Source organism: Salvelinus fontinalis, chromosome 15 (assembly GCF_029448725.1).
Source record: "Salvelinus fontinalis isolate EN_2023a chromosome 15, ASM2944872v1, whole genome shotgun sequence".
In the NCBI taxonomy this organism is placed as follows: Eukaryota; Metazoa; Chordata; class Actinopteri; order Salmoniformes; family Salmonidae; genus Salvelinus; species Salvelinus fontinalis.
Window position 1 is genome coordinate 26,782,959 of NC_074679.1, and position 63,261 is coordinate 26,846,219.

General features: G+C 42.1%; 3 protein-coding genes across 11 annotated transcripts; 2 read left to right on the top strand and 1 right to left on the bottom strand.

Annotated features, from left to right (window-relative positions):
• Positions 1-302: 302 nt before the first annotated feature.
• LOC129811655 (apoptosis-resistant E3 ubiquitin protein ligase 1-like) lies at positions 303-33,234 on the bottom strand. 8 transcript variants are annotated; one of them, XM_055863127.1, is made up of 23 exons: positions 33,156-33,227; positions 30,200-30,259; positions 27,765-27,978; positions 27,064-27,232; positions 19,819-20,039; positions 14,564-14,635; positions 10,165-10,391; positions 8,953-9,190; positions 8,137-8,306; positions 7,840-8,020; positions 7,336-7,589; positions 7,141-7,218; positions 6,884-7,025; positions 6,652-6,773; positions 6,452-6,527; positions 6,253-6,362; positions 5,961-6,140; positions 4,613-4,735; positions 4,287-4,416; positions 4,104-4,162; positions 3,876-3,965; positions 3,569-3,744; positions 303-3,411 (listed from the first exon to the last, which is right to left on the bottom strand). In XM_055863127.1, the coding sequence occupies exons 3-23, from the start codon at positions 27,910-27,912 to the stop codon at positions 3,309-3,311; spliced, it is 3,069 nt and encodes a 1,022-aa protein (XP_055719102.1). In that variant the 5' UTR covers positions 27,913-27,978; positions 30,200-30,259; positions 33,156-33,227; the 3' UTR covers positions 303-3,308. The 8 variants fall into 8 exon arrangements, with proteins under 8 accessions (XP_055719102.1, XP_055719104.1, XP_055719101.1 ...); XM_055863129.1 differs by lacking the exon at positions 33,156-33,227 and adding an exon at positions 32,757-33,148; XM_055863126.1 differs by lacking the exon at positions 33,156-33,227 and adding an exon at positions 31,446-31,504 and having other exon boundaries at positions 27,765-27,872.
• Positions 33,204-36,516, top strand: LOC129811657 (rRNA-processing protein FCF1 homolog). The gene is made up of 8 exons (XM_055863137.1): positions 33,204-33,312; positions 33,549-33,613; positions 33,871-33,942; positions 35,314-35,462; positions 35,559-35,631; positions 35,762-35,849; positions 35,968-36,062; positions 36,205-36,516. Exons 1-8 carry the CDS (start codon positions 33,310-33,312, stop codon positions 36,251-36,253), a joined length of 594 nt encoding a protein of 197 aa, XP_055719112.1. The 5' UTR covers positions 33,204-33,309; the 3' UTR covers positions 36,254-36,516.
• A 443-nt stretch (positions 36,517-36,959) lies between these two features.
• LOC129811656 (tubulinyl-Tyr carboxypeptidase 1-like) lies at positions 36,960-45,885 on the top strand. 2 transcript variants are annotated; one of them, XM_055863136.1, is made up of 8 exons: positions 36,960-37,216; positions 37,852-38,101; positions 38,753-38,841; positions 40,526-40,582; positions 41,220-41,294; positions 41,793-42,174; positions 43,154-43,263; positions 43,521-45,885. In XM_055863136.1, exons 2-8 carry the CDS (start codon positions 37,883-37,885, stop codon positions 43,591-43,593), a joined length of 1,005 nt encoding a protein of 334 aa, XP_055719111.1. In that variant the 5' UTR covers positions 36,960-37,216; positions 37,852-37,882; the 3' UTR covers positions 43,594-45,885. The 2 variants fall into 2 exon arrangements, with proteins under 2 accessions (XP_055719111.1, XP_055719110.1); XM_055863135.1 differs by lacking the exon at positions 36,960-37,216 and having other exon boundaries at positions 37,288-38,101.
• The last annotated feature ends 17,376 nt before the right edge of the window (positions 45,886-63,261 follow it).

Below are 63,261 nucleotides of genomic sequence, written 5' to 3' on the forward strand. Positions count from 1 at the left end.
GCCTACCGTCTGTAAGCTGTTAGTGTCTTAACGACCGTTCTACAGGTGCATGTTCATTAATTGTTCATGGTTCATTGAACAAGCATGGGAAACAGTGTTTAAACCCTTTACAATGAAGATCTGTGAAGTTATTTGGATTTTTACAAATTATCTTTTAAAGACAGGGTTCTGAAAAAGGGAAGTTTCTTTTTTTGCCAAGTTTAGGTTTCATGTGGTCTTCTGCTTGTGTCCAGCTCGGAATCCTTGAAACAGTCACCAGCAAATCTCAGCCTCCTTAAACAAAGACAAATTGACACAAAATGTAAAAATCTCCATCACGTTTTAATTCCATTAACAATAAAGGGACTGCAGAGCAGGAACCCTGACAATCATCAGTGATGGCCCACAGTTTTGTCATTTATTTTACACATAAAAATTCTCACCTCCAAGCTGTAAGCAACTATTTCACAATATTTACAACGATCCAAAACCAAACCCCACTAACCACTGAGCTTTCCCCATCACTTGAACTGGAATCTTAAACACGGAGAGCAGGACCTGCTTATGAGTGAAACACTATCTAAATAATAACTTTAAAATCACAGCTGCTGTTTCTTTTTACATCTTCATCTTTATCTGAACTGCATTTCAACTTTTTACACTTTTGTAAATGCACATAGTTTGTATAAGAATATTTAACATCTTGATTCCTATAGTACAATGCAATGCTACTTCTGTCAAGTCTTGTGTCTGACTTGTGCCTCCATAAGGATAGCAGCTACTATTTTAGTTGACTAGGTCATCTGCTTAGTCTAACATTTCAATACCCATAGACTTTCAGTCATTGCACTAACGTTAGTTAGCATTGGCTCGGGAAACTACCTATAACTGGACAGAGACATAAAATGGTATCCACGAGTTCATCTGACTCTGGGAAAGTAGACAAAGAGCCTCATTGCCAAAATCCAGAAGTATCCCTTTAAGACTTTGCCCTAGGCAAATCCTAGTGGAGGATGAAAGCTCACTGTGTCTCAAAAGAGAAATTCTGAGTGACTGGGAGGTATGTGCAGTAAACCCCAGCAGCAATAACAAAATCCCAGCACCCTTAAGAGCTTCCCAATAAGGTAAAGTTATTCTGTTAGTACGAGGAGCTTGGGAAGTGATATGTGTATCCTGTTCAACAAGAGTGAGGTGATGTTTAATTAAGTGGAAATCTCTTAGTGGCTGTACATGCTAGGAGAGTTGAATAACAGTAGCGTAACCCGCCATGGGTTTGCATTGTGGTAAGTTGTGAGGCTAAAGATTCAGGTGAACACAAAGAATACAATAATATTGCATAAGAATGTGTCTGCTTTAGGCTACTGTGCTATGTTCTAGATGTTGGCTTTCCTAAATAGCCTGTACATGTGGTTAGCTGCACACTGTAATATGGGGTATCTGTACTTTACTTTACTATTTATATTTTTGACTACTTTTACTTCACTACATTAAGAAAATATTGTACTTTTTACTCCATACATTTACCTTGACACCCAAAAGTACTTGTTACGTTTTGAATGCTAAGCAGGACAGGAAAATGGTCCAATTCACGCACTTATCCAGAGAACATCCCTGGTCATCCCTACTGCCTCTGATCTGGTGCTCACTAAACACACATGCTTCGTTTGTAAATAATGTCTGAATGTTGGAGTGGGCCCCTGGCCATGCGTAAGTAAATAAAAAAACTAGAAAATGGTGCCATCTGATTAGCTTAATATAAGGAATTTGAAATTATTTACACTTTTACTTTTGATACTTAAGTATATTTTAGCAATTACATTTACTTTTGATACTTAGCATATTTTAAACCAAATATTTTTAGATTTTACTCAAGGGGAATTTTACTGGGTGACTTTTACTTGAGTAATTTTCTAATAAGGCATCTTTACTTTTACTCAAGTATGAAAATTGGGTACTTTTTCCACCACTGAAGAAATATTCATCTTGTGTTTCCTGTCTCAGTATCCCTTTCTCAGGTGGCTTATCTACCAAGTTGTAGGAGTCAGAGACAGCACACTATGGGTAGTAGTTAGAAAGGAGGCAGATCAGATCACACAACCATGGGCAGGGACACAGGGACACACACACAGGGGATGCATAGATGAGATTCAGAGGTAAACCCAGACAAGGCGGTGAATGAAAACCAACAGTCAAGACCACAAGACATGACAGCTATCAAGATAACCTTGAGTTCCGATCTCTTCACATGTTAACATCCAATTGATATTCCCATGTCAAACTTCCACTGCAAAAACTACCAACAGTAATATTATAGTAATATCACTGTTGTTATACTTCTGCTAGTCTAGGCTTCTTTTAACTACACACTTCTCCAGATTAAGTCAGAGGCAAAGGGCTTGAATAAGGCAGGTTTTAAAACAAAAACTGTTACGGCTCAAGACAAATAACATTGCCATCAACAAGTCATCAACGGTATGGGTGAAATGTATTTGAACACTGAAGCCAATTGTCGATTTGAAACGATGATAACTAAAAAAAAATATGAATCAGCTGTAATATATTAAACTCCCACCAATAAAAAAGTATGACCTCAAAGATCTATCAAGTATCTTTAGTCCCTTCTGTTTGAAAATATATCTCAACTGTTGCTATAACGTGACAACCTTTTAACATGCATGTACACATATTGAAATGAAAGAGTGATATAATATATACTGTATATACATTTTACATTTGAATAATTTAGCAGAGCGACTTAAAGTATGAGTACATACATTTTCATACTTTTCGCACTATATACACACACACCCTTCCCTGATCAGGTAAGGCCAAAGTGCTATGGGGTGTGCAGCTTCTCCACACTTTGTGTAGGCTGCTTTTGCATTTAAATGTTCCTCAGCTTTTTTCCAAAATAAAATTCAAAAAAACAAAACAACACCAAGCTCACTAGGCTCTTTAACTAGCTCTATATTCTGTCTCAAAAACATCAAATTAAACAACTCTAACATCTAGAATAAAACTACCCAGCCTTTTCTAACACTAGGTCATGTTCTTCATTAGAAAAGCAAACATTGTACAGTATATACACATAGTGCAGACACCTGAAGACGTCCCAGAGCCAACTGGTCCTGTGGACTTCCTACCACTGAAAGAGGATCATGGATAGTCCGTGTGAGTCGAGGAGGGATGTTCATTGTCCAAAGCGGATGGAGCGGGTAACGGGCGTACCAGGGGCCTGGTTGGCGCTGGTGTCATTGGCACCCCACTGCTGTATGAGCAGGACCACAGTGTGACCAGAGTCTGGGGGTGAGCTCCAGGGATAGGGCCACTCAGAGCATGCCGAAGCCCTCACTGCCCTCACTGATGGCCAGCTTCAGCATCTTGTGCAGCTCCTCATAGGAGTCATAGGTGGGGAGGCAAAGCTGGTTAAAACTAGAGAGAGAAGAATTCACAGATAGTCAGTCACTTTACAGAACTGAAACCGACTGTATAGCACATGTATATGAATGTGTAAGAGTGCATGTGTATGTGTATACGGTGTCTGAGTGTGTGTGTGTTTGTGAGGGTGCGTGCATGCCCGTCCACTCACCAGGTGTGTGCGGTGGGCAGGGTGCTGTGTGTGGGAGCAGCGATGATCTGGAAGGAGGGGCAGAGGGTGTTGAAGCCCCCAGGGGGCAGCTGGGAGGAGCCGGTGGTGAACTGCAGCAGGCGAGCCAACTCCTCCTGGGTGAAGCTGGACACCACGGCCCAGAACCACTTCATCACCTGGCACAACACAACCCAGTCAGCATGGTGCACAACACTAACACGTTTGACACATCTCAATCATTATAACGCTGTAGCAAAGCAGTGTCGTTCACCATCTACTATGGCTCAGACCAGGTGGTGTCACACACCTTCTCTCTGAAGTGCCACGACCCTCCTACAACCACAGCATGGGCCTTGAAGTCCTGGACATTGATGTCCCCCGTACCGCACATCAACAGCTGGGGACAAACAGACATTTAGACCTTACAGTGCCATAGGACTGAGATTTTGAAAGTAGGACAAGGCATGTAAGCTTGGAAAGTTTGATAGGGGATGTAATGAGAGACAAAATCAGTTGTGAGTTTTATTCAACATACCTCCAGCTCATTCTCATCAAATATGGCCAGGAGGTTCTCTGGGACAAGTTCATTCAAACCTGCAATTCACAAAACAGTTCATTGCCAAAAGCTTGATTGCCTATCCTCTTATAGACATTCCAGATTAGATACAGGGGTGAATGTGAAATGACTCCATAATATATCGGTGTTTGCATCCCTTACCTTTGAGAAAGTGCTCCACCTCGTCTCGCACCTGACTGGCGAGCCTGTACTGGGCCAGCAGGTTCAGATAATGCATCTTGTTCTCATTGTTGACAGCAATCTGAGCTCCTCCAGATATCAGCTCCACCACCTGAAGAGTGACAGAGTAACAGAGCTCAGGACATGACTGACAACACACCCACACACAGACCCCGCACTGCCTTTCTAGGAGTACTAAGCAGTCTGCCAAGGAAATAATTACTCTGTTTTGTTAGTGCTTTCTTTTTTCTGTGAGATGACATGTTGGATAAGGGAAGTCATGTCAAACAGAAAGGTTCCCTCGTCACCTTCTCCAGCTGTCCTGACTTGTACTTCTCCTCAGCAAACACCAGGTCCATTTCACTGACATCATTGTTTAGGATGAAGCAGACTTTCGTTTTGTAGAACTCCTGATCATCCGTCTCAAAGTACTGCCGTGGAAAATTAAATACAAATACAGGAAAATAGATTTAAAATAAACATGTCATTCTAACTCGGTGAAACAACAAGGATGACTTATCCACTTAGAGCGGCAGGGTGAGATCTTAATATGTTCTAGAAACACCACAATATACAACTCATACGCTATGAAATAAACAGATTGCTTTTCTAACCAGCCAAAGCATTAGGAGAGAGGTAAACATTAGGAGAGAGGTAAACATTAGGAGAGAGGTAAACATTGGGAGAGAGGTAAACATTGGGAGAGAGGTAAGCATTGGGAGAGAGGTAAGCATTGGGAGAGAGGTAAGCATTGGGAGAGAGGTAAGCATTGGGAGAGAGGTAAGCATTGGGAGAGAGGTAAACATTGGGAGAGAGGTAAACATTGGGAGAGAGGTAAGCATTGGGAGAGAGGTAAGCATTGGGAGAGAGGTAAGCATTGGGAGAGAGGTAAGCATTGGGAGAGAGGTAAGCATTGGGAGAGAGGTAAGCATTGGGAGAGAGGTAAGCATTGGGAGAGAGGTAAGCATTGGGAGAGAGGTAAGCATTGGGAGAGAGGTAAACATTGGGAGAGAGGTAAACATTGGGAGAGAGGTAAACATTGGGAGAGAGGTAAACATTGGGAGAGAGGTAAACATTAGGAGAGAGGTAAACATTAGGAGAGAGGTAAACATTAGGAGAGAGGTAAACATTAGGAGAGAGGTAAACATTAGGAGAGAGGTAAACATTAGGAGAGAGATAAACATTAGGAGAGAGGTAAACATTGGGAGAGAGGTAAACATTGGGAGAGAGGTAAACATTGGGAGAGAGGTAAGCATTGGGAGAGAGGTAAACATTGGGAGAGAGGTAAACATTGGGAGAGAGGTAAACATTGGGAGAGAGGTAAACATTGGGAGAGAGGTAAACATTGGGAGAGAGGTAAGCATTGGGAGAGAGGTAAGCATTGGGAGAGAGGTAAGCATTGGGAGAGAGGTAAACATTGGGAGAGAGGTAAGCATTGGGAAAAAGGTAAACATTGGGAGAAAGGTAAACATTGGGAGAGAGGTAAGCATTGGGAGAGAGGTAAACATTGGGAGAGAGAAAACATTGGGAGAAAGGTAAACATTAGGAGAGAGGTAAACATTGGGAGAGAGGTAAACATTGGGAGAGAGGTAAACATTGGGAGAGAGGTCCATCTCTAGGTTCTCAGAGGATGTGGGACTGAGGCGGAGGACATACCTTGTAGTTCATCCTGAGTCCGATGAGCTGGGCCAGGAAGGAGCGGGTGAAGCGAGCGCGGACCAGCTGCTTGTAGGCCCCGCCCAGGGCTGACTCGTACAGGCACTTCCCCACCACGCGCCCCGCAAACTCATACATCTTCAGACGCAGGTGGACCGGCCGCTCAGCGTTGGGGTGGACCTGAGAAGATAGAGGGACAGACACAGTACCTCACTATCCTATTGGCTAAGGTCACTGAATATTGGCCTTAGCCGTATTGTTTAAGTTGTGCTGGTGAGAAGGGAGGTCTTACCAGGCCCTGGTTGTCGTCACTGAAGCGAGTGAACAGCTGATTGGTGGTGTCAAACAGGGTCTTACAGACGAGCTCAAACCACTCCCTTCGCGGCCCTCCCCAGTCCAGAGCTAGGGGCCAACACAACACACATACTGCGTCATTCAAAAGCCCTCCCCACACAACACCAGCTGACTGGCCTGTCATCTGCTGATTTTACCTTCCTCATCCTGGAACACCACCTCAAAGTTCTTACTCCAATCTGACACAGAGAAGTTCCGGGTGGATTTCAGAGACTGGGGAGAGATAGACATTTTAAAACACTGTAATTTTCACACTCAATGTCACCTTATGAGTCTGCAGTAGCAGTTCTTAATCTCACTGCGGCTGGGAGAATAGTTACACGGTGGGTTCACTCACAGAGTCCAGGATGCAGTGGCGTGTGATCTTCAGGCAGGTCTTGGTGCGAGGCCTCTTGGAGTGGATGTGTCTGAGCTCCCTCTGGAAGAAGCTCACCTTGTCCTGGAATGTCTCCGAGCCACCTGTCAACAGCACAAAAACCATCCAATCTCAATGCTTCTACAGAGGCCAAAAACGATCTATACCAGGTAAACCTCCAGGTTTACTGAACTGGAAAAGGAGGGATACCAACCGATATTCTTGTGCAGGAAACGGATGAAGGTGGCAGCCATGATGTTTCTGTCTTTACAGCTCAGCTCCACTGGCGGCTGGATCCCATCATCCACTACAAGAGTCAAGTACTTGTGAACGGGGTCAGGGCCATAGTATGTGAACTGAAGGGGAAGAAAGACGAGGGTGAACACACAAGCTCATTAAACCTACTGCTAAAGGTCAGACAATATTATGTGGAAGTCACACGGTGTTTCACAGCATGGCTGCTTGTCCTACCTTTGTCCCTGGGCAAACTCGAAAGGTGAAAAGGCGCCATGGAATGATTTTCAGGTAAAACTCCTTCACTGACAGTTGCTGTGTAGCAGAAAAGTAAATGGTCCAGTCAATGACAGAAGTCTGCAACCAACCCGGCTGTGGAGCATGTGGTATGTCTAGTCAAAACAAAATCCTTTCTATCCTCTCTTCACCCACCTTTGGCGATATGTAGCAGTAGACCTTTTTTGGTTTCTTGACCTTCTCCGGCTGTCCCTCTACAGGGGAGTCATGCTCGTCCTCCTCGTCCCCCATGGAGGGCCGTCTCTGAGGGGCCATCAGAGCCGAGGCTGGGAGTTGCCACGAGGAGTTACTGTAGTTACTGTAGTTCCCTGAGCCGTACAGGTACGCCTCAAAGTAGATGCTGATCCCTGTGGTGGACACGTTCTTCTCCACACAGTTCTTCTCATTCTCTGTTTGGTGGAAGGGTAGCAATTGAAACAAAAGAGTGATATGAGAACCCTAAAACCACAGCTTTTCCTCCACCAAGACGAAAGTCTAGACTCTACATATATTTCACTGTGGAGTATCTCATTTTGAGTATGATAGGCTGAAAATACATGTAGCAACTTGGTGAAATACCATTTGATCCACTATCCTATCACCATCTCTTCCTTCACATGGGCCTGTTCAATCATACCCTAAAATAGGACCCTTACTCACCACTGAGAACAATGATGTGGAACTCTCCGTTGCTGAGGGGCAGGTCGTTATAGGAGATGCGTGCCTGGAAACAGCCCTTCTTCCTAAGGGTGATCTTCAGCAGTACCTGGCACAGCTGCTTGTTGGACGTCACTGACTTACTGTAGTACTCCTCCAGGCTGTCGTCATCCACCGTGCCCAGCTGAGAGGAGGAAGACACAAAATGGATTCCCATTGTCCAATTTCACAGTCTAAAATCAGGAAACAATTTTTTTTATTCTGTTGTATGAGTGTTGTGTCGTGATTTTGGGTTCTTACCGAGTGGACGTGGACGCTGTAGTTGACTTCGTCTATCAGTGAGGTGGAGTTACTGGTGGGGTTGCAATACTCGTCCCGAGGCTCGATCTGCAGGGTATGCTGCTGGCCATATACTAAGACCAGTGTGGAGAAGTGGTAGGCTATCTTCGTTTTGGACGGGTCCACTGTCCCTGAAATGGACACAGAACATGTGGGGAAGAGATGAACATTCAGGGGATGTCTCAAATTAAAGTATGTAGTGTTTACCAGTAAAATACATACATAGGGCCTGAGACAACAGAGAAAAACACCTTTCATTTACACAAAGTTTCAAGTTGCTTCCATGTGAAGGGACCGTTTTCAACACTTATCAAACCTAATTGAGCAAAGCTGTAGAGCATAATACAAAAATGTCCAAACATTGTAATAAACAATCAGATTAAAATAATGTTCAGGAAAATATTGATATTGCCTTAAATAAATGTTATGATCATCATCATCACTTCGTAAACAAAGCCCAACTACAAAACATATTGTGATGATGAATACTATTAACATACTTATTATCATGTTATGAGTACTAGCAATGGGAAGAACATTGGAAGAAACGTTAGCATTATAATTCAGTGGTATCAATAATTCTGGTCTGGGTGGTCATTAATAATTCTTACTACGCAACGTCAAAGTTCTGTTCTTTATCATAAGTAAAAACACAATTATCAATATCAATGACTTAAACGTCCTCATGTCATCCATGCTTCACATTTATATTACAAATATAACACAGTCCAGTCCTGAGATGGGTTAGTCACACAGTCCAAAAGGTCATGACCTTACCTGGCTTGAATATCTTGTAGTAAGGGCTGTAGGCCACGTTGAGTCCTCCCAGTTTGACAGCTACCTCATAGCGTCCGGCCTTGCGGACAGTGAAGGCCACTTTGACCACATTGGACTCTGGCTCCTGCAGAACCTCCTGGGTGATGGGGATGTCTAGGGCCAGCTCTATGTGAGTGATGTTGACCCTTAACCCCACGGGTCGGTGGGCAGGGAAGGGCTGGCCGTTCTTGTAGAAGAGCTGGGGTAGAGAGTCAGAGCAAACCATGAGAAACCATGGCAGGATGTCTAGCACCACAACTTGTGCCAACAGTCTATTCTCACCTTGATATTGAATTGTATATTGTATTGTTGTGAAAAAGCTAGCAAGTAAACATTTCACTGTACTGTTTTACACCTGCTGTGTTCCGTGCATGTGACAAATAAACTTGAAACTTCATTGCGTGCTTTATAGCCCCAATAGAAAACCAACCGACAAGACAAATAACAGAATCACTGACTAACATCCGCAGAAACAAAAAAGTGTATCCCTCCTCTACATTCTCTTTAAAGGCCCATTGCAGTAAAACCTGATTTTCCTGTTTTTTTTCTCTACACTATGAGGTTGGAATAATACTGTGAAAATTATGATAATGCCTTTTTAGTGTAAGATCTGCTTAAAAAGAACACCTGAAGTTTTGGTGGGATTGAGTTTTTGCCAATTAGTTAATAGAGTTCCAAACCCCCCTTGGGGTTTCACGAAGAAGAAGACATATCGCATGACTGAAACTTAAAGGAAAACTCCACCCCAAAACGATATTTTGTTATTTGTTTCATTAGTCCATTGTTGACATAGTCCCAAAATGTGAGGGAGACCTTTAACCCTTCTCCAAACCTTTCTGCAAATAAGAGCTTGTTTTCAGTTTCCCCCTCCCCACTCAAACCACTCACACAGTCCTAGCAACATTATTGCTTGAGAAATTGCTCTTGGCTAAGAAGCATTTTTTGTTTATTTTTGACCATTTTAATTGAAAACAATCACAGTAAGGTACTTAATTATTACCCAGAAATGATTTGATATTGAGATAAAAATGTCTACATTGGACCTTTAATATTTGAGATGGGTGGTTGTGCTCTATTCGTCGTTTCATACAGAAACGTAACTTTTAAAATCCAGAAATGACTGAAGTAGCCTAGATATGTGATTTCAAGCAGATAGGTAGGAAAGGATCTTACCTGAACACGGAAGCTCATAGTCTGGCCCACTTCCTGTGGGTCCTTCCAATCCCAGGACACCTTGCAGGAGCGCGGGTCCAGGTAGTTCCCTCGTACATAGTCGTAGATGCTGCGGTCGCCCCTTCTCCCGGGGTCCTCATTCTGCAGGAAGCTAACCACCCGTGCAGCAAGCTCACATAGGAACTTGATGGTAAAGACAAACGCTATGATGGAAACAGTAATTCCACCTGCCAGGGGGAGACATTCAGTCAGAGACCTTGTTTGAACACACTGAATGTGATTAAATGCACAGCATACTGAGGATGGCTCATAGAGGTCTTCACGGGTCCAACATACCACAAAATTTGGAGATCTGACCCGGGACCCGAGCGGGTCCAGGTCCTAAATTTGGACTTTTGTCTCGGATCTGTGATGAGTCTGATATAATTGGCACGGGTCTCGGGTATGTGCAATTCAAATTTAATTATCGACTGGACCTGATTGGACCTGTCCTCTGTTAATTTACTGTTTGTGTGATGAGAAATGTGCAAGCTTGTTATCTCTGTTAGCCAATTGCAACTCAATAAAATGTATAGTTATGTTCGACTGAAAATGGTTGCAGCTGCTAACCTTACCTGCTGGAGAGAGACAGTAAAATGAGCCTTGGCCGAGGCTACTGTTGATTGTGAAGATGAAGTTATTTTTCATTGAAGTAAAACGAAAGTAAGAGGAGAAAAAGTACAGTAAAAAGAAGCCGACAAGGGTAATGTCCTCGGGGACAAGTTTTAATATTATAGTGGACAAAGATGAGAAGAATGTGGGTGTGGCCAAATGGACTGAGTGCAACTCATTATTCAGGTTTGATGCAATTGTCTACCTACCATTCATTTATTTCCATATTTATTATTGAATGTTTAGTCATCACATTATTATTGTAAATACTTTGTATTATTATTGTAGGCCTATTTTATAATCTAAACGGGTTCTCTGCATAGCCTATGCAAAAAGTTTTTTTCTCTTCATTTTGTTGAGACATTTTCGTTGGCTAAATTAAGTTTGTCTTTTTAATTTTGTGATCCATATTTAGTTTAAGGTTAAAAGTAGGCCTGTTGTAAAATAAATAGCATTAACCTATTACTGTAATTTGTTGATTAGGCCTACGGTAGGTAATCACCTTTCTTGGTAATAGCTGCAATATACAGTGCATTTGGGAAGTATTCAGACACCTTGAATTTTTCCACATTTTGTTACGTTACAGCCTTATTCTAAAATCATTAAATATATTTTTTTCTCCCCTCATCAATCTACACGCAATACCCCATACACACAATACCCCATAATGACAAAGCAAAAACTGCAAAAACTAGCAAACTTTTGCAAATTTGTTAAAAATAGAAAACTGAAATATCACATTTACATAAGTATTCAGACCCTTTACTCAGTACTTTGTTGAAGCACCTTTGGCAACGATTACAGCCTTGAGTCTTCTTGGGTATGACGCTACAAGCTTGGCACACCTGTATTTGGGGGGTTTCTCCCATTCCTCTCTGCAGATCATCTCAAGCTCTGTCAGATTGGATGGGGAGCGTTGCTGCAAAGCTATTTTCAGGTCTCTCCAGAGATGTCCGATCGTGTTCAAGTCCGGGCTCTGGCTAGGCCACTCAAGGACATTCAGAGACTTGTCCCAAAGCCACTCCTGCGTTGTCTTGGCTGTATCCTTAGGGTAATTTTCCTGTTGGAACCTTCGAACGGTCTAAGGTCCTGAGCAGGTTTTCATCAAGGATCTCTCCATATTTTGCTCCGTTCATCTTTCCCTCGATCCTGACTAGTCTCCCAGTCCATGCCGCAGAAAGAAATCCCCACAGCATGGTGCTGCCACCACCATGCTTCACTGTAGGGCATGGTGCCAGATTTCCTCCAGATGTGACGCTTGGCATTCAGGCTAAAGAGTTTAATCTTGGTTTCATCAGACCAGAGAATCTTGTTTCTCATTGTCTGGGAGTCTTTTGGTGCCTTTTGGCAAACTCCAAGAGGGCTGTTATGTGCTTTTTACTGAGGAGTGGCTTCCGTCTGGCCACACTACCATGAAAGCCTGATTGGTGGAATGCTGCAGAGATGGTTGTCCTTCTGGAAGTTTCTCCCATCTCCTCAGAGGAACTCTAGAGCTCTGTCAGAGTGACCATTGGGTTCTTGGTCACCTCTCTGACCAAGGCCCTTCTCCCCCAATTGCTCAGTTTGGCCGGGCGGCCAGCTCTAGGAAGTGTCTTGGTGGTTCCAAACTTCTTACATTTAAGAATGATAGAGGCCACTGTGTTCTTGGGGACCTTCAGTGCTGCAGAAATGTTTTGGTACCCTTCCCCAGATCTGTGCCTCAACACAATCCTGTCTTGGAGCTCTTTGGACAATTCCTTCGACCTCATGGCTTGGTTTGTGGGACCTTATATAGACAGGTGTGTGCCTTACAAAATCATGTCCAATCAATTGAATTTACCACAGGTGGACTCCAATCAAGTTGTAGAAACATCTCAAGGATGATCAATGGAAACAGGATGCACCTAAGCTCAATTTCGAGTCTCATAGCAAAGGGTCTGAATACTTATGTAAATAAGATATTTCTGTTTTTATTTTTAATACATTTGCAAAAATGTCTAAAAGCCTGTTTTCGCTTTGTCACTATTGGGTATTGTGTGTAGATTGCTGAGGATTTTTTTGTATTGATTCCATTTTAGAATAAGTCTGTAACGTAACAAAATGTGGGGTCTGGATACTTTCCGAAGGCACTCTAAGCCTGTTCAAAACTTTTTGGAATGTTTCATTCTGTTGAGCCATTTTCGGTGGCCAAATTAAGTTCCAGCTGTAATGTTGTGTTTGTCGCAATATAACAGAATTACCGGTATTCCCGGCAGGCCTACTATGCTACTCGCACACAAACCATGAAAAGGAAAAACCAAAGAGGGCAAAATGCAAAACTTTATTTAATGCAGCAATATAATAACCTGTTTGTATTTTCACTATAAACAATGACTTGACTTACTTTTGATATTAGCCTAATAAAGTTAACCAACTTTTGTGACGGTTTGGTGTGGTATGACTATTATTAGGCTTAGCTACTGCAGGCCTTTGACGGCAGTGTGCACCGGCACTCCAGGTGACTCCGACAGTTGAACTTGAGGTGAGGAAGAATGTTTTAGGCCTACCAGAGTTACTCCTTTAATCTTACAATCACAGGAGGTTGGTGGCACCTTCATTGAGTAGTACTGGCTCCTGGTAATTTCTGGAGACTATAATGTTTACAACTTTGAAACAACAAATTGTGTTTTTTTGTAATTGGTTATTGGGCGTTTGGACAAACGGTGGATCATTTGGCCAGTATCACTTGTTTACTAATGGCGCTGGCAGCGCCGAGTTGGAGGTTTCCTTCTCTCTCTTTCCACTATCGGATCTGAACGGGTCTCTCGGCTTCGAACCAGCACGGGTCTGTTTTCCATGGTCTTTTCGGGAAAGGGTCTGACTGTTTTCGGGTCCCTTCCGAACGGGTCTCCGTTTTTGGAAAATAAATGTATGCATATTGGGTTGGGTGGGAAAGCCATGGATCCATCCAACTTTTTGGACCCGTGAAGATCTAATGGCTCATGCTGATCTTATTAGTGGAGAGACCATTTGCAATGCAATTGTGGAAAAATTACTTCAAAGAATGCTTTAAAGGGATTGTTCACTTTCATCCAAAAGTATCTACATTGATTGTGAAGCTCAAACAGTCACTTATATATGCTTTGAACAAAGCAAATATCGAACCCATGACTTGATTGGGATTTGTGCCACCAATGCCAAAAGTTTAGCATGTGGAAACAGTGCCAGGGAAACTAACCCAAAGCATGGATTGGCACCATACCTTCTCCATTGACTACTTACAGGGTAAGGAAACCCATTTTGTATTTTTGAGTGAACTATCCCTTTAAGGTCTATTTCCTTGAATGTGCTGTGGAGAAGCAGTAATTGTATGGGTAAAGCCTGAAAATCTTGGGACACACAAACAGTATCTGTAGTTCAAATATATAAAATATATATATATAATATATTTGAACTACACACAAACAGTATCTGTAGTTCAAATATATAAAATATATATATATAATATATTTGAACTACAGATACTGTTTGTGTGTCCCAAGATTTCCAGGCTTTACCTATACAATTACTGCTATATATATGTGACTGTTTTTTAAAATTATTATTTATTTTTATTTTATTAAATGTAAAAAAAAATTACCTTAATTTTACTAGGCAAGTTTCAACTGTACTAGTATTTTCAACAAGTACCTCCTGATAATTCTAATGACAGGTTGGTTTAGGCCCCAAGCCTTGCTGACAGGCGCCCATCCCCTTCTTCAAACAGCTACTGTCAGTAGAACTCACTCACCAATCACGTAAAACATGAGGTCCCTTATCAGAAAGCACAGTGCCACAGTACAGCCAAATATAAAAGCTCCCGCTGAAAGAGAAACAAAGACAGACATCATACTTTACTTGACTTTCACAGCACAGAAAAAACTTTTGACAGACATTTCATAATAAGCTGATGTGCCCTACGTCAATTTTGGTTGCATAAGCTCCTACATATTTTGCTGTGTGACGTGACATTTTATTTTGGGAGCACCAGTGCGACCAGGACAAAAATGACCCTGATAATGACTGTTGTATTGATAGGTTTCACTGTGCAGTTGTTTCTGAGTGCCTTAGAGACAAAAGTGAGCACAGATTTGTTCAATCCAAAGCCTACATGTAAAGAATATTAAAAAATATTAAAGAATGTATCAGTGACTTGTATTTCTTGCAACTTTCTGAAGACGTAACGGCATGGGAATGCCTGTGTCTACCACTTTGTGTAGCCAGTTAGCGATGCCGAAACAGTCATTTATAAAGGCTTTAACATAAAACTTTCGATATTAAATGGAAGCAGGCTTACCTGGCAGAATGATATGATATAATGATGATTTGTATCAATCGGATGCTATTTTTTTTTGTCAAACTCTGCTATTGAGCATGCAGTACAGAAACACCGCCAACCAAACACCAGTCTCTTGAGTTCAATTGAAATTATTTTTCAATAAAAAAAAATACTTCCCACACTGCCCCTACTCGGATGGTATCGCGCCGTCCCAACCTTCGCTCTCTCTCCCCCGCTACTCTCTCCTCTTCCATCCTATCATCTCTTCCATCTGCTCAAACCTTCTCCAACCTATCTCCTGATTCTGCCTCCTCAACCCTCCTCTCCTCCCTTTCTGCATCCTTTGACTCTCTATGTCCCCTATCCTCCAGGCCGGCTCGGTCCTCCCCTCCTGCTCCGTGGCTCGACGACTCATTGCGAGCTCACAGAACAGGGCTCCGGGCAGCCGAGCGGAAATGGAGGAAAACTCGCCTCCCTGCGGACCTGGCATCCTTTCACTCCATCCTCTCTACATTCTCCTCTTCTGTCTCTGCTGCTAAAGCCAATTTCTACCACTCTAAATTCCAAGCATCTGCCTCTAACCCTAGGAAGCTCTTTGCCACCTTCTCCTCCTTCCTGAATCCTCCTCCCCCTCCTCCCCCCTCCTCCCTCTCTGCTGATGACTTCGTCAACCATTTTGGAAAGAAGGTCGACGACATCCGATCCTCGTTTGCTAAGTCAAACGACACCGCTGGTCCTGCTCACACTGCCCTACCCTGTGCTCTGACCTCTTTCTCCCCTCTCTCTCCAGATGAAATCTCGCGTCTTGTGACGGCCGGCCGCCCAACAACCTGCCCCCTCCTCTCTTCTCCAGACCATTTCCGGAGACCTTCTCCCTTACCTCACCTCGCTCATCAACTCATCCTTGACCGCTGGCTACGTCCCTTCCGTCTTCAAGAGAGCGAGAGTTGCACCCCTTCTGAAAAAACCTACACTCGATCCCTCCGATGTCAACAACTACAGACCAGTATCCCTTCTTTCTTTTCTCTCCAAAACTCTTGAACGTGCCGTCCTTGGCCAGCTCTCCTGCTATCTCTCTCAGAATGACCTTCTTGATCCAAATCAGTCAGGTTTCAAGACTAGTCATTCAACTGAGACTGCTCTTCTCTGTGTCACGGAGGCGCTCCGCACTGCTAAAGCTAACTCTCTCTCCTCTGCTCTCATCCTTCTAGACCTATCGGCTGCCTTTGATACTGTGAACCATCAGATCCTCCTCTCCACCCTCTCCGAGCTGGGCATCTCCGGCGCGGCCCACGCTTGGATTGCGTCCTACCTGACAGGTCGCTCCTACCAGGTGGCGTGGCGAGAATCTGTCTCCGCACCACGTGCTCTCACCACTGGTGTCCCCCAGGGCTCTGTTCTAGGCCCTCTCCTATTCTCGCTATACACCAAGTCACTTGGCTCTGTCATATCCTCACATGGTCTCTCCTATCATTGCTATGCAGACGACACACAATTAATCTTCTCCTTTCCCCCCTCTGATAACCAGGTGGTGAATCGCATCTCTGCATGTCTGGCAGACATATCAGTGTGGATGACGGATCACCACCTCAAGCTGAACCTCGGCAAGACGGAGCTGCTCTTCCTCCCGGGGAAGGACTGCCCGTTCCATGATCTCGCCATCACGGTTGACAACTCCATTGTGTCCTCCTCCCAGAGTGCTAAGAACCTTGGCGTGATCCTGGACAACACCCTGTCGTTCTCAACTAACATCAAGGCGGTGACCCGTTCCTGTAGGTTCATGCTCTACAACATTCGCAGAGTACGACCCTGCCTCACGCAGGAAGCGGCGCAGGTCCTAATCCAGGCACTTGTCATCTCCCGTCTGGATTACTGCAACTCGCTGTTGGCTGGGCTCCCTGCCTGTGCCATTAAACCCCTACAACTCATCCAGAACGCCGCAGCCCGTCTGGTGTTCAACTTTCCCAAGTTCTCTCACGTCACCCCGCTCCTCCGCTCTCTCCACTGGCTTCCAGTTGAAGCTCGCATCCGCTACAAGACCATGGTGTTTGCCTACGGAGCTGTGAGGGGAACGGCACCTCCGTACCTTCAGGCTCTGATCAGGCCCTACACCCAAACAAGGGCACTGCGTTCATCCACCTCTGGCCTGCTCGCCTCCCTACCTCTGAGGAAGTACAGTTCCCGCTCAGCCCAGTCAAAACTGTTCGCTGCTCTGGCACCCCAATGGTGGAACAAACTCCCTTACGACGCCAGGTCAGCGGAGTCAATCACCACCTTCCGGAGACACCTGAAACCCCACCTCTTTAAGGAATACCTAGGATAGGATAAAGTAACCCTTCTAACCCCCCCCCCCCCCCTTAAAAGAGTTAGATGCACTATTGTAAAGTGGTTGTTCCACTGGATATCATAAGGTGAATGCACCAATTTGTAAGTCGCTCTGGATAAGAGCGTCTGCTAAATGACTTAAATGTAAATGTAAATGTAAATGTAAATTAAAGGGAAACTATGTTTTTCTTTTCTTCCCTAGACCTCAAAAGTGGTCTCCTGATAGTCTATACAGATGCTTGTGGCATAATAAAACCCAATCAAAAAGTTTTACTTCAGACTTAGAACATCCAATTGTACGATTTTTAAATTTAATTTTAAGTGTGATTTTGAGAGTGAAAATCTGAAAAAATAACTTCAACAAAACCGAGAAAATGTTTTTGTTGTGGCTTTTGGTGTTATTAGGGTGACTACATGTATTGGCTGGTAGATTTTATTTATCTACCTGCCACAGTGGCTGGTGGACCAAAAAGTTAGTTTTTAGGCCCTGTTCAACCATGTCGCTGGTCATTCCAAAACCAGCATTTGTTTACACCTTGTTCAGTCATGTTACCTCATTAGCTAGCTAGCTAACAACCTGGTTACTTTATCAGTTTATCTAAACATTTGGAGGCAAAGAAAGAAGCGAAAAGGGATAGCTTAATTATAAGATCAATGATCATAGCAATGAATGAATGACTGATCACTTGCATGTCATCACTCACAAACTTGACGACCTTAAAGAGACAGTTTAGAATTCGATGTAATGCGCTTCAATAGATTGTGCAAAAGCACTATGTAGAAACCTAATATTACACAAATGACTGTAATTATCAACTTTTTAGCTTTTTATAATAAACAAATGTCTTTACCGGGTTAAACATTTGTTTCTAGATACAACATGTAGCAAGTAGCAAGAATTCATATACCCCCAATATGCTAGATCTCAATCAATTCAAAAATATATATATCTTATGGTGCTCCTAGATTTTCAATTTTAAGTGATGTTTTTATTTATTTAGAGCACTGCCTACGCCCTTCATTCTCACAGGCATACTCACAGACCAACTTGGAGGATTGACCTTTTTATTTCACTTTTGCTTTCTAATATACCTGTAGATAATAAACCTTTAAAACTAGAACACATACCCATGTTGGACTCTGCATCCAGGACATTAATCCGAAAGTCTAATTGGTCCATGTTGTCCTGCACTAGCCAAGCACAGTAGTGTGTGGACAATCTGTGTATTCACCGATGCGTCACACCACAAAGGCAAATCAAGCTTTTCCAGAAATAGGACTTAGGCTATTCTTGGCATCAGAGAAGATACCTATCATAGGTAACATAGCTATTTGCTCATTGGGAGTGTATAAGCCTATGAGAATCGGTGTGTACTACAGTATGTAAATTAGGATAGGGTAAGAAATTGTACATGAGAATTGTAATGCAACAACAATGGCCTAGGCTACTTTCTTTCACATTATGTGGTTGCATTAACTGTCTTAATATGGCCCTGTAGTAACAGTCAACTTCTCCTTTACAAAACCTAGTTTCGTTCATCTGTGTGGCTATTGCTTAATAAAAAAAGTTCAATGCTAGGTCCTTGCAATTAGGGCTGGCATAATTACCATATAACCTTGTAACCGATGGTTAGGATGAAGACCGCCATGAAAATAAAAGAACTGTCATAACGAACAGCTGGCTAAAGTATTATCCCCATACTTATGTGCCAATACGATATTTATTGTGATTCTCACGATTCTATATGTGTTGCGATTCAATACAGTGAATTTAATTGCGAATCGTTGTTCCAGTCATATTGCTCACCACATGTCTGTTGCAGAGGAACAAGAGAGCCATGAGAAAACTAGTTTTGATCAGTCATGGAAATAAAAGTGCTGAAAACAAATTTACTGCATATTTAAAAAGATAAGAGAACAAGCTATGAAGGAAACATACTGGAGTGTTGGTGCAGGTACATTCAACTGGCACAAACATTATATTGCGATATTGTGTCTTGACGACGATACGATATAACGTCAAAAATAATATCCCCATCACTATTAACAACATTCATGAAACGTAGTTGCTCCTTGCTGAAAGAAGCAACAAACAAGTTTTCAACGCAGCAGCAACACACATAGAAATATAATGAATATAACAGGCTTGGAACTAACTTTGGCAATTTCACTGGAGAGGATATGGGTAGCTGATGCAATAATGTCCATGGTAATGTAGACTGTTCATTAAATTATGTTAACTGATGTGTGGCACATATTGAAGGGTAAAATTCCTGCTTTTACTTCCTGCTTTGCTCCTATGGATACACTCGCAAAGGCCGCCAGTCACAGCCCTACATCAGTATCTTCTACAGCCAGTGTCTGAAATCACTCTTAATCCATGGCAGACGCATTGCACTCACCGATAGACCACTTCTCATTTAGGCGCCTTTCAGCAAGGCTGTGCACGAGTTGGATCTCGTAGTCCTGGTCGCGGCTTCCCCTAGAGGCCTGGAGAACCTTGACGCCTGTGGACAGCTTGATGTAGTCTTCGTAGTAGTATCCCCACGCAGCAAGAGAGAGCTGCAACTGGCTGTCAAACTGGGCTAGATCATCCAGAGTCATACAACCCAAGGTCTTCAGTCTTCAGTTGGACCACAGTGCAATATGATCAAACACAGAGAAAAAACAGTCAATTGTATTCATTCACCTCTAGCATGGCCACAGTCTCAAACAGGATAATACACAGACTGAACAAGAAGAACCTGACTTTAAAGCTGGGTTGTAGTCTGTTATTGCTTTAAATATTGTGTACTTTATCATGCATGCAAGGCAAATATTGGTCTATCACCCTGTTCTGCACTGTACCACAGTAACTTTAACATGATCTACTTGGTTACATTTACATTAAACATTTAAGGGGCAATCTGCAGTTCTAACAATAACAAAGTGACATTCATCCACTGATTTGGTAAATAATAATAATAATTACATTTGTAAAGCGCTTTTCATTATCCAGGAATAATCTCAAAGTGCATAAAATAACAATTTAAATAGAAAAACTTAAAAAAACTAAATAAATATAAACTCAACATGCAACAATTTCAATGATTTTACTGAGTTACAGTTCATATAAGGAATTCAGTCAATTGAAATACATTTATTAGCCCCATATCTAAGGATTTCACATGACTGGGCAGGGGCACAGCCATGGGTGGGCCTGGGAGGACATAGCAGGAAGAGAATGGGTCCTAGCACCGACCCTTGTGGGACACCACAGGTTATGGTGGACTCCACTGATCTTGCCTCACCAAGGGTGACGTACTGCTTGTGGTTAGAGATGTAGGAGGTAAACCATAGAGAATGGCACCAAATGGGATGGCTGCAGTTTTACGAGCTCCTGACCAATTGTGCTATTTTTTTTTTTTTTTTGCAGTTTTCTTCTTTTTGGTACATAATTATTCTGCCATCGTTTATTATGACCGAAAAGAACTTCTGGACATCAGAACTGCGATTACTCAGCTCAAACTGGACTAGGATTTTTTCATTAATGAGTCAGACACAAAGGATATACTGGTCCTCTTGGACCAGGCCCAACTTCCTCTCATTCGTATGAAGAAGAGGCGCCGTTACAAAGGTTGAAGAGCCAGATGCCTGGCAAGACAGCGCTGGCGAGTGGATAATCCGCATTTACCCTCCGTTTTACTGCTAAACGTGTAATCACTGGAGAAGAAATTGGATGAGCTCCGTAAGATCAGGAGGGGTGGTGTGTGTCTCTTTGATAACAACAGCTGCTACGCAATCTCGTAATATTAAGGAAGTCTCATGGTTTTGCTCGCCTGAATTAGAGTGTCTCATAATAAGCTGTAGACCCCACTATTTACCAAGAGAGTTTTCATCTATATTCTTCATAGCTGGCACTAAGACAGCACTCAGCGAGCTGTATAAGGCCATAAGCAAACAAGAAAATGCTTATCCATAGGCTGCTTATCCAAAAACTCAAACAGGAAGTAGCAGTGACGTGGTCAATACGGAAGTGGTCTGATGAAGTGGATGCTAAGCTACTGTTTCTGGAATACGTTCCGGGATTCATCCAATGGCATTGAAGAGTATACCACTTCAGTCACTGGCTTCATTAATAAGTGTATCGACCACGTGGTCCACACAGTGACAGTACCGGTATCCCTTGTATATAGCCTCATTATTGCTATTTATTGTGTTACAATTTTTTCTTTAGTTCAGCAAACTTGTAAAAAAACTCTGCACTGTTGGTTAACCTCTACGCGATTGGTATCCCCCCATGGGACGGTTGAGCTAACGTGCACTAATGTGATTAACATGACGTTGTAAGTAACAAGAACATTTCCCAGGACATAGACATGTTTTATATGGGGAGAAAGCTTAAATTATTGTTAATCTAACTGCACTGTCCAATTTACAGTAGCTATTACAGTGAAAAAATACCATGCTATTGTTTGAGGAGAGTGCACAACAACAAAAAACAATTATCACGGCAACTGGTTTGATACATTCACCTCTGAAGATAAATAACGTACTTACATTCAGCAATATTGCTCTGATTTGTCATCCTGAGGGTCCCAGAGTTAAAATGTAGCATAGTTTTATAAAATAAAATCTATTTTTATATTAAAATGTAGGAACTGGGTTCTACAATTTGAACCCCTGCTATGTCTGCCCCCTTGCTTCAGGTCCTGAGCTACAGGCAGTTAGATTTGGGTATATAATTTTTGGCGAAAAAAAAAAAAAAGGGTCCGATCCTTAATTAAGGGCTTGTAAATAAGCTTTTCCCTGTTGTATTCGGCGAATTAATTAGAGTTTATGGCAGTCCCACAGACGGCAGTGTGCTCTCTGAGGCGCTGCAGTAGAATGTGTGATCTACTGTGTCGAAAGCAGTACTAAGGTCTAAAAGAAGGAGGAGTCAGAGTGGGGTTAGAGTTGGAGGATACAATGTTCACTCGGGTGGTGTTGATTTTAGCCTTAAAGAACTCAGAAAATCTGTTGCATTGTTCAGTAGTTGCTGTGGGAGGGCCAGAGTCTGTAGGATGGAGAAGACGACTGATGGTGGAAAACAAAGTCTTACGATTTCCTCGGTCGTTGTCAGAGTAGAAGGTGGAGTGGGCTGCTTTTAATGCTTTTAAATAACAAGCCTGGTAGTCTTTATAGACCAGTAGATGGACAATTAGGCCAGCACATCTCCACAGACGCTCTCCCTTGTGGCCATGGGTCTTCATGCTAAGCAGCTCCTCTGTGAACCGTTGGAAGGATATTTGGAAGGATACTTTTTCAAGGGAAAGGCTGTTTAAGGTGTTCCTTAGAGTGCTGTTATACAGGTCAACCATCTATCTCAACAGGGATATCAGACTCATGACAGTCAGCTTGTAGGGCAGGGCAAACAAACTCCTGGAAGACGGACGTGTCAAGGGACTTGTTTTTTAATTTAATAGTGTGCTTATGGCAGAGCTGAAGTGCAGGAGTACTCACAGACATTGTAATGGCCCTATGGCCAGATACACCGATCTCATGTACATCCAGGTCTGAGGTAGGGACTTCTCCAGTGATGAAGTCTAAATAGTGTTAATTGCTGAAGGATGGGGCTGGAGAAATGTAGCTACTCTCAAATTCATAGACAGAGCTATGGATGCAAGGACTGACCAGCCATGAGATTATAGTTTTAACCATGTTTTGAGGCTATACAGTGTTTGTTTACAATTACTTTGTTTGAAAACAAAGGAGTAAAACAAGTTTATATTTTGGGTTCTGATGGGGTAAAAAAATTGCCCATTAGGGATTTATTTATAAGTTAGTGGCAAGAAAAAGTATGTGAACCCTTTGGAATTACCTGTATTTCTGTATAAATGGGTCATCAAATTTGATCTAATCTTCATCTAAGTCACAACATTAGACAAACATAGTGTGCTTAAACTAATAACACACAAATGATTGTATTTTTATTGTCTATATTCAAATCAAAGTTTATTTGTCACGTGCGCCGAATACAACAGGTGTAGACCTTACAGTGAAATGCTTACCGTACTTAATACCTCACTTAAACATTCACAGTGTAAGTTGGGGAAAGTATGTGAACCCCGAGGCTAATGACTTCTCTAAAAGCTAATTGGAGTCAGGTGTCAACTAACCTGGAGTCCAATCAATGAGACAAGATTGGAGATGTTGGTTAGAGCTGCCTTGACCTATAAAAAACACTCACAAAATGTGAGTTTGCTATTCACAAGAAGCATTACCTGATGTGAACCATGCCTCGAACAAAATAGATCTCAGAAGACCTAAGATGAAGAATTGTTGTCTTGCATGAAGCTGGAAAGCGTTACAAAAGTATCTCTAAAAGCCTTGATGTTCATCAGTCCACGATAAGACAAATTGTCTATAAATGGAGAAAGTCCAGCACTGTTGCTACTAGTGTCTGTCCTGCAAAGATGACTGCAAGAGCACAGCGCAATGCTCAATGAGGTTAAGAAGTGTCAGCTAAAGAAATCTCTGGAACATGCTAACATCTCTGTTGACGAGTATACGTCATGTAAAACACTAAACAAGAATGGTGTTCATGGGAGGACACCATGGAAAAAGCCACTGCTGTCCAAAAAAACATTTATTTATTTTACCTTTATTTAACTAGGCAAGTCAGTTAAGAACAAATTCTTATTTTCAATGACGGCCTAGGAACAGTGGGTTAACTGCCTGTTCAGGGGCAGAACGACAGATTTTTACCTTGTCAACTCAGGGATTCGCTCTTGCAACCTTTCGGTTACTAGTCCAACGCTCTAACCACTATGCTACCTGCCATCCCTACACTCTAACCACTATGCTACCTGCCGCCCCTACACTCTAACCACTATGCTACCTGCCGCCCCTACACTCTAACCACTATGCTACCTGCCGTCCCTACGCTCTAACCACTATGCTACCTGCCGTCCCTACACTCTAACCACTATGCTACCTGCCGTCCCTACACTCTAACCACTATGCTACCTGCCGTCCCTACACTCTAACCACTATGCTACCTGCCGTCCCTACACTCTAACCACTATGCTACCTGCCGTCCCTACACTCTAACCACTATGCTACCTGCCGTCCCTACACTCTAACCACTATGCTACCTGCCGTCCCTACACTCTAACCACTATGCTACCTGCCGTCCCTACACTCTAACCACTATGCTACCTGCCGTCCCTACACTCTAACCACTATGCTACCTGCCGTCCCTACACTCTAACCACTATGCTACCTGCCGTCCCTACACTCTAACCACTATGCTACCTGCCGCCCCATTGCTGCACGTCTGAAGTTTGCAAAAGTGCACCTGGATGTTCCACAGCGCTACTGGCAAAATATTCTGTAGACAGATGAAACTACAGTTGGTTGTTTGGAAGGAACACACAACACTATGTGTGGAGATAAAATGGCACAGCACACCAACATAAAAACTTCATCCCAACTGTAAAGTATGGTGGAGGGAGCATCATGGTTTGGGGCTGCTTTGCTGCCTCAGGGCCTGCACAGCTTGCTATCATCGACGGAAAAATGAATTCCCAAGTTTATCAAGACATTTTGCAGGAGAATGTTAGGCTATCTGTCCGCCAATTGAAGCTCAACAGAGGTTGGGTGATGCAACAGGACAACGACCCAAAACGCAGAAGTAAATCAACAACAGAATGACTTCAACAGAAGAAAATACGCCTTCTGGAGTGGCCCAGTCAGAGTCCTGGCCTCAACCTGATTTAAAATCCAGTGGCAGGACTTCTAGCGGTTCACACCAGACATCCTAAGAATATTGCTGAACTGAAACAGTTTTGTAAAAAGGAATGGTCCAAAATTCCTCCTGACCGTTGTGCAGGTCTGATCCGCAACTACAGAAAAGGTTTGGTTGAGGTTGTTGCTGCCAAAGGACGGTCAGCCAGTTATTAAATCACATACTTTCCCCACCCTGCACTGTGAATGTTTACACGGTGTGTTCAATAAAGACAAGAAAACGTAGAATTGCTTGTGTGGTATTAGTTTCAGCAGACTGTGTTTGTCTATTGTTGTGACTTAGAGGAAGATCAGATCACATTTTATGACCAATTTATGCAGAAATCCAGGTATTTCCAAAGGGTTCACATACTTTTTCTTGCCACTGTATATTCTTCAATAATCAAATGAGTATGTATGTATGTAGCTCTCGCAGATTGCCCCTTTAAGGTTTATATAAACATTAAAGTAAAATAGTGTGGTATGTATTGAGTCATGATGAAATGGCTTCCTCCACTGACAGATGTATAAAATGGTATATGGGTAATGTACTCAAGGAACCAAAGCTTCCCATAGTTGACAGCTGCTGTAGCCACAAGAAACAAAGTATAGTAACCACTATAACCCAGCTGCTCATGTTCACAATTACTTTAGGTAGGGAGTGAGTGTCACTGCTCAGATAGAGGTGAACTCATACTGTACTACAGTAATATGCAGAGGAGGTCAAGTTAACAATCCCATTTGTATGACTACCCCATGGATCACAATGAAATACCTGAATGTGATGACAATGAAATATCTGAAAACCGATATTTATTCAAACATTAGACAGAAAAAAGGGTCTGCTACTCCGTCCACTGAGAGCTACCCCCATATCCGCAGCATTGCATAACATCTACCATATTGTATGTGTAACAGCACCTTAAAGCGGCATTCAGCAGTTGAAACAATAACAAAGCGGACTCCCCGCACCGTTTCGGTAAAAAGCTGAAGGATGGGGCTGGAGAAATGTAACCAGTCTCAAATTCATAGACAGCTATGGACGCAATGACTGACCATCCATGAGATCACAATTTTTAAACATATTGAGGCTTTATAGTGTTTGTTTACACTTACTAATTTACAAACATTGGAGTAAAACAAGCTTATATTATGGGTTCTGATGGGGTACCACAGTTGAATCTAGCTCATGAGGCAATTATAAGTTATATTTTCAAGAATAAATGGGTACATATAATACATTTATGAGTCAAAAAAATGGCTTTAGCAACTATGGATTGCCTCTTTAAGTGACCCTCTGAAACATGGTTTCCCAAACTTGGTCCTAGGGCCCAACCCTTAGGTGTACGTTTTGGTTTTTGCCCTCGCACTACACAGCTGATTCAAATAACCAACTCATCATCAAGCTTTGATTATTTAAATCAGCTGTGTAGTGATAGGGCAAAAACTAAAACGTGCACCCAGGGGGGGGGGGGGGGGGACCGAGTTTGGGAAACGCTGCTCGGAAACACTGCAGCCACTGAGCTTAATGTCACCAAGTGCAGCCAGCCATGAATGGGGATGCTGCCCCCAAGTGGACAAAAAAGCACATATCTTCTAAGGCTGTTATACTATCTCTCAGAGAAAGAAAGAAAGTGAAAGAGGGACCTCACAGTGTTTCACAAAATGACTGAATTCAGTAAGATGTTAGTGCACTAACTGTAAGTCGCTCTGGATAAGAGCATCTGCTAAATGACTCAAATGGAAAAAAAGTAGTGCAGAATCGTTTAGTAATGTTAATTGTGTTTATGTGATGCGTTTGAATCTGCCCATGACAGGTGAGAGGTAGGTAGTACTATGCTGGTAATAATTAGTTGTATGCTTGTGTAGTGGCACTGACAACATGGTGGTGGTATGCTTACGTATGATAGTAGTGCTCAAGGCTCTGAGAGCAGAGCCACTCCTGGAAGGCAAAGTCTCTCAGCAGCTGGATGTGAGCCTCTGCGATGTCCCTCCAGCGCCGCTTCTCTCTCACCACGTACTCCAGACGAGTCAGAATACTCAGGCTCAGCTCCTCCAGAGTCTGCACATCTACACACACAGGCACAGACAGACACAGACAAATCAGCCAGAGCAGAGAAGGATCTAGTCTATAGCCTGCCTTATCATTAATAAATTCACCTCAACATCACCAGATTGAGGCCAAGATAAGAATATACTCCTACCTGCAAACAGACAGGCCCTAAATCACTGAAACCACAACATCATGAACTTTGGGAAAGTACACTAACCTAAAACCTTTTCAACGGCAGAGGATGAGCTAAATCATTTCACCCATTGGCTGAACATTCAAAAAAATATCCTTTGAACTGTGTAGGCTTTTGTACAAACTCCAATGGATGAGTAAATTCAAAGATATTCAATTTCCCTTGTTGTAAAATAACTGGGATGCTGTGAATCAACTACAGAGTAAATCAATGAAGATGTTACTGTGTTCGGTTGCAATCACATTAGCCTCTGGCTCCTTTACATCAGCAATAGTTCAGAGATGCTAAACTGCCACTGTTCCATGTCATTCATAAACACTGGATCAAATCAAGTTGCTGATATTTTGTCAACTGACCTTCAAATAAGTGTTTGTAATCGGAGAGACTGTGGCCTTGAATCCATTCTTCAATCTGAATTTCTTTGCCTTTCTTCCAGCGCACTTCCCAGAAGAAGATCCACGAGACTGAGCAGAAGAGGAAAGTCAGCAAAAAGCGGAGGTCCATCAGACCATCTTCAGCTCTGACTCAGACTCTTCTGCTCCCCACAAAGGCTGGGCCAGGTCCAAAATACTGCACGATAAAATAAAGTCGCAAATTATGTCCATTCTCCAGCTTCTTCACTGGTAAAGAGCTATAGCGACAACAACATCACAGGTTTAAGTCAGGCAGCTCATGAAAGGTAAGTCTAAACAATGACTAAGACAATTAAAAAGTTGTGCCCATGCTCATCTAGCAACTCAGGTGCTTTCATTATGCACTAGCAGCATAGCCGAGAAGGCATGCATGAATGTTAATGTCTCACACTGGAGGAGTGTTGAATGATGGGATAGGACATGTAATCCAGATGACATATGCATGAACTGGCAAGGTTCGTAAAATGTCTCATTACTTTTATCTCATAATCTAAACTAAAGACCACCAAAGTCCACAGCGACAAAAACATACAATAAATGCATTGGCAACACCCATAGACATAGATTGTCTACAAAAACAACATCCCCACAAGATGCATATTTGTTACAGCACCCCTAATGATTGGTGTACAAAATTCCCCACCCATTTCCAGACTCCCCACCAACCACCAGTCACCCCCACTTCCTGCAGGGGCGTTATTTCCTTCCCCCACACATTTTAAGTAGGCACACCGGTACCTAATCAGTGTTGAGGTCAGGATAAAGATGAGTCTGTGACAGTAGGAGTGAAGTATTTGGAAAAAGTGCACCCTTGCTTTTTGGCTGATCCATTTGTGGTTTCAAGGTGGATGCTGTGGAGTCAGTGAGAGTAACCAGAAGTGGTCTTGTGATAATTGTTTGTGTTTCTGCTGGTCAGAGGGAGCAGGCGCTCCGCATTAAATGAATGTGGGTAAGAGATTTGTTTTGCTCTCAAGAAAAAGAGTGATTACTGGGATAGCAGTAAATGTAAAAGTTGACTAACTGAAGGGGAAGATTCCGGTGTTTGTGATGCTCGTTGTTTGGTGTGACGCAGACAGGGTGGCGTGAATGGTGAAACAGAAGAGTCGTTGTCTGTTCTTTTGAGTTTTGTTGTTGAGTCTTTGCCCGACAAAGGGATGTTAGGATATGTAAGTTAAACTGTACGAGCTTTTGTGCCGGATACATTACGTTGTTTCAGGTGTTAAGCTTATGTGCATGTGGCAGTAGTGTAGGAGGAAGGTTCCTAGGTGTGCAGAAGGGCATGAGACAAAGGACTGTGTAGTATTGGGGAAAGTAGTGGTATTTGTTAATTAAAGGGGTGCCCATGGGGCTGGGGATCAGAAATGTCCCGTGCGAGAGGCAGGTTGAGGTTTCCAGGGTTAGAGTAGTGCAGATGTTGTCATATGCTGCTGCAGTGAAGAAAGTAGAGGAAGATGGGTCAAGGGGCAGGGATCCTGAGTGGAGTGGTGTCAGTAGTAGATCTGAGGTTGTGGTGGCAGCTGCAGAGAGGTATTTGGGTGTGCGAGACTTGACATCAGAAGAGTTACATGGTGTGTTAAGTGATGGTGTCCCATCCTTTCAAGTTGTTGGCCTGATGTAGGACTAAATATATTTAAATAGTGGAGTAGGGTGGTGTTGTTTATAAAAAAAAAAAAATTAAAAAGTGAGTAGTGAATTATATATATTTTTTCAAGCAAAGTATATGGGAGTTGTACTCCAGTCGAGTAGGTGACAGTAACGCAGTAATTTATTATATGCCAACCACCCTTAAACCTCATTGAAGAAGTAATCAATGTTGATACCTCATGGACTGGTAGTGTGATGTGTTCGGAAGATGTGTTATGTGCTAATATATTCCTTTCACCTGGATGAGTTACTAAGTTTGTCCTCTTTCCTTTTGGTGTTGACTTCCTTGGTCAGTGTGATTTGTTTGTCTTTTGTTTGACCACAGCCTTTGTTAGCTTGCCATAGACATTATACTAACGTTATATTTTCACACAGTTCTTTGTATACATCTGTGGTGTTAAGTTATTACTCCTATGTGTTGTACTGATGCAGCAAATTACTTATTTGATTCCCAGAAACCATCCAACTGTCATCATAATTTAATAAAAGCTCAAATGGTTACCCTCTCTTTGTGTTCTTGCAGACACACCCATTTGCATTGCCTCCCACACATCCCTTAGTTTCTTTTACCTATTTTTCATGGTGCCGAAACCTGGGTTGGTAACGCAATGGGGGAGGGGGCTACCAGCTACCAACCAGCTAAGCTTTACCAGGCCCCGGGCCAGCTACCAGTCCAGCCTTGCCAGGCCCAAGTCCAACAACCAGCTCAGCCTTACCAGGCCCCCTACACCTACCTTGAGCCGGCGGCCAGCTATCCCCAGCCAAGATGGGAGAGATACCAGTTGCAGGTGGTTCTACAAAAAACATAAATTCAGAACAATATTAAATCAAGTTTTTTTTGTACAGAGTAAGATCTTCCTATTGCATGCGTGTAGATCTTTGTTTTGGTCGCACGGTCTAAGGCACTGCATCTCAGTGCTAGAGGTGTCACCACAGACCCTGGTTCGATTCCAGGCTGTATCACAACAGGGCATAATTGGGAGTCCCATAGAGCAGCAAACAATTGGCCCAGCGTCGTCCGGGGTAGTCCATCATTGTAAATAAGAATTTGTTCTTAACTGACTTAAATAAATAAAAAATATGACATTGTCTGGGGTACAATCTGTAGCTTGATGTTGACCACCACCTCAAGCTCAACCTCGACAAGATGGAGCTCCTCTTCCTCCCGGGGAAGGCCTGCCCACTCAAAACTTCTCCATCACAATTGACAACTCCACTGTGTCCCTGTAGCAGAGTGCAAAGAACCTTGGCGTGACCCTGGACAACACCATCGTTCTCTGCACACATCAAAGCAGGAACTCGCTCCTGCAGCTTCATGCTCTATAACATCCGTAGAGTACAACCCTACCTCACACAGGAAGCGGCTTGAGGAAGCGGCGCAGGTACTAATCCAGGCACTTATCTTCCGTCTGGACTTGTGCAACTCACTGTTGGCTGGGCTACCCGCTTGTGCCATCAAACCCCTGCCATTTATCTAGAACGCTGCAGCCCGCCAGGTGTTCAACTGTCTCAAGTTCTTCCATGTCACCCCGCTCCTCCGCCTACTACAATGGCTTCCAGTCGACGCTCGCATCCACAAGACCATGGCACTTGCTTATGGAGCAGCAAGAGGAATTGCCCTTCTCGAAATTCAGGTTATGCTCAAACCCTACACCCCAACATGAGTAATCTGTTCTGCCACCTCTGGTCTCTTGGCCCTCCCACCCCAACAGGAGGGCAGCTCAACTCAGACCAGTCCAAGCTCTTCTCCGTCCTGGCACCCCAATGATGGAACAAGCTTCCCCCTGAAGCTAGGACAGCAGAGTCCCTGCCCATCTTCTGAAACCCTATCTCTTCAGAGCATTTTCAATAATGCCACAGCACCCCCTCCTTTTTGCCTTTTGTGAACTATACTGAATAAAAATATAAAAGCAAAAATGTCTACGATTTTACCGAGTTAGTTCTTATAAGGAAATAAGGAAATTTAAATAAATACATTACGCTGTAATCTACTGAACTGGAACAGGCTGTCAATCCAGAGCATTCCAAACATGCTGAATTGCTGAATGCTGAATGTCTGGTGAGTATGCAGGCCATGGAAGAACTGGGAAATGTTCAGCTTCCAGGAATTGTGTACAGATCCTTGAGGCATGGGGCTGTGTATTATGCTGAAACATGAGGTGAGGGCGGCGGACGAATGGCATGACAATGGGCCTCAGGATCTCGTCCCGGTATCTGTGTATTCAAATTGCCATAGATTAAAATCAAATCAAATGTATTTAAAAAATGCCTGCCCACACCATAACCCCAAAGCCACCATTGAGCACTCTGTTCACAATGTTGACATCGGCAAATGGTCTGGGTAGCATTTTGATTAGATGTTCTGGAGTCTTATGACTTGGGGGTAGAAGCTGTTTAGATGCCTCTTGGACCTAGACTTGGCGCTCCAGTACCGCTTGCCGTGCGGTAGTAGAGAGAACAGTCTATGACTAGGGTGGCTGAAGTCTTTTTAGGGCCTTCCTCTGACACCGCCTGGTATAGAGGCCCTGGATGGTAGCACTGATTGGGGGGGGCTTAGCCCTTTCCACACAGCCTCTCACCCACTAGGCTGAATTTGTTTTGCGTTAAAGTATGTTTTATATTTTGGGGCGGCTATAGAAAATTCCGCACCCACTTCCAGTCAACCCTGCAGGGATGGTACTTCCTTCCCCTACACCATTAAGTAAGCACACCTGCACTTAATCAATGCTGATACCGCTTGGGAGATGTTATGTGCTAATATAGACTTTCCTATTATTTTCACCTGGATGATTAATTTACTAAGTTTGTCCTCTTTCCATTTGGTGTTGACGTCATTGGTCAGTGTGATTTCTTTGCATGGTGTTTGACAACTGCCTTTGTAAGCTTGCTTTCGTCAATGTTGAGCTACCTTTGTATATATATGACGTGTTTAGCTATTATTCATTCTGTTGTACTGATGCAGTCTATTCCAACTGTCATCCTGATTTAATAAATGGCTACCCTCTCATTGTGTTTTTGTAGACACGCCCATTGCGTTGCCTCCCACACATTCCCTTAATTTCTTTGAGCTATTTTTTCCGATGGGGAAACCTTCAGGGTGAAATTATATCTGCTTTGCATATGACCCCTAATGAATGACAACTAGGTCACGGAAGCTCTCTATCAATAAGGAGGTTGTTGGGCAGCATATCACAGACCTGATAAACTTTCTTCATTTTACAGCGTTCCTGGAGTTAAGTAATCAAAATGCCTTGCTAAATACTGGCTCCTTGGGTTTACGTGATACGTTACCTGGCTGGTTGGAAAAGTCGATCAATTAATGAGACAGCAGCAGCTAACTGTCGTTAGCTCAATACTCCATGTGTGTTTAGATAATACATCAACAACCAACGTGATGCATGTGTTTTAGGCGATGCACACTGGCAGGGATTATAGTCAGCTAGCTACAACATAAATTCCTTCAGGACAAATACAGACTAACAGACTAGCTTGTTGCTGATACTGTAGCCTACGTTAGCTACCTACGACGTACGTTAAGCTGTCAATGTCAACGCAAAATCGAAATGTGGTATTCCAAAGCCAAATTCAGTGTTTCAAAACATGTAATAATTCACCCCTCACGCATAGCTACGTCAAACGTTAAAAATACATCAGATAAATCCATTTTAATTTTAAGAATAACAGTCCTACCTTGAATGTATTTATTATATTTAACTAGCTAGCGGCAACCGGAAGTCGAGATGCGCAGGGAAACAAACGTCGATTGTTGATGACGTTTAAACACAGTCACACGAGGCCTGTAGCAAGTTAAACAAGTCAGCTGTTGTATTTTTTAAAACAAAACATGGTAAGTCGTACGCTAACTTATCAAAATACAAGTCCATCATTTAAATATACACCGTAGTTCTTGATTCAGCAGTTGGAATAATTTAAAATGTATTTCAATTGATGGGAGTTCGTATTCCTTTTTTTTCTCTGCTAGCTTACAGTAGTCACTTGACTTGAGCTAACTGAGGTGTGCATTTTTGCATAAACTTAGCAAACGCTATTCTTTATTTCTGACTTTTATTTCCATATGTTTAGGGGAAACGGAAGACAAAGAAGTTCGCTTCAATGAAGAGAATGATAAGCTTGAAAGATCCGAGAATGTGAGTTTCTGCCAATGATGTTAGCTAGCACGAATATGAATCATTCACACCGTTTAGTTTGACTGATAAACCATGCCAACTTTGTGGATTAGCTAATCGTCAAGCTAACAAGTTGGCATGGCTTGTCAAATATTGTAGATGGCTAGATAGCTAGCTTCCTAAGACTCACTCATTTCTTTAGTTTGACTAAGACATACTTTATCTATCATGATCTATTCCAGTTGAGTCCTCATGGTATTGACTCTGAGTTTCTTTAGAAAAGAGAAAGATCGTGCCAAAGTACAAGAGACAAAGAAAAAGGATCCATCAGAAATAAAGGAAAAAGAAGTGTAAGTAGCTTCACAAGTAGGCTGGTTGCCATCTCTGTTCAGCTATTAGAATCTACTCCTTGCCACTCCTTTCATTTGCCAAAGAGACTGGCCTTTCAGCAATCGTCAAATAGGAACATTCTATCGTTAATGAGGATTTTATCCTGATTTGATAACTCTCACAGCTATCATCCAATCACGTTTATACAAATTAAACTTGGGAAAACGTTCTATCTTAATTCATACATTTGATTGTAAACATTAGAACATTGGGCATTATGATGTAATACATTTCCTTGTAAACATACACATTGGGCGCATGGAGAATAGAGGATTCCCGTTTATTTTATTTTTGCCACCAGCCAATGTGATTTCATCACACCAGAGAAGTTCTCGCCATTCAAACTTCCCGGCCTGTTCATTGTGAACGCTGTAGCCAATTTTATATTCAGCAAGCAAGGTGCTCTCTTTCCTCATGTATGTGTGTATATTTATTTATTTTAATTGCTCAAAATAAGCAACCAAACTATATTGCTACTTCTGGGACATGCATTGGGCTAGGCGTCTAGTCCAATAGCTATAAGAGCAATAGAGAGCGGATGGAAGAGGCCAGTGGAGATGCATCAATTGCGCAAGAAGGGAACAGTGAAGACATGTGTAAGTTAAAGTTACTTCATTGGCTGGGCTATTAATCCACCATTTGTATCGTAGCTTACTACAGTTTAGCATTATGTATAATGTAGCATATGCCTACTTTTTGATGGACTACAGCCAATATTTGAAGGTGGGCCTAGGTTCTGAATACGTTTTTAGGAAGAAATATGATTTGTGAGTCAGATGCTCTGGTGGCTTTGATTGATGTGTCATTTTACATTGTGAGTTTGAATTCTCTCAATATCCATTCAGAAAGTTTTCTAAAGTAGCCTGTCTGTACTCCATCTCTCAATAAGAGCGGAGGGACAAATAATATAACTGAAATGAGCATAACAAAATTGTAAAAATGTAAGCAAGTCATGATGATCAGCATATGTGCGAGGAATGACGACAGGTTCCAGTTTTGCGTTTCTTTTCTCTCATTAATGGGATGTAGCTGAAGAAAACACAGCTTGATAGAATCTTGTAGGCTAATATTTTCCTTATTATTTCTCTCTCATTACGGAGTTCTCTCTAGCTACTTTGAGCACCGGATGCCGAAAGGCCAGTCTCTGGCAAATGCAAGGAGTGGAATGTTAGCTAAAAAGACTGGTACCCAGACTACTTCACAAGTATCAGAACAAACAAATGCAAATGTACCCATAACTCTTAAGTAATATTCTGTATATTGTGGACACATGATTGATTATAGGTCGATACCTTCTTACTGTGTGTTTACACTTATTTTCCTATCTGCAGTCCAAAATATCCATCATGCCTGTTCTTCCAGTACAACACTCAGCTTGGTCCCCCTTATCACATCCTGGTCGACACCAATTTCATCAACTTCTCCATCAAGGCTAAACTGGACATAGTTCAGTCAATGATGGACTGCCTGTATGCCAAGTGTGAGTTTCTGGCAAAGTTTATTCAGCGTGAACTCAGTTAATGTAACTAAGGAATAACTGGTGTATTTTTTAATTATACTCTTGCTTGTTATCAAGGTATCCCATGCATCACAGACTGTGTAATGGCTGAGATAGAGAAACTGGGGATGAAGTATAGAGTAGCTCTGAGGTAACTAGCTGTTGTGAAGACCAACATCCAGATACACCACAGACATTCAGACACATACACACACGTTCTGAGGGTATTATCAACGTTCCATAGGGAAGGTATATGACGGATGCATTTTCTGCCTCTGTAGGATAGCCAAGGATCTTCGGTTCGAACGACTGCCATGCACCCACAAAGGAACATACGCCGATGACTGCTTAGTTCAAAGGGTAACCCAGGTAATGTAGTTTAATCTACTAAATTGACAATGTATTACATTAGGGAAAATCTTAGTCATTAGAGCACTGTGGTTTTATACCAGAGAAGAACACCAATTCAATCATGTATCTTTCACAGCACAAGTGCTACATCCTGGCAACTGTGGACAGGGACCTGAAGAGAAGGATCAGAAAGATCCCAGGAGTACCCATCATGTACATCTCCAACCATAGGTCAGAATTAACATCAGATGATCAGTGTTCAATGGGTCATTTGTGGTTATCCCTGTGTTTATAGCTAGTTTATCTCTTTCTCATATAAAATGTCTTATACCATGATCTTTAAACCATGTTTAACTGTAATATTTTTTCACAGGTTCAACATTGAAAGAATGCCTGATGACTATGGTGCTCCAAGATTCTAATATTCAGTCGATGGAATTTAAATTCTAGTTAGACTGTGGCTTTTGTCGGGGAGGTTTTGATTTGTTTACCTGCTTATTGTATATTGTTGAAGGACTTGAGTTTATGCTCTACAGTTTAAGCGGAAATGGATGACATTTTGCAAATTTAATGACTGGTGTATTTCTTACTATTCCGAAACTGTTTTTCACTTTGTTCCATAAAAGTACAAATACATTCTGTCAAAGTGTGAAAGTTGTAATAAATTAATGAAAGAATAGTCAAATGTATCCAGTATTTTTTCTATCATAGTGTGAAGAGGTAGGCTATACGTCATTAGTCCTGGAGATTGCATTTATTATAAACCCTTAAATTTCGCTGCTTGTAAAGTATCCAAGAATGATGCCAATAAAATCAGTTTGCTGTTAAATTGTCTAGCTGGCCACTTTTGTGCTGGCATTACATCAAGTTTTTGCAAACCCTTGCATTTCATAGTCTACCTGCGTTGGACTAGTAACCGAAAGGTTGCAAGATCGAATCCACGAGTTGACAAGGTAAAGATCTGTCGTTCTGTCCCAGAACAAGGCAGTTAATCCACTGTTCCCACGCCGTCATTGAAAATAAGAATTTGTTCTTAACTGACTTGCCTAGTTAAATAAAGGAAAAATACAATTTGTCTGTTACAGCGGAGGAAATGTGTAGCTTGTTGAAAATGTAATCCGTCAGCGCATGCGCAGCTGCTATAGATCTGGGAGTGTCTGAGCGGCGCTATATTGTAGCAGGCATGAGATTAGCTCTCGCTACTCTGTAGCCATGGGCGTTCAAACTGGATTGATTTGGACTGACACGAACAATATTGTGTCGTAAAATGGACTAGACTGGAATGCGGGCACCAACTAAGCGTAGTGTCGAAGAAATGTGATCGTATTCAATCTATCCCGGCGTTTTGGATATAGACCGAATGACCTCTGGGATAACGGTGCCGGGTATTAGTGGTTTTTAATACAGTAGTTTGTTGTCTGTATACCCTTTTGGAAGATGCTATTTCCCCCCCCCCCCCCCCCCCCCCCCCAATGTTGTAGCATGTGTTTTCACCATTTTCCAATGTGCTTAGTTCAACCTCATTGTTGAAGTCTTATTTTCATGATGCCTAAAAACTCATGCCTTTTCTAGTTTTAATAATATATTGTCTCGTTTCAGTATTTCAATGATTTACTTGACAACCTGCATCGTAGAGATCATTGTGATGTTTCTAAAGTGCCAATAACATTATCGATCAGACATGACTTGATGTAGGCTAGCTATAATTCCCTTTGATCTCTGCTTTTGCAGAAAAAAATAATTGAACTCATCTGACATAAGTGGACAATTGTAACAACTAGTGTAGCTTTAACTCCGCAATTGTGTGGAACATATGATTGTGTGCCATTTTGTTCATAAGAGGTACAGTATTTGAATTTGGAGACTGATACAGCCTGCAGTTTTGCAAAGTTCTACATATCCAGCGTGTCATGAATTGCTCATGTTTCTCACCTGCTGTGGGAGTGTTACTTGCTGAGAAACTGCAATCAGATTGACAGTTAAAGGGCAGGGCACATAGGCTGTAAACCATCTGTGCCAGGTTCCAGGACTGGGGTCCCTTGTGTGGGGGGATGCTAAGGACCACAGTGGGGTGTGTGGGGGTGGAGGAGAGAGATGAGGATGAAGGTGAAGAGGATTTGCGGGACGGAGGGGTGCCCTTCTTCGTAAACAGGGGAGGCCTACCGGTGGATGAGGAGACTTGGGAGCAGATGTGGAGGCATGTGGCCCGGATTCACCCTAATGGGGAGGCCATAGGGACACGCATCCGGGGAGCCAGTGATCTGCCCAAGGTAAGAGCAGGTGAAGTCCTCACCTAGACACCCTACTCTGTTGTTTTCAGTTTGACAGCTCTACAGACTACACTCAGTCTATTTCAACAATGTGAAAGTAAAAAAGAATCAGCTTTTCCTCCCACTAGTATATAGCGTTCAATATGTATCCTAGTCACATTTATTTACCGTAAACTATCATTCAAGATAAACGTGCAGTAAACTGTTCAGGAGGATATATTGTCCCATAGCATAGGCCTAGTATATGATGCTACATGCTTAATTCGATTCGCACTAGAGATGGAGTGAAGATAACCCACTATGCAGAATGTTTGTAACTGACTCAGTTACGACTCTTCAGATAACAAGTGGATGAAGCTGTCAAAATATGCAGCATTTCAAACCACACAGATACACATGCAGTCATAACATGCCACTAGATGTACAAGTGTTGTCCTGTCCAGATGAGGTTAAATGCTGCCTCTGTGCTCCTAAGGAATTCCATTATATATTAAATTAATGTAGCATTGTGAGACTTGCTATATGGAACAAATAAGATAACAACCATCCTTTATGGGCATGGTCATTAAGTTAAACAAGAGGACATTCTCCAGCTCTGTGAATATAGGGATTGTGCGATACTAATGCTTCTGGTTGTGCTCTGCCCCATAGATTCCTATACCGAGTGTGCCTACATACCAGCCAACCACCAGTATCCCACAGCGCCTGGAAGCCATACAGAAATACATCAGGGACTTGCAGTATCCTTTGCCTGGAATGGTAGAACTGTTTGGTCACTATTGCCAAGCTCTGGACCAATGATGAATAGCCCAGGTATCCTAGATAAAGCTGTGACTGTTCATTGGAGCTGTTGTTGGTCATTGTCAGTCTCTGTATGATTGTTTACCCCAACCTGTCAGTCTAGATAACAGTTTAGGTACGTCAACAAAATGTACAGTAGGTTGATTATACATGAATTCATGTGTAAAGATGTTAAATTCCATGCCTGACGCTAACACACTGTGCTCTGGGTTGGAATTCAAGATATGTCTCCTGAAATATGTGTTAGCCATGCACTCTATGTATTTATAGATAATTCATAGATATAGGCACAAGCTGATTTCATGCAAATGGAAACTGGGCCACACAGTAGATGTACTGAAGAAGATTATGGTGATTGGTAACTCACTGAGGTCCTTTGTAGCTCAGTTGGTAGAGCATGGCGCTTGCAACACCAGGGTAGTGAGTATGATTCCCGGGACCACCCATATGTAAAATGTATGCAAGCATGACTAAGTCGCTTTGGATAAAAGTGTCTGCTAAAGGGCATATATATATATAACCAGTAAAATAGTTTACTATTATTTACTCTTACTTACATTGATATTGTCATAAAAGAATAAGTATGTCACATCTCAGAATGTAGGCCATGTTTAGACTATAATCTATTTTGAGCATAAACATTAGTATCGCTCAGCTCAAGAAGCTCATCCATAATTCACAAACGAGGAACTATGAATATCAGAAAGCACTTAACGGGGTTCATTCCCCATGAGAATACGTTCAGTGCACAACCCAGAGGGTCTGTTGTGTTTGGACATTTCCCATATTGTTTCACTGCCTCTGCATTTGTATGTACACTGAACAAAAATATAAAAGCAACATGTAAAGTGCTGGTCCCATGTTTCATGAGCTGAAATAAAAGATCCCAGAAATGTTCCATACTCATAAAAGCTAATTTCTCACAAATTTGTTTACATCCCACTTAGTGAGCATTTCTCCGTTGCCAAAATAATCCATCCATCTGACAGCTGTGGCATATAAAGAAGCTATTTAAACAGCATTATCATTACACAGGTGCCCACTGTAAGGCCACTGTAAAATGTGGAGTTTTGTCACACAACACAATGCCACAGATGTCTCAGGTTTTGAGGGAGCGTGCAGTTAGCATGCTGACTGCAGGAATGTTTACCAGAGCTGTTGCCTGAGAATTTAATGTTTATTTCTCTACCATAAGCTGCCTCCAACGTCGTTTTAGAGAATTTGGCAGTACGTCCAACCGGCCTTACAACCTCAGACCACATGTATGGTGTCATTTGGGGGAGCGGTTGCTGATGTCAATGTTGTGAAGGAGTGCCCCATGGTAGTGGTAGGGTTATGGTATGGGCAGGCATAAGTTACAGACACAATTGCATTTTATCGATGGCAATTTGAATGCACAGAAATACCGTGATGAGATCTGAGGCCCATTGTGAGGCCCATTTTTTTTTTTAAAGGTATCTGTGACCAACAGACACATCTGTATTCCTAGTCATGTAGAATTCGTATATTATGGCCTAATGCATTTATTTCAATTGACTGATTTCCTCAGAACTGTAACTCAGTAAAATCTTTGAAATTGTTGCATTTATATTTTGGTACAGTTTACTTAACAATATCCTATAGATACAATCACACGGGAACACAGTTTTTTGAAATCAAGAAGAGCAGGCCTCTTACTGCGTAAGTTTCACAGTTTCTTCTATCCCATTCCTGTTTCCTAATATTTTATTTTAGCTTAGCTCTTAGATTATCCTGAGTGGATAAAGGCCTTGTATGGATATTGTAAATGTCAGACAGTAAGCAACATGATAGCTACCTGCCAGAGAGAATCTCAGGGTTTGGTGAAATAGCTTTTCCTGGGGCCGCAGAGGCAGCAGACAGAGGAAGTAGCTATGCATGTTTACCAATTGCTTTCATATTATGCTGATCATGACAGAAGCTGAAGGAATTGGATATCTGAATCGGCTGTATGTCTGTTGCACCCAAGGGCTTTGCGACCAGGAACTGTTTTCATAGCCTAATAGGATCTGTTTCCCCGGCAGAAGCTTCTAATGCATTTTGCTTACTCGGTTCTTGACATTTAGCACCAGATGGTTTTATTTCAATGTCTCATGCAAAATGCCAGTCTTAATAATCAAATGTATTTATTTTTCCTAAAGGAGTTAGTCATTTTCCCTTTGCATACACAAAGATAACCTGTAATATGAAAAGTGTTTTTCAGGCCTTTTAGAATCCATGTTTATAATTTCTACCTTTTAGAGTAGACTATTTTGTTGCCTTGCTTTCAGGTGTATTCTAACCCTCATATTCTGTGTAGGTTGATGGACATCGCCAAGGAGATGACCCGGGAGTCACTGCCAATCAAGTGTCTGGAGGCTGTGATCCTTGGGATGTATCCTTTCCTTTAAATAGCTTAGGTGTTCCATGTGAAAACTGTAATGACTTTCTTATGCAGCTATCATTTTTCTCTCATCTACTACACTCAGCAGCACAAGATTTGTCAATGGGGTGATAAATGATGACCTGGAAATGTTGTTTTCCAACTGAGTGCTTGTGGGAAGCTAAAAAAATAACCTGGAGTGATGCCTCAGTGTGGTATCTTTTATTTTAGCTCAGTGTGGTATCTTTTATTTTAAATCCCTGTGGTAACAGGGATTTAGAGACAAAGCTTTATGGGCACAATCAGGGCATTCAAGTATTATGTGATTAGAACTGACTAGTGTGCTCACAGTCTGAGACTACTGTATGCAGACTAATGTATTCTTGTCTTAAAAACAGATTAGTGGAGCTTTTGTTGTTTATGTTAGCCTGTAAAGGGGCACTCCAGTTGGAGCATGCAACCAGGGTCAGTGATAAGGTTTTTCAATGTCCTTGACCTTGCCTGTCCCAGTTACCTTACCAACAGCATGTCGGGTGTGGAGCGCTTCCCCCTCAGCTTTAAGACGCAGTTCTCAGGGAACCACTTCTGCCACATTGTGCTGGGGGTGCACAGCGGGGGCCGCTTCGGGGCACTGGGCATCAGTCGGCGGATGGACCTCATGTTCAAACCCCTGGAGTTCCGAACACTGGCTGACCTGGTGCAGGAGTTTGAGGGGGCCTACAAGGGTTACTGGCACACCCTGAGGAAGGTGAAGATTGGCCAGTATGTGTCCCATGACCCCCACAGTGTGGAGCAGATAGACTGGAAACACTCCATACTAGACGTGGATAAGCTGACCAAGGAGGAAATGAGGAGAGAGTTGGAGAGACACACCCGGGACATGAGGATGAAGGTAAAGGACCCAGGGACACAGAGACCATGTGTTAGAGTACAGGAATGTGATGGGATGTACAGAACTAAGGCAGGACATGTGCACACATCTGGGGACTGAGATGGAAAAATGCCTATGAGCCAAACCATGTTAGGGATCCATGAAACAAACCTGTCAGCTTCCTACGATTCTAGTGATTGCATTAGGTCCAACTGGCACTGAACTCCTAGTTTGTAAACTTCCACAGTACCAGTATGGAATTTAGATTTGTGTCAAATTAAATTGGGATACATCTGAGCTCCATGTTTTTGATTCATGTGATGAGGAAGCACCAGGGGAATTTTAATGTGAATCCTTTCTGAGCAGATGGAAAGCCCCTGTTAATCACTGAGATTCTGACTCCTTTTGACCCTCCGTCTCATCATACATGATGACATGGAGTTGACCTGCCGTTTCAGTAGCTATAATCCTCAAATGATGACCTCATGCGCTATCATCCCAAACAGTAATGAAAGGATCCTTAACGCAGGGCCCTGTGTATAATAAAACTAATGTGATGGCTTTGTTCTGCTCGGTTGTGCGCCATGTATGGCTGCCTCTATCAATCAATGGCTGATATTTTTAGAGAGTGGGTTCTCGCCCATTCACTGGACTCACAATCACATTAAAGATGTGGAGGATTATCCCATCATCACCGTCAACACTGTGCCTCCAGCATGCTAGGGCCTCTCATCGAGCAGCTCACCTTAGTACTACTCTAAGGAATTGAAAGCTGATGATCGGAGTGTTTGTTTGCTACTGACTTTCCTTCCACCTCGCTACTCTGCATTTATTGATGTGCTGTATTTTGAAAGACAAACGTTTAGTAATTGGAGTCTTACTTGAACTGCACTTCTCCTTAGTCTGTACAGAGGATATGACCAGAACTGTTTGTGTACCTCGTTTGTATTTCCCCTTGTTGTTAATGTGAGGTAAACAGAACTGTGTGATTGTCTTTCAGATTGGGAAGGCTGCGACCACTTCACCCACCAAAGACAGGAAGAGTAACATGGGCTCGCCCCACCGTAACCCGGGCAGCCCCATGCGCAGGAACAGCCGCATCGAGAGACGGTAATACTGATTGTGCACTATAGTCAGATATCAGGAGATGCTTAGTCTCACTATAGTCTCTCTGACAATACAGTAAATACTCATTAGGTCAATAAACAAGGTGCTAGCTGTAGTGGAGAGGGCTCTGCACTGATCTGAACAAGCACTAGAGGCTAGATGTCCTATGACGTAGTCCAAGAGGATTCTCTGAACAGTAATCTTTGTTGTAATCTGTCATGAGAAGTCATATCTTTTTTTCTTTTTTGGGGGGTGTACAGTCCATCAGGAGAGAAGAAAGTTCTTGATCCGAAGTCACCTCCAGACATGAATGGATATCAGATTCGAGTGTGAGGAAGATTTCACTTCATAAAATCATCCTGCAAAACAAGACCGTAGAATGGTAGGGTTCTGTCCAACTAAAGGTTAGTTCTGGGGAATGGGCTTTTGTGTTCAGATTCGAAAAGGTTTGTACTGTGTAAGCAATTTATTTAGGGTATTTTGCATTCAACAAACGTGAGGTATACTGGACAGAGCATGGCCATGTCAAAGACAGATTTTTGACTAAATGTAAATTCAAAGCCTATAATTCTAAGTTCTCACAATGTTCAACTTTGGGGATATCAGTCGTTTTACACAGCCAAATCCATTTCAATTAACTTGCCTAACTGGTGGGCCTATTCACAAGATCTCTTTGAAAAATAGACAACTTCTCTCCAAAAATGTGGCATGGGCCATTCATCAGCCCTGTGGTTCTTTGTTGTTACCAGGCTTTTTGTAAAGCCAGAAGCTTGGTAGTGTAGTCCATTCTACAATAGGATTGGTTCAGACAGCATTTAAGGGTCAAACAGGCATTGATCATGTTTTTAAAGATGTACTGTAGGGTTTTGTTAATATGCAATATTACATTTGGCTTATTTCTTAACGTGTAAAGTGGTGCAATTGGAAATATCATAGAAGATATCCATGTTGTCAATCAGTTATTAAGAATAACAATTATTGTGAGGATTATGTGCAATCTGTGTCTCCATGTCGTACTGTAAGTGTGTAAATACATTGAACCTTTAACCTGTTAGCCCTGCTGAACAGTAACTGCTTTTGTAGTGACTAGTTTGCAATCCACTTACCTTGTGCCTTTTAGGAACATTTTAATAGACAGTGATAAAGAAAACAAGTATTACTGGGTTATTAATCGTTTTTTCAATTTCACTAGGAAAATACACTGTACAATCCATCTACTCTATCCCAAATAGATGGTAAATTGAGCTATCAACACCTTACCCTGTGTTTGTGTGTTCTGCTATGGAGATGATGCGCGTGATTGAATATTGGGTAATTCAGTGTACAGTAGTCTATTTAAACCTTTCAAAGCATGAAAAGTGTGATATGTTTTAGGATAGTAAGAGAAAGTGGTCACTGTGGTCAACAGAATTTTTGAATTCTGGGGTCACTCACAAGACAAAATTTAATTCTCACAAAATGACGGTGCAACTAAGTGCGATTGATGAAGTTGCAGCTGATATGGTTTGACATTATTTTGGGGGAAAGAGATATATTTTGAAGGCAGCAGTTACTTTTTTTATATTGACATGGTCTGATATATTTTTGCTTTCGTACAGTATAAATAACATTATTCTTATTATCTTAACACATAGCCTTATTGTGGTTGTCTAGCTCTATTTAATATTTACCATTTTTATTAAAGGTGCAATGAGATTTGTTTACAATATTCTCATCTTCATTTTTAAATGACATTTAGGCCAGAGCACTTGAGAAATTGGAGTCTGCACCATTTGTTAAAATAGTGCCTCAGAGCACATTGATTGGTTGGGATTCCTTGAGCCTCTTTCATTTTAACATAGAGGTTGTTGTCTTGTACCAAAATATTATATGACCTTTTATCACTACGTAGGACTTCCTATTTATTTAGAAATAAACTCTCCTCGCCTCTCTCCCCATTAATCTGTTGTTGTGTTGATTTAGCTGACTTATGTCATGGGTCAGATGCCTGTGAGTTTATTAGAGCTTCAGCTACATTAAGAGATCTACAAAATGCAACAATGGATCAAATGTAGAGCTAAAATCAATTAATACAGTTATCAAACAGTGTGCCGAGGGCACACTGCCAGTCTACATACCAACCAAGAGTCCAAATTGGGCAGTGTGCACTCATCTGAAATACCTCTGCCACACAGACGGACAATACAAAGAATAAACGACGAGCAATAAACATTTCCTCCTTTGATTGTCTACAAAGAAACCTTAATACAAATCCCATACTGAGGATCTGTGCATTAGGGGACTATACATTTATAAGACAATGAACAAAGACATCTGCTTGCAGCCACACTAATTTAGAATAACATTTTCTGTATCTTCTCTGTTGCATGCTGGTACACTGTGAGAACTCCTAGCCCATTTTGGGCTTCAAGACATCCATAACTGTATATCACAGCAGGTTTTTTAATATCCTTTTTTTCTCTGCGTTTTTGTTCACTAGTGCAAAGATGTGATGATGTCACTGAGATTTTATCTAAGGTGGAATAACAAGAAATATTGTAACCAGAAATCACCTGTACGGCTTTGTGACACTTGAAACTGAAATAAACAAGCAACTGGTATTTGACTAGATTTGTTGAAAATAAATGGTGTAACATTGAGTGATTATCGTACCTCTTTTCCCATTCAGCAAATGCTTTGTTTTTTTTGGTACTGTGCTGGCTGTCTGCAGTGCACTGTACTGACACCCAGGGATCCTGCTGCACATAATCAATTAAGTCTAATGGAAGCCTCACTGGATGGATAGTCTACCTGACAGCACTGCAATCGGCTAACAAGGCTTAACTAATGAATCGCTGCCAACCTGACACATTCCATCATATCATGGGAGCACAGAGGACTGCCACGGCTGCTGCTCTCCTGAACACCCAGCCTCTCTTTAACAGGGGAAATCCATACATTATGTAATGTTTTGTGTTCAGACCAGGGAGAGATGGCAAGACTTTGATAGCTCTCATGCAGCACAAGAGTACTGGTGACTGTTCTCTTATGAAATTGCTCCTGTTAGTGTAAGTTATTGCTGAATGTACTGAATGTATAGCTAGCCGAATATACCGAATGTGATGAATGTATAGCTAGCCGAATATACTGAATGCATAGCTTGCCAATTGTACTGAATGCATAGCTTGCCAAATGTACTGAATGCAAAGCTAGCAGAATGTACTGAATGCATAGCTTGCCAAATGTACTGGATGCATAGCTTGCCAAATGTACTGGATGCATAGCTAGCCGAATGTACTGAATGCATAGCTTGCCAATTGTACTGAATGCATAGCTTGCCAAATGTACTGAATGCAAAGCTAGCCGAATATACTGAATGCATAGCTTGCCAATTGTACTGAATGCATAGCTTGCCAAATGTACTGAATGCAAAGCTAGCAGAATGTACTGAATGCATAGCTTGCCAAATGTACTGGATGCATAGCTTGCCAAATGTACTGGATGCATAGCTAGCCGAATGTACTGGATGCATAGCTAGCCGAATGTACTGAATGCAAAGCTAGCCGAATGTACTGAATGCATAGCTAGCCGAATGTACTGAATGCAAAGCTAGCCGAATGTACTGAATGCAAAGCTAGCCGAATGTACTGAATGCATAGCTAGCAGAATGTACTGAATGCATAGCTAGCCGAATGTACTGAATGCAAAGCTAGCCGAATGTACTGAATGCATAGCTAGCAGAATGTACTGAATGCATAGCTAGCAGAATGTACTGAATGCATAGCTAGCCGAATGTACTGAATGCATAGCTAGCCGAATGTACTGAATGCATAGCTAGCCGAATGTACTGAATGCATAGCTAGCAGAATGTACTGAATGCATAGCTTGCCAAATGTACTGGATGCATAGCTTGCCAAATGTACTGGATGCATAGCTAGCCGAATGTACTGGATGCATAGCTAGCCGAATGCACTGAATGCATAGCTAGCCGAATGCACTGAATGCATAGCTAGCCAAATGTACTGAATGCATAGCTAGCCAAATGTACTGAATGCATAGCTAGCCAAATGTACTGAATGCATAGCTAGCCAAATGTACTGGATGCATAGCTAGCCAAATGTACTGGATGCATAGCTAGCCAAATGTACTGAATGTAGGTATGGCATGTGAAATGTGTTTTAAGAAGTATGGTGCAAGTGCTTTAAGGAATCACAGCTGCAATTGAAGTTACAGTTAAGTGGTGATGTTGGTAATGTTCAGTGGAAAGAATGATGGAGAACGATTTCAAAAGGTATGAAGGCACTGGGGAAGCCAAAACATAACTCCGGTCTTATCTGAAAGTAGATCCTAGTAGTACCTCCCCCACCTTATCTGCACAGAACTCTTTATGAAATTAAAATACAGAAGGAATAGTGGCCTACTTTTAAAAAACCTACTGACCCATTTCTCCTCAGCGGGTGTGTTTGGTGCCACGGGGAATCTCTGTTCGAGCGGCACAGTCCCAACTCCTGTACAGGTTTCAAGGTAGATCCAGGAACTGAAGCACTAGGTATTTATTATACTCATATTAACTTATGTTTATAACTCTTTCAGTGATTGATTGTAATGAGATGCAGAAATTACTTCCCTGGAAGAACCTGCTAGAGAAAACATCTGATTTATTGTAGTTAGGCTAAAGTGTCAGACCTTGACATTGTGTCATTCCAGTGAGATATAACTGGAGGTCTTAGTGGTGACAGGAGTCCGTTAGCTGGTCTTTTAGACCAGGGGTTTCCAAACTTTTTCAATCGGGACCCCCCCCTTCCAGGATTGGGGAACATCCTGCGCACTACCTGCACACGCGCTACGTCCATTTCTATGGGTACAATCACTGTTCATGACACAAACTGTTCACATCCCTCTTGTTGGTGGAGAGAATTTTGCAGGTTTAAAGCTTATTTCCTGAAATTCTTCACATTGTCACGGGGTGCAAAGAAAATGTTGCAGTTTGAGCAAATTTTCTTGCAATTCTTGCAAAAAAACTTTTTTTGGGGGGGGGGCGCACCCCCCCACAGTTTGAGAACCACTGCTCTAGACTGCATTGTACACACACAGAACCCCTGGCTGTGCCCTATCATGCATGAACACTCCCTCCCTGCAATCTGAATGAATAATTCATTCATGCCTCAGCCAGCCACACACATCTTCTCCCTGACAGACAGTGCCTCGCTGGAGCGAGAGATCTCCCATATTAGTGGGTCACTGCCAAAATTCAGGTCACAATCTTAAAGGTCCAATGCAGGTAACAATGAAGTACCTTACTGGGATTGTTTTCGATGGTCAAAAATAAACAAAAATAGGTTCTTAGCGAAGAGCAATTTCTCAAGCAAGAATTTTGCTAGGACTGCCAGTTATTCGCTGTGAGGTTTAGAACTCTTTCTTATGGTCTATCTATTATCTAATAGATAAAAAAAACTCAATCCCATCTAAATAGGCTGACATTTCAGCTCTTACACTAAAAGGGCATTGTCATTTGCACAGTATTATTCCAACCTCATAGTGTGGAAATATACACTGTGTCCAGTTTATTAGGTACACCACCCCGTTCACAAAAATAGTTCGCGCCTACAGACAATGAGTCACGTGGCCTGCTATAAAAAAGCAGACAGGCATTGAGGCATTCCGTTACTGTTCGATTGAACGTTAGAATGGGCAAAACGAGTGACCTCAGCGACTTTGAGCGTGGTATGCTCGCCGGTGCCAGGCGCACCTATTCCAGTATCTCAGAAACGGCTAGCCTCCTGGGCTTTTCACGACATTGTCTAGGGTTTACCGAGAATGGTGCGACCAACAAAAAAAATGGAGAATGGCAAGAATTGTGCAAGCTAACAGGTGGGCAATAAACAGGCAAATAATGGCGCAGTACATAAATGGTGCGCAGAACAGCATCTCGGAACGCACAACTCGTCGGTCCTTGTCACGGATTAACATCATCTCAGCCAGGCAAGACAGGATGTAGATTTTCCCAAAATACTGCCAAACTGATATTGTTATATGGAAAATATGAATTCAATATTTCTATCATTTGAAAAATAATACTATGACTGGCCCACAGCCAGATGATAAGGGACAAAACACACCACATCATCAAACACAGTTTGTAAAGATTTAAATGTTCTAGTTTACTAGTGTAGCAGATTGTTTACTCAGTTTGTTCACAAAATTCCCAAGCAATATATGAACTTTTAAAATCTAAAAGCTTCATGCATTCAAATCTCAACAGTAAGAGAATTTGTCAAATAAATTCCAACTTTCAACTAAATTTAACTTTTTTGGTTAGTTTTTTTCTCTCTTCATGTAAACAAAAACAATTCTTCGGAGGACATCCCATCCCCTCTGGACCTTGATATGAGTAGTTTCTCTTCAGGTAGGAAACAACCCTGTGAGCCCAAGGAACCAATTAAGTACAATTATTAACTTATAAAACATGGAATCACACCATGGGAAAATCATGTACAGTTTGAACAAACATTTTTAAATGCTTGACCTCGGTCCTCCTGATTATTAATGGATCACAAACAGGCTAAATTACACAGGGTTTCGGTCCAGCTGGAACCTGGCCAGGAGACTGAGATGGTCCGAAGAGAAAAATTCATTGGGTAAACCTTTCATTGACCAGAGATCATCCTCTAATTGGGGGGAGAGACGACCAAGCAGCTTAAAACCTCCGCTCTGCTGTTGACCTCCACCTGAAATAACTTTTTTGTTAAGCCATAGCTCAATTCTTCTTTCTCTATATACTAACTAGACTCAAGGTCAATATCAAAGGCTATTTATGTAATTATTTTGGATATATGCCCCTTACCTTTCTGATCAGCACCAGAATTTCCCTGCCTTGGAGTAGAAGATGTAGTCAACCGTAGCTCCATCCTCAGAGTGCATGGTGGTCACCTCAGCTCAGTCTGTTGCAGGGATGAATTAGCCGTAGGCTGACCAAAGGTTAGGTAGTGGGAAATAGTCTGTCTGACGCTGTAGCTACCGACAAACAATATGAGGTGAAGTCAGTCACTCACCCACTCCCCCAATGACAACCGAGGTAAAGACAGTTTCAAGTTGGATATTCGCGCTTTCAAACCACTTGAGCCACAGACTCCAAATAAGTGTCATGATGTTGGAAAAATTGCTCACAACATTGCACAGGTTTTATTTTCACGATTTAGACATGAATTCGCTTTCCAAAGCTAATAAACATGTGGAAATGTGAGCAGCATTTTGTATTCCAAGTTGAATTAGTTAGGGGGCGTAAACAAAGTACAAACTTTTTTTACATTCAAATTTCAATAGCTCCTTGGTTATGTGACCTAATGACTTTAAACGAGGTTCAGTATGTCCACTGACTACCCTTCTATATTGCACACCCTTTAGTTTGTCCATTTTCATCTCATATGGTTTTACATGAATTTTTCCAAATGTAGAATTTCAATAGCTCCTTGGTCATGTGACCTACTGACCTCAAACAAGGTTCAGAATGTCCACTGACTATACCTTCATATCGCACACTCTGATGTTGGTCTACTTTCATCTCATGCTATTAGACTTAAATCTGTAATCTTTGCAGGCCTTCATTTTACATGGGTGTTAAAAACATTTTTTTTAAGTCAACAAATGTTCCAGCCTCGCAATAACTATCTTTCACATGGACACTGAAAAGATCCAACAGTTCAAACAGAGGTGCTTAAAGCTAGGCCTCATGAAAAACAACATTTCATATGCTCTTTTTAATCACAGTAATAGGCAGTGATTTGTCAGTCAAAGTGAGCTTGATAACGTGAAAGAATCCTTTTCATAGCATCACTTTCATATACTGTACATTAAGACAAATCCTTCTACGTTGAGAATTAGAACGCAGTTTACATAACCTGATAATGACTTGATATTTAGAATCCTTTTCATAGCATCACTTTCATATACTGTACATTAAGACAAATCCTTCTACGTTGAGAATTAGAACGCAGTTTACATAACCTGATAATGACTTGATATTTAGAATCCTTTTCATAGCATCACCTTCATATACTGTACATTAAGACAAATCCTTCTACGTTGAGAATTAGAACGCAGTTTACATAACCTGATAATGACTTGATATTTAGAATCCTTTTCATAGCATCACTTTCATATACTGTACATTAAGACAAATCCTTCTACGTTGAGTATTAGAACGCAGTTTACATAACCTGATAATGACTTGATATTTGAGTGCATTCACAACAAGCCACCTGCAGACAACTTACAAAATGCAATATTGCATTTGAGGGTTCGTTTTTCTGATGAAAACAGTTATTTGATGCATGGCCTACTACTTCTAACGTTTGTGAGTAAAATCCTTTTTCCAAAATGTATTTAGGTACATTTTTGTGAAGAGGTATGAGGGTTGTGATATGGGTAATTTAATAGTAAAATCCTTTTTCCAAAATGTATTTAGGTACATTTTTGTGAAGAGGTATGAGGGTTGTGATATGGGTCATTTAATAGTAAAATCCTTTTTCCAAAATGTATTTAGGTACATTTTTGTGAAGAGGTATGAGGGTTGTGATATGGGTCATTTAATAGTAAAATCCTTTTTCCAAAATGTATTTAGGTACATTTTTGTGAAGAGGTATGAGGGTTGTGATATGGGTCATTTAATAGTAAAATCATTTAAGGGATCAATACATTTCTATATTGCTTCCCCAGTATCTGCATGAACCATCAGGCCAAGTGTTTTTGGTTGACCCTGCTGGACACAAAGAGAAGGAGGAATCGGAACACGCTGCATTCAAATTCAGGTCTTAGTTATTCCATTGTACTGGATCTAATACATATTAGCATTTTACATACTTTCATAAGTGTACTACTTTTTTATGACATACTGTGAAAAACTCTCTTGGCTGCTGGCTCTGTCACTTTCAGACATGTGCAGAGCAGACTGAAAGGGAAGGGTAGCTCTTGACTTGAACCACAGGGGTTCTCTGTAAAGAGAGAGTAATCCAAAAGGCACAGACACACCCCTTGACTTTCAATTGGCACCCTTGACCTGTATGTATTCTCTCCTGATTGGCTCTGTGGTGCACAGTCTGGCAGTCTGACTAAAGTGCCAGAGGTATGAGGAGAGACATCCTCCTTTGTATTTATGGGAACAAATATTTCCTAACACTTTGGATCCTATTCTTGGACAGTTAGACACAATGCATCAATGCATATTTTTTTTAATTACTAATTACTGTCCATGAGTAACCTCAACCTTGTGGGTCTATGGGTGTTTGGGCCAATAAAGTGCCAACTCAATTCTACCACTGACTAGTCTCTCATGCCCCTATGAACGGGGACACAGGGCAATAGTTTTTCATCTAAACCAGCCCTTTCTTACTGGAGTACACTAACCCCTAATTGGGGCTCTTTTCTTGACACATAGTAGCAGTTTACCAGATAAGTTAAGAAGATCAAAAAGTAGATTGTTGTAAGGGTGTATTACATCCTGTGCCTGCCCTATTGTCATATCCATTCTGAATTCTGAGTGGTAAAATCATAGCTGAAAAATGCCTCTATGTATGTGTATACATTTTCCATCAAGACAGAACTGCCAAAAGGGGTGGAGTTGCAGTCTACTGCAGAGACAGCCTGCAGAGTTCTGCCATGCTATCCAGGTCTGTGCCCAAACAGTTTGAGCTTCAACTTTTAAAAATCCACCTTTCCAGAAATAAGTCTCTCACTGTTGCTGCTTGTTACAGACCCCCCTCAGCCCCCAGCTGCGCCCTGGACACCATATGTGAATGAATTGCCCCCCATTTATCTTCAGAGTTTGTACTGTTAGGTGACCTAAACTGGGATATGCTTAACACCCCGGCCATCGTACAATCTAAGCTAGATGCCCCCAAAGTCTGCAGCTTCAGTTTGTATGATGGCTATTTGCATATACTCCAGAATGTTATGAAGAGTGATCAGATGAATTGCAATTAATTGCAAAGTCCCTCTTTGCCATGCAAATGAACTGAATCCCCCAAAAACATTTCCACTGCATTTCAGCCCTGTCACAAAAGGACCAGCTGACATCATGTCAGTGATTCTCTCATTAACACAGGCGTGAGTGTTGACGAGGACAAGGCTGGAGATCACTTTGTCATGCTGATTGAGTTCAAATAACAGACTGGAAGCTTCAAAAGGAGGGTCGTGCTTGGAATCATTGTTCTTCCTCTGTCAGCCATTGTTACCTGCAAGGAAACACGTGTCGTCATCATTGCTTTGCACAAAAAGGGCTTCACCAGGCAAGGATATTGCTGCCAGTAAGATTGCACCTAAATCAACCATTTATCGGATCATCAAGAACTTCAAGGAGAGCGGTTCAATTGTTGTGAAGAAGGCTTCAGGGCACCCTAGAAAGTCCAGCAAGCGCCAGGACCATCTCCTAAAGTTGATTCAGCTGCAGGATCTGGGCACCACCAGTACAGAGCTTGCTCAGGAATGGCAGCAGGCTGGTGTGAGTGCATCTGCACGCACAGTGAAGCAAAGACTTTTGGAGGATGGCCTGGTGTCAAGAAGGGCAGCAAAGAAGCCACTTCTCTCCAGGAAAAACATCAGGGACAGACTGATATTCTGCAAAAGGTACAGGGATTGGACTGCTGAGGACTGGGGTAAAGTCCTTTTCTCTGATGAATCCCCTTACCGATTGTTTGGGGCATCCGGAAAAAAGCTTGTCCGGAGAAGACAAGGTGAGCACTACCATCAGTCCTGTGTCATGCCAACGGTAAAGCATCCTGAGACCATTCATGTGTGGGGTTCCTTCTCAGCCAAGGGAGTGGGCTCACTCACAATTTTACCGAAGAACACAGCCATGAATAAAGAATGGTACCAACACATCCTCCGAGAGCAACTTGTCCCAACCATAAAGGAACAGTTTGGTGACGAACAATGCCTTTTCCAGCATGTTGGAGCACCTTGCCATAAGGCAAAAGTGATAACTAAGTGGCTCGGGGAACAAAACATTAATATTTTGGGTCCATGGCCAGGAAACTCCCCAGACCTTAATCCCATTGAGAACTTGTGGTCAATCCTCAAGAGGCGGGTGGACAAACAAAAACCCACAAATTCTGACCAACTCCAAGCATTGATTATGCAAGAATGGGCTGCCATCAGTCAGGATGTGGCCCAGAAGTGAATTGACAGCATGCCAGGGTGGATTGCAGAGGTCTTGAAAAAGAAGGGTCAACACTGCAAATATTGACTCTTTGCATCAACTTCATGTAATTGTCAATAAAAGCCTTTTACACTTATGAAATGCTTGTAATTATACTTCAGTATTCCATAGTAACATGTGACAAAAATATCTAAAGACACTGAAGCAGCAAACTTTGTGGAAATGAATATTTGTGTCATTCTCAAAACTTTTGGCCACGACTGTAGATGGCCAAGGAAGTTGCACAGAACTTCTTTCATCACATTCCCAGTGGGTCAGAAGTTTACACACACTCAATTAGTATTTGGTAGCATTGCCTTCAACAATTTAAACTTAGGTCAAATGTTTCGGGTAGCCTTCCACAAGCTTCGCACAATAAGTTGGGTGAATTTTGGCCCATTCCTCCTGACAGAGCTGGTGTAACTACTCGCACACGCTTTTTCAGTTCTGCCCACAGATTTTCTATAGGACTGAGGTCAGGGCTTTGTGATGGCCACTCCAATACCTTGACTTTGTTGTCCTTAAGCCATTTTGCCACAACTTTGGAAGTATGCTTGAGGTCATTGTCCATTTGGAAGACCCATTTGCGACCAAGCTTTAACTTCCTGACTGATGTCTTGATGTTGCTTCAATATATCCACATCATTTTCTTCCCTCATGATGCCATCTATTTTGTGAAGTACACCAGTCCCTCCTGCAGCAAAGCACACCCACAATATGATGCTGCCACCCCCGTACTTCACGGTTGGGATGGTGTTCTTCAGCTTGCAAGCCTCCCCCTTTTTCCTCCAAACATAACGATGGTCATTATGGCTAAACAGTTCTATTTTTGTTACATCAGACCAGAGGACATTTCTCCAAAAAGTATGATATTTGTCCCCATGTGCAGTTGCAAACCGTAGCCTGGCTTTTTTATGGCGGTTTTGGAGCAGTGGCTTCTTCCTTGCTGAGCGGCCTTTCAGGTTATATCGATATAGGACTTGTTTTACTGTGGATATAGATACTTTTGTATATGTTTCCTCCAGCATCTTCACAGGGTCCTTTGCTGTTGTTCTGGGTTCGATTTGCACTTTTCGCACCGAAGTATGTTCATCTCTAGGAGATGGAAAGCTTCTCCTTCCTGAGCGGTATGACGGCTGCGTGGTCCCATGGTGTTTATACTTGCGTACTATTGTTTGTACAGATGAACGTGGTACCTTCAGGCGATTGGAAATTGCTCCCAAGGATGAACCAGACTTGTGGAGGTCTACAATTTTTTTTCTGAGGTCTTGGCTGATTTCTTTTGATTTTCCCATGATGTCAAGCAAAGGGGCACTGAGTTTGAAGGTAGGCCTTGAAATACATCCACAGGTACACCTCCAATTGACTCAAATTATGTCAATTAGCCTATCAGAAGCTTCTAAAGCCATGACATAATTTTCGGGAATTTTCCAAGCTGTTTAAAGGCACAGTCAACTTAGTGTATGTAAACTTCTGACGCACTGGAATTGTAATACAGTGAAATAATCTGTCTGTAAACAATTGTTGGAAAAATTACTTGTGTCATGCACAAAGTAGATGTCCTAACCGACTTGCCAAAACTATAGTTTGTTAACAAGAAATTTGTGGAGTGGTTGAAAAATGAGATTTAATGACTCCAACCTAAGTGTATGTTAACTTCCGACTTCAACTGTGTGTATGTGTATATATATATCTACGTTTTTTTTATGATTATACAGATAACAGACCGAACAGGTAGAGGGCAGAAAACACATGGATCACCTACCAATTCAAACCCACCCCAAAACCAGATTTAAAGTAGGTATGATATACAATGAGTAATATAATCAAATAGTAAAAAAAATACAAAGCTATTATAAATCAAAAAGTGAAAGAGTAAAAATAATGATACAATTTCTAATTTGGTTTGGTTTATGGAGTTGTGAAATTAGCTGGGTCCATGTCTTCTACAAAGGATAGGAAAGGTTGCCAGATATTATAAAATGTAATTGCAGATCCCCTAACGGAGTGGCATATTTTCTCTAGCTGAGATGTTGCATAACTTCCTTTATCCAATGGTTAAAGTAGGAGGAAACCGATCCTTCTACTTAAATAGTATAAGACGTCTAGCTAGAAGAGTATTAAATGCCAGCATTTTGCCCATAGAACTGTTTAGAGGGGCCTCCTGTCGTGCCACTCCGTAGAACTGTTTAGAGGGGCCTCCTGTCGTGCCACTCCATAGAACTGTTTAGAGGGGCCTCCTGTCGTGCCACTCCATAGAACTGTTTAGAGGGGCCTCCTGTCGTGCCACTCCATAGAACTGTTTAGAGGGGCCTCCTGTCGTGCCACTCCATAGAACTGTTTAGAGGGGCTTCCTGTCGTGCCACTCCATAGAACTGTTTAGAGGGGCCTCCTGTCGTGCCACTCCATAGAACTGTTTAGAGGGGCCTCCTGTCGTGCCACTCCATAGAACTGTTTAGAGGGGCCTCCTGTCGTGCCACTCCATAGAACTGTTTAGAGGGGCCTCCTGTCGTGCCACTCCATAGAACTGTTTAGAGGGGCCTCCTGTCGTGCCACTCCATAGAACTGTTTAGAGGGGCCTCCTGTCGTGCCACTCCATAGAACTGTTTAGAGGGGCCTCCTGTCGTGCCACTCCATAGAACTGTTTAGAGGGGCCTCCTGTCGTGCCACTCCATAGAACTGTTTAGAGGGGCCTCCTGTCGTGCCACTCCATAGAACTGTTTAGAGGGGCCTCCTGTCGTGCCACTCCATAGAACTGTTTAGAGGGGCCTCCTGTCGTGCACTCCGAATAATGGAAAAAAAGGAAGAAGGTTCTGTAGGTCTCTCCAGTATCTTAGAAAAGGTCTCAAATTGATATCCAGAAATCTGTGAATTGCAGGCATGTCCAAAACATGTGTAATAAAGTAGCAGGAGCCTGCTTACATCAATCACGTGGGATATATTTATGGTCTAATCTTGGATAATTTTGGCTTTGACCAATGCAGCCGATGAACTTTTTAAAATTGAATTACAGCATGTCTTACACATATAGATGATGAATGTATTCTCTGAAGCATACTCTGCCAGGTTTAGTCCGAAAGTTGTTCACCTAAATCCTCTTCCCATTGGTTCTTAAGAGAGTTCAGGAAATCAAGATTGTGCGAGTTGAATAATGTATAGATCAAGCTTATGCCCCCTTTGTTATAAGGGTTCACTTTAGGGAATTGTATATTTTTGACTGATATGAAACAGACAGACAATCATATCGGCAAAGTAGTTAAAATGCGGTCAGTTCCACTTTAACTGTTCTCTACACAACTGGAGTCTCACCTGCCGTGAGTATGTCGTGGCAATTTCCTGTATTACCAAATGAGGAGAGTTACAAACCACACACCAGTCAGAGTTCTAATTAAACTTCACCTTTAATAATAATTAAGCTTTGCAATAGCATTTGACTTTCAACAATTCACTATCTCTAATGGGTAGTTGAGTGTCAACATAATGGCAACTGAGATCTTTTATAGCAAAGATACACCCTCTCAACTTACATGACGAACCACAGATCTTAGGAAAACTTCACAAAGGGCCTTTTACTTGAGAAAGGAGTATCCCATAGCCAGATAGCATTAGCTATAAATTATCGTTCAGTTTGGTCTCTAAGACGAGGTTCTAATTCAAGTAAACCCCCTCTTCTCCCCACTCCTGGACAAGCTCACTGAGGGGAGTGACTTGCGCACAGACGTTGAGGAGCCAAGAGATAATTGGTTCTCCCTTAATCATGCCATCCCTTCACATGGTTTAACAGATACATTCACATATAAAGACAATGTTCCATTCTGACCTCTCCCTTTCTGATATTTTCCATATTACCAGACATGTAAAAGACAAGCCTGGCCTCTCCCCTCTCTGGGCTCCAAGTGACTGAGGCCTAGCTGAGAAAAGAAAGTGCAACTGCCAACAGTATAGTCCAAAGGGAGACATTCTAATGACAAGTATCTCACATAAGCATATTAGATAAATAAAACATATTATTTATCTATGTTACCCAACTAATTCTGATTCATCCTCCACAAGTACTGTTGAGATTAAGTGTTTTACTGGTAGTGTGTTTTACTGTGTGTGTGTGTTGTCATGGCCCTTGGGATGAGCTCCAGGTCGTGTGGCCTGATACAGGCAGCCTTACAGAAACGCAGCTGACGGAGGAAGTCATGGTTGTACTGCAGGTTCCCTACACAGGAATAACAAATATAAAGTCCAGAGTCAGATCACACAACACTTAAATGGAGACACGCTGTCTGTGAGAAGAGGAATCGACCCATTGTCATAATGGGAGCTTGAAATCCCTCTATATACTTGCCTGCCACATCTGTACATGCCATCTGTAGTATTCACAACCGACAATCCACCCTGACATGGTCCAAACAGACTGACACAAACGTATCTGGTTCTTGACTCTGGGTTGTTGTGTACTGGCAGTTGTCATCGATGCCCACGGTGCATGGCCAAAGGGGGGCAAACACCCTCCTATCATGGATATTATAGGACACATCCTCTTGACCTGATATCTGCCACACAGAGAACACAAAACACAAGTAACTTACAATTGATGACAACAACAGGCCATTTTCCATAGAAGCAGTGGTGGGAAAAGTACTCAATCGTCATACTAGAGTAAAAGTAAAGATATCTTAATAGAAAATGACTCAAGTGAAAGTCACCCAGTAAAATACTGCTTGAATAAAAGTCAAAGTATTTGGTTTTAAATATACTTAAGTATCAATAGTAAATGTAATTACTAAAATATACTGAAGTATCAAAAATAAAAATATAAATCCTTTCAAATTCCTTATATTACGCAAACCAGACGGCACAATTTTCTTGTTTTTTTATTTATTTACGGATAGCCAGGGGCACACTTCAACACTCAGACACATTTACAAACAAAGCATGTGTGTTTAGTGAGTGTGCCAGATCAGCAGCAGTAGGGATGACCAGAGGTGTTCTCTTGATAAGAATTCAAAAATGTAACTAGTACTTTTTGTTTTCAGGGAAAATGTATGTAGTAAAAAGTACATTATTTTCTTTAGGAATGTAGTGAAGTAAATATAAATAGTTAAGTACAGATAACCCCCCCAAAACTACTTAAGTACTACTTTCGAGTAGCATGTGTAAGGGGCTTAATACAGTTGTATTCCAGCCACTAGGGGGTACTCTGGTGAAGCCCATGGGAAATAAAGAAATATAGTTTAAGTGAATTGGGGAGAGGAAGAATAAAAAACTAAAAAACTGCTGTAAACTGCTGTTACATGTGCTGGCATTATTAAAAGTGAAGTAAACTGTACCTTTCGCGTTGTAGTTTATATTATAAGCTCATTTAAATATTAAAAAAATGTATTTCACCTTTATTTAACCAGGTAGGCTAGTTGAGAACAAGTTCTCATTTGCAACTGCGACCTGGCCAAGATAAAGCAAAGCAGTTCGACACATACAACAACACAGAATTACACATGGAATAAACAAACATACAATCAATAATACAGTTGAAAAATATATATACAGCATGTGCAAATGAGGTAGGATAAGAGAGGTAAGGCAATAAATAGGCCATGGTGGCGAAGTAATTACAATATAGCAATTAAACCCTGAAATGGTAGGGTGTGCAGAAGATGAATGTGCAAGTAGAGATACTGGGGTGCAAAGGGGCAAGATAAATAAATAAGTACAGTATGGGGATGAGGTAGATTGGATGTGCTATTTACAGATGAGCTATGTACAGGTGCAGTGATCTGTGAGCTGCTCTGACAGCTGGTGCTTAAAGCTAGTGAGGGAGGTAAGAGTCTCCAGCTTGAGATTTTTGCAGTTCGTTCTAGTCATTGGCAGCAGAGAACTGGTAAGGAGAGACGGCCAAAAGAAGAATTGGCTTTGGGGGTGGCCAGTGAGATATACCTACTGGTCGGTAATCTGTTTGTTAACTTGGCTTTCAAAGACCTTAGAAAGGCAGGGTAGAATTGATATAAGTCTGTAGCAGTTTGGGTCTAGAGTGTCACCCCCTTTGAAGATGGGGATGACCGTGGCAGCTTTCCAATCTATGGGAATCTCAGACGATACGAAAGAGAAGTTGAACAGGCTAGTAATAGGGGTTGCAACAATTTCGGCTGATAATTTTAGAAAGAGAAGGTCCAGATTGTCTAGCCTGGCTGATTTGTAGGGGTCCAGATTTTGCAGCTCTTTCAGAACATCAGCTATATGGATTTGGGTGAAGGAGAAGTGGGGGAGGTTTTTGCGAGTTGCAGTGGGGAGCGCAGGGCTGTTGACCGGGGTAGGGGTAGCCAGGTGGAAAGCATGGCCAGCTGTAGAAAAATGCTTATTGAAATTCTCAATTATTGTGGATTTATTGGTGGTGAGAGTGTTTCCTAGCGTCAGTGCAGTGGGCAGCTGGGAGGAGGTGCTCTTATTCTCCATGGACTTTACAATGTCCCAGAACTTTTTTGAGTTTGTACTACAGAATGCAAATTTCCATTTGAAAAAGCTAGCCTTAGCTTTCCTAACTGCCTATGTAGATTGGTTCCTAACTTCCATGAAAAGTTGCATATCACGGAGGCTATTCGATGCTAATGGAGTACGCCACAGGATGTTTTTGTGCTGGTCAAGAGCAGACAGGTCTGGAGTGAACCAAGGGCTATATCTGTTCCTGGTTCTAAATTGTTTGAATGGAGCATGCTTATTTAAGATGGTGAGGAAGGCACTTTTAAAGAATAACCATGCATCCTCTACTGACGGGATGAGGTCAATGTCATTCCAGGATACCCCGGGCCAGGTCGATTAGAAAGGCCTGTTCGCTGAAGTGTTTTAGGGAGCGTTTGACAGTGATGAGGGGTGGTCGTTTGACCGCAGACCCATTACGGATGCAGGCAATGAGGCAGTGATTGCTGAGATCTTTGTTGAAAACAGCAGAGATGTATTTGGAGGGCGAGTTAGTTAGGATGATATCTATGAGGGTGCCCGTGTTTACGGATTTGGGGTTGTACCTGGTAGGTTCATTGATAATTTGTGTGAGATTGAGGGCATCAAGCTTAGATTGTAGGATGGCCGGGGTGTTAAGCATGTCCCAGTTTAGGTCACCTAGTAGCACGAGCTCAGAAGATAGATGGTGGGCAATCAATTCATATATGGTGTCCAGGGCACAGCTGGGGGGGCAGAGGGTGGTCTATAGCAAGCTGCAACGGTGACAGACTTGTTTCTGGAAAGGTGAATTTTTAGAAGTAGAAGCTCGAATTGTTTTGGTACAGACCTGGATAGTAAGATAGAACTCTGCAAGCTATCTCTGCAGTAGATTGCAACACCGCCCCCTTTGGCAGTTTTATCTTGGCGGAAAATGTTATAGTTAGGGATGGAAATTTCAGGGGTTTTGGTGGTTGTCCTAAAAAATTCATACACGACTAAGACATCCGGGTTGGCAGAATGTGCTAAAGCAGTGAATAAAGAAAACTTGGGGAGTAGGCTTCTAATGTTAACATACATGAAACCAAGGCTTTTACGGTTACAGAAGTAAACAAATAAGAGCACCTGGGGTGTAGGAGTGGAGCTAGGCACCGCAGGTCCTGGATTAACCATAGAAAGGGTAACAAATTTGGAGACACTGCTGAGATTTCTTTTCATGTGAGCACCGGCCCGTATACCTGGAACGGACAACGAGTGAGAGACATTGGGAGAGTAGCTAGCTAGCTAACGTTAGCGGGCTAACCACCAAACGGATTGTAGCTATCTTGCCATTTTCTGCATTGTCGTTGTTGCCACGTGAGTAGAACAATATGAGAGAGGGAAATGTTGTTGGATGAAATCGAAGAGTTTATTGACTTTAACTGAGTACAATTTACGGCACTTGTGTGTACTTTGTGGATTAGGAGGTGTAGATGACTGAAGTAAAAAGAAAGAGCCATCGAGCTTTGCGGCGCAAATTGATGGAAGATTACTGTGAGGATTTAATGGAATCAGAGGATGAGGGAATGTCTTGGCTGCTTCAACTGAAAGATGAAATCAAAGGAATATCGGACTCTGAGGATACTGTGAAAAGTCTGCCTACGAGTCCCAGCCAGTCGGTGCCAACGATACAAGTGGACAGCGAACCCAGCAGAGAGACGGGAGCTGCAGCAGAACGAAAAGAAGAGTGAGGGGCTCCTCAGCCCAGCAGAGAGACGGGAGCTGCAGCAGAACAAAAAGAAGAGGGAGGGGCTCCTCAGCCCAGCAGAGAAGTGTTCTCAGCTCCAGAAAGGCACCCGCTACAGAGAGAGAATGGAGTGAGTGTGTCCAGTTATAAAGACTTTAAAATCCATGGACAGATAAGAGATCAGAATCAGAAAGATAAGCTCAGCTTCAGCACCCTACAACATCAGATTGAAAATGGAAGGAGAAAAGGGTACCATGAATTAGAAATGATAGAAGCAGTAATCAGAGCTGTGAGCCCAGGGCTTAAGATGAGGAGTTATCTGGAGGGAAAAACAGACATGACACTCTACACACTAAGGCAAATCTTGAGGACACATTATGCAGAGAAGGATGCTGCTGAACTGTATCACAAGTTGACTAAAGCAACACAAGAGCCGGGAGAGTCTGCCTTGGACTTCCTAGTCCGAGTCTTTGACCTGAGACGGAAAGTGTTGTCAGCCTCAGCTCGTGCCCAATCGGAACTGAAATATGGAACAGAGTTAGTCAAGAGCCAATGCCTGCAGGCCATTGTTACAGGATTAACAAATTATAATGTCAGAGATGAGTGCATCTCCAGAATATTAACACCAGTGATGAACTGTTGCTTGAGAAAATGCTAATTGCCCAGGGCAATGAAACCGAACGCT

Excerpts from the sequence above, each read along its gene's own strand:
- LOC129811656 (XM_055863136.1), top strand. The coding sequence starts at position 37,883 with ATGCTAAGGACCACAGTGGGGTGTGTGGGGGTGGAGGAGAGAGATGAG. Across the intron at positions 42,175-43,153 it reads CCCGGGACATGAGGATGAAG|ATTGGGAAGGCTGCGACCAC; the intron begins GTAAAGGACCCA and ends ATTGTCTTTCAG. Across the intron at positions 43,264-43,520 it reads AACAGCCGCATCGAGAGACG|TCCATCAGGAGAGAAGAAAG; the intron begins GTAATACTGATT and ends GGGGGTGTACAG.
- LOC129811657 (XM_055863137.1), top strand. Across the intron at positions 33,943-35,313 it reads GAAATAAAGGAAAAAGAAGT|TCCAAAATATCCATCATGCC; the intron begins GTAAGTAGCTTC and ends TCCTATCTGCAG. Across the intron at positions 35,850-35,967 it reads TAGTTCAAAGGGTAACCCAG|CACAAGTGCTACATCCTGGC; the intron begins GTAATGTAGTTT and ends TATCTTTCACAG.
- LOC129811655 (XM_055863126.1), bottom strand. The coding sequence starts at position 31,497 with ATGTTTGGAATGCTCTGGATTGACAGCCTGTTCCAGTTCAGTAGATTA. Across the intron at positions 27,233-27,764 it reads TTACAAACACTTATTTGAAG|ATGTGCAGACTCTGGAGGAG; the intron begins GTCAGTTGACAA and ends CTGTGTGTGTAG. Across the intron at positions 3,412-3,568 it reads CTGCCCACCGCACACACCTG|TTTTAACCAGCTTTGCCTCC; the intron begins GTGAGTGGACGG and ends TTCTCTCTCTAG.